This window comes from Leptinotarsa decemlineata, unplaced genomic scaffold, assembly GCF_025532065.1.
Source record: "Leptinotarsa decemlineata unplaced genomic scaffold, Ldec_3_MD MMD2_P_RNA_scaffold_5, whole genome shotgun sequence".
NCBI classification, from domain to species: domain Eukaryota; kingdom Metazoa; phylum Arthropoda; class Insecta; order Coleoptera; family Chrysomelidae; genus Leptinotarsa; species Leptinotarsa decemlineata.
Genome location: NW_027412532.1, coordinates 4,807,934 through 4,880,022, shown reverse-complemented (window position 1 = coordinate 4,880,022; position 72,089 = coordinate 4,807,934). Strand labels below are relative to the sequence as shown.

The 72,089-nt window shown below is 35.2% G+C and overlaps 4 protein-coding genes across 10 annotated transcripts in view; 2 read left to right on the top strand and 2 right to left on the bottom strand.

Annotated features, from left to right (window-relative positions):
* Positions 1–8,775, bottom strand: part of LOC111509630 (pseudouridylate synthase RPUSD2) — a 321,032-nt gene extending 312,257 nt beyond the window's left edge. For 5 of the 6 annotated variants that reach the window (XM_074169317.1, XM_074169319.1, XM_074169316.1 and 2 more), the window contains exon 1: positions 8,574–8,774. The gene's annotated coding sequence lies outside the window, so the exon portion shown is untranslated. Of the gene's footprint in view, positions 1–8,573 lie in introns of all 6 variants that reach the window. The other variant, XM_074169320.1, reaches the window with a different exon arrangement.
* A 31,438-nt stretch (positions 8,776–40,213) lies between these two features.
* On the top strand, positions 40,214–67,380 carry LOC111517746 (uncharacterized). The gene is made up of 4 exons (XM_074169314.1): positions 40,214–40,422; positions 60,045–60,167; positions 63,410–63,529; positions 66,743–67,380. Exons 1-4 carry the CDS (start codon positions 40,293–40,295, stop codon positions 67,021–67,023), a joined length of 654 nt encoding a protein of 217 aa, XP_074025415.1. The 5' UTR covers positions 40,214–40,292; the 3' UTR covers positions 67,024–67,380.
* LOC141479935 (uncharacterized) lies at positions 43,652–45,019 on the bottom strand. Of its 2 annotated transcripts, none has more exons than XM_074169313.1 (3): positions 44,765–45,019; positions 44,484–44,705; positions 43,652–44,399 (listed from the first exon to the last, which is right to left on the bottom strand). In XM_074169313.1, the coding sequence occupies exons 1-3, from the start codon at positions 44,933–44,935 to the stop codon at positions 44,376–44,378; spliced, it is 417 nt and encodes a 138-aa protein (XP_074025414.1). In that variant the 5' UTR covers positions 44,936–45,019; the 3' UTR covers positions 43,652–44,375. The 2 variants fall into 2 exon arrangements, with proteins under 2 accessions (XP_074025414.1, XP_074025413.1); XM_074169312.1 differs by having other exon boundaries at positions 43,657–44,427.
* Positions 67,381–69,834: 2,454 nt separating the features above from the next.
* The window catches only part of LOC111517744 (transmembrane protein 272), a 10,462-nt gene continuing 8,207 nt past the window's right edge, over positions 69,835–72,089 (top strand). Inside the window, exon 1 of the mRNA XM_023174002.2 lies at positions 69,835–70,143. Coding sequence (XP_023029770.1) covers positions 70,020–70,143 — 124 coding nt within the window. The 5' untranslated portion in view covers positions 69,835–70,019. The remainder of the gene's footprint in view (positions 70,144–72,089) is intronic.

The following is a 72,089-nucleotide window of genomic DNA, read 5'->3' as shown; positions in this document are numbered from 1 at the left end:
TTAGAGAAACTTCTTTGTAACCACATCAACTATTTGAAGGAATGAAAAATACATATGTATTTTCTATTCTTTGACTGACAAAGACACTTTCCGTTCGAAACATGCGCTCAATTTGAGATTTAACTCAATATTTTCTGGACAAAACTTACGTAAAAGTGGTTGGAAACTCCGGCTCGTCGTTGCGGAAAATGTCTGAGATTTTGGAATGGTGTCCAAAGGCAATTCAATAATGTTGTAGATAGAATCAATAGTTTCTTCGAGCAACTCGATTTTCTTTCAGGAACTTGCTATGTCCGTATTCATAATATGTTTTTGAAAGTCGATGCATTGTATTCATTCGAAACTATCAATTTATTCAAATAAGTCTGAAATTTAAACAGGGCAAACCCCTATCATGCAAGACATGTTTCGCTAACCAAGTTAGCATCATCAGGGAATAACCAAATTTTGACCGTCTCTTTGAACTGAGATTAGAAGTTTTCATGTTTGTGAAAGAAAAAAATCATGATATGAAAAAAATGGTTTGCTGATGAAGAATGGTTGTCAAGATTGGCTTACCTAGCTGACATTTTTGACAAACTCAACACGCTGAACTTGAGACTTCAGGGACCAGCCTTCACAGCCAGTGACAAAATATTCGTATTGCTTCCCCATTGTTTTCCAGGGGAGTCAATGAACTCTAAAATATAGAAATAATGTAAAAGATTCTATTACATTATTTCTATATGTTAATCAATAATAGATTTCACGTACATGAATGGCATTTCTTCTGGATTCCATTCTCTCCAGAAATATCTTGCAAGAGATTTTTTCTGGAGAGTTCATTGACTCCCCTGGAAAACAATAGGAAAGCAATACGAATATATTGAAACCAGGATGAGCATTGACACATCCATTAATAAACGTTCTCTCTGTTAATGGCTGGCTTGTTTCTCTGTGACACTAAAAATCAATGATGGAATATAAGAACTTGGGTTGAAAATTATCTGCTGGCTGTTTCTTAGCAGGCTGTGTTTTGATGTAATCAATTTCATGGTTGGGGCAAAGTGTCACTGCCAAAGTGATTTTTCATCCTTATAATCAATCAGTCTCTGTTATTAGACAAAAGTAAATAACAATGTGTCGATAAAGATAGAAGATAGGAAGATAAAAATAATTATTTCAGGAATTGTTATCCGAACTAGGACATATCTTACTCTTTGAATACTACATAGGAGAATATTCATATGATAGAACCGAAATTTCAATAGCAATTTATGAAATGAGTGTTTAAAGTAAGGTTTCATTTTGTGAGTGAAGAATTTCACGAACTACTTACTTACTTTTAACACAAATATCATACAAAGTGTTTGTACAATTGTCCTGCTTTCATAATAAAATAGATAAATATAATATATATTCAAAAACACATTTTGACATCTCTTGTTAGTTAACTATTTTCACGTTATCGCATTTGCTGTGAAGTAGCCGTGTCAGGTGACGCCGAATCACATGGTTACTAACAAACAGTATTGTTTACAGCTCACGCGTTTTATTTACAATCACATTTGAAGTTCTTGCTGGTGTTTGATGTCTTGCTTAATGAAGAACAATAGTGAGGAATTCTCTATTCCTGACGATATTGCAAAAAGAGCTTCAATTGAATTGTTACCAAAAAAATTGGCTTAGCAGTACGACATCGCATATTCTAATTTTCTTAGCTGGTATAGACTTGAAAACGTCAAAGGAAATTTCAGTGAAATCGTCTTCTTAGCCTAGCTAGAAGAGAAATAAAAAGTATGATACTCGTCAACTTTGTGGAGCAAGTTTTCAATGATGAATTCGAGTACGCTCGTTAAAAATGGTGGTAATACAAGCAAATATTTCAAGGCGATAGCATTTCCAAAGCGGAAATATGAAAGTAATAGGACCAAAAAATCACGTTAGAACAAGTCCAGAGGTTCATGAATGAGGCGCCAAATAAAAAATATTTGATGATAAAAGTTGATACTATTTTCGAAATATATGGAGCCTGCTGGTATGAAAAGCTGTGCCATTTATTAATAGAAGACTTTAAATTAAATGTTAAATCATTGATTGTTCAAATTCCAAATACAAAAACGAGAATAGTTCGTTCTTTTTGCATTGTTGGAAAAAACATTGACTTTTTTAATAAATACGTTGCATTACGCCCTGCTGTTATCAATCATCGACTTTTTTTCTGAAATACTCAAATTATAAATGCAGTGCCAACCCAGTTGGTATAAACACGTTTGGAAAAATGCCCTTCACCATTGCCGAATTTCTGAACCTCCCGGAACCAAAAGAAAATACAGGACACTGTTTCAGAAGATCTTATGCCTCTTTGCTAGCAGAATCAGGGCAAATATAACAAATATCAAGATGCACGGTGGTTGGGAGTCTACAACAGTAGCTGAGGGTTACATCGATCAATCTATTTCTTATAAAAAGGCTACTGTTGAAAGAATTATCCCAACCGCTAGCTCCAGCGTTACAGCTTCGTTCTCTTCACTTCAAGAATTGAATATTGCCCATGAAATTGTCAACTCAGCTAGTTTAAGTATTTCACAAAGCTCTTCAACATCGCAAGGTATCAATATCAGCAGTTGTTCTATTTGTACTTTTCTATTAATGTTCATGAATAATAATAATAATGTTATTAATGTTACATTTGTTACAGAATTTAATTGTATCTATAACTATTGTTCATAATAAAACTTCTTTGAAAATTGAATAATTATTTTTTGTTTATTGCTATTTGGTCGAAAAAAATTATGTTAAAAACACTTTCAACACTAGTGTCAAAAATATGTTTAACACGTTACATTGCAAACATCATCTTTTAATACTCTTAACAACCATTAAAAATGACAGTTGTACAAAAATATTATTTTAGGAAATTGTTATCCGAACTAGGAGATATTTTACTCTTTGAATAATACAAATGATAATATTTACATGATAAAACCGAACATTTGGAATCTATTTTGACGAATTTCTCCGCGAGATATAGATATAAGTTACATCCTATTCTAGGTAATACCTTGAATTAGTTGAACAATTCAGCGTCACTTTCTCTCCAACTACCATTCTCTCTTTCCACCAGTTTTCCTTCCTTTCAACTATCTCTACTATTATTAAACAATAACACCTCAAACTATATATATATATATATATATATATATATATATATATATATATATATATAATATATAATAGTGTGTTTCTTTGAATACGAAAATATTCATAGCAGAAAAAAAAATCAATTTCATCGGTAACCATTCGAGAAATACCAACTTCCCGGCCACTGTTTTCTTTGGAAAACTAGCATTTTTCCAGCCAAGTCCGAGAAGTACGAGTGTTACTGAACGAGAATTCATAGAAGGCTAGAAGAAAAATGAAACCGACATTTTTCTCTTCTACACCATAAGTGATTCTATCGAAATCAAAAAGATTTCAAAAAATTATAGTCGCATGCAACAGCATGTTGGAGAATGAAGTTTAAACTCTGAAGCCGAATGAAAAAGAAAGTATTTGTAGAAGAAGCGTGTGGTATATGAGATCCTGAGATCACAGGCAACAAACAAGTTGAGAAAATCGTTTGGATACAGCTCAATAAACATACATTCATGCATTAAAATGAAACAAAAAGCATACACTTTGTTTTATTTAAATTTCAAGATAGAAAGTGCCGAATAAAAAACAATATAGAAAGATTACCAGTACATTCAGGTGTACACAGCTATCAAAAATATTTGAAAGGAAAATTGAAAAAAAAACTATCATTCAAAACTTCTTTTTGATTCCCAAAGTGACAGACTGATGGTTGGGAATCATGAATCTCAAACATCCCGTATGCGACATGAAAAGTAGGTATATTGGTCAGATCAAACGCAATATTTGACCTTGTTTCAAAGAGGACATGAGGCATATTCAATTTCGTAGATGAGAATAGGTTTCAAAAAGATTTCACAATGCTGGCCCTCCTTATCTTGGATGCATTGTATATCTCACACTGCCAGTTTTTTTCAGTTCTTAACGTTATTCCCAGACCAGTCTCCAAGTCACTTTAGGATTTATGAATGCCCCAATAGCTTAAAAAATATGACGAACAGGAGTACCCAATTACAGGAAATGCTATTAGTACAGAGTATATATGAAATAAATATTAAAAATAATGGAATATAGAAATGTATAAAAGTAAATGTTAAAACAAAATATATATAAAATATTCATATACGTAGAATTTCAAAAAGAAATGAAAAATTGAGTATATAACACAAAAAGTTACAAATCATGCAATGTAGCAGTAATGAGACAAATGTTATTTATAGTATAATTAAAAGTTATTGTGGATACATGATACCAAGGCGTTTAGACATAAGTATTTTAGGAACGTTTTTTGGTAGTCGTAAACTGGATTCCATAACATAGAGCCATACTCTAACTTAGATCTGACATACGCAAAATATAACAATTTTGAGCTGGCAATACTTTTAAAGCAGTTATATTCCTTATATGTATTATTGATTGAATAATCGTACATTAAAGTTCGCTTTTTTGTTGTGATTATTTTACATTTGGTTACGTTCAGTTGTAGACGATTATTATTTCATGAAAGTTTGATTACATCTAATTCATGTTGTACACATTGGCAGTAAGTAATGTCATCAATTTTATAATACTGTTTCAGTTCGTCTGTAAATAGTAGGCTAGGAATATTCAAAGAGGTTGCCAAATCATTAATAAAAGTAAAAAATAAAAGAGGTCCAAGATTAGAACCTTGTGGTACTGAGCCGATTTGAAAAATGTATATTCTAGGAATTGTTTTCTGTTAACTAGATATGATTCAATTAGAGTAAGCAGTTGGTAAGAGACTCCCAATTTTGTCAATTTGCTGAGAAGAACATAATGGTCTATAATGGCTTAGTTGAAGCTTAGAGATTATCTTAGAAATAGATCAGTAACACCTTCCTCGCGTCGAGGAGGGTGTTACAGTTCTGGTGAATGACGTAAGTGTTTTTGTCGAATTCTGTCTCCGCTAGACTTTCGATTCTACCTTTCATAAATGTATGGTTTTAGAAATCAACATCACTGCTTCGAAACTAGAAATGAGATTCACTGATGGACTAAAATGGATGAACCTGTTTATGGTGTAATGAAATATGTGCCCGTTCGACCGTTCTGATCTGCCGACACCCGATCACGTCATATTGTGTGAAATTCGCATCAGCCTATTGAAACGTAGGCTTGACATGTGTCCCGGTGGAATTATTTATGTTGATATGATGATATCGTAATCGCTTATGTATCAGGCAAAATGATCCTTCATGTAGGGATTTTCATGTGTTGCTTCACTGGGCGATGTTTAGAATTAAATACATGATGTGAATAATTTATGGTGGAAATTCTTCAGAGTATCCCTCTTTCATTCAAAGTTTTATTTCTATTACATTTATTACAAGTTCAAAACCACTTTCATTACATTTTCAGTATCTTACCTGTTAGAGTACAATTCTATGTCAATTGTCATGCATGCGAAACCCATAAGAAGCTTTTGCTGTTCTATGATGAGTATGTTGGTAGGAAAGTGAAGTGTAATATGACAGAAGAACACAACTTGAATAAATATGTAGGGAATATGGAGTAATTATTGTCACATGATGCAAAAGTGGAATGCTAAAACTCTGCATTCAACGTTACTCACGTAACTCAATCAAATTTTCTTCTTAATTTTCAGACACGAAACCACAGAAAAAAGAGTATGAGTACATATAACTAATATGTGTTTTGTACCCTTTCATGAGTAAAATCATGCCAAATGTTATCAGTAAGTTTTGATAGTACGTTTCCCTAGATCTCGAGGGTTTTTTTCGAAAACTAGTGAGAGTTGGGATATCAAAGCTTTAAAAATAACATTCCATTTATATTGTTCAATTTTATTTGTCAAATTCAGCGTCCAATTGAAATTGAGTTGCATAAGAGGTTAGGTGACAACAGATGAATCAACATTTTGAAAATTCTTTGAAAATTCCTTTCCAATCAAGCATTTTTATCATATTTTTGAGCTAGTTAGCATCCTATCACATCTGAACTACTGCTACAGAAATTGGAACGATATGGCGTGAGAGGGACTGCTCACAAGTTAATTAAATCATACCTGCAAGGCAGAATTCAACGAGCTATTGTTGACGTCACTGTGAGTGAACCACGGAAAATAGAGCAAGGTGTCCCTCAAGGATCTATACTCGGACCACTTTTCTTCATCATTTTTGCGAATGACTTGTTCCACTGTTTTCAACAACTCTCATCAGTACACGTGGTAACATATGCGGATGATACAAGTTTCCTTTTAACAGAGAAAGACTCGGCAACTCTATCAGTTCTTACTGGAAAGGTATACCAGCAAATTATAACATGGGCAAGAAAAAATCACCTGAAACTAAATATAACTAAAACTGTTCTGATGAAATTTACTATGGTTACAAATGAGTCAGAGATTTTCAGTATATATGAGGATGATGATTTTCATGTAGAATCCTCTAAAGAAACTGAATTATTAGGCATCACAGTTGATTACAGACTCACTTGGACACCACATATCGACTCACTTTGTGAAAAGCTACGTTAAAATTGTTAAGCGTTAAGATTCTTGTCTAACTACTGTAATGCTGAAATCTTGTTGAGTCTGTACTATGCTACTATTCATTGTCATTTGCAATACGGGATTTTGAATTGGGGTACGGGATCGTCCGTGGAAAGGATTTTCATATTACAAAAGTCGGCAGTCCGAATAATTGCTAAACTTGGATGGAGAGAGTCATGCAGGAGCTCTTTCAAAAAGCTGAAACTTCTTACGGTTGTTGAGATATATGTTTATGAAATATGTATTTCTGTTTATAATAACAAATCAAGTTTTTTATCGAACAAGAAAACTCATGATTATCCAACTCGCTCTGGAAATTTGCTAGTACCTCGATCACATCGAACAGCCCTCTACCAGAAAATCCATTTTTATCTCGGACCGAAAATTTTCAACAAATCAGACGTAAATATAAAGGCAGCCCCTAATATAAATAATCTTAAATTAGGATTGAAAACTTTTTTAATTGAAAAAAATTGCTACTCCTTTTTATCGATGATTTTATCCCTCTCCATGTTATTTGTGTTTCTTGTTCATTTGGCAAATCATTTGTAAATACCTATAGTTTTTTCTTTTTTGAGCTGACGTTTTCCTTGTTATTGTATATTGGAAGATTTGTTTTTTTCATCTTTTTTCCATTGTACTTTTCAACAAGTGAAATATTTGATAATGAATAAATAAATCTTAATGACAATAAGGTCCTCTTGACCTTATAACTGTGGTAAGGACAACAGCGTAATCATTTCATTTCGTTCAGAAGATATCAAAAATTATGTACCTATTACGGTGCGACCGATTGCATGAAAAGCCAATCGATAAGCTTTATTTTCATGGAGTGCAAGGCAAACAATTTGTATCTTCTTCAACAATGTCTCGAAACCGTTAACAAAATGGTGAGGAACTATGAACTGGATATATTCAGTATAACAGAAAAACAACTCCTTCGAATGCTCAAATGTGTCTTGAATTTTTTTACGGTCATTTTATTATTTGTTGTTTTATATTGTTATATTTTTTATCGATTTTAACTGTATCAATGGTACTTAATGAATACTATATGTAAGGAACTTTAAAAAAAGCTGTACATCATGTAAGTGAAAACCATTCTATTTATTGTTCAGTATAAATAAATTTCTATTCTATTCTATTCTGAATCTGTTCAGTGAAACTCTCACAATGAAATGTTTCTTGAATAAATTGTAAAATATTGCTTGTTTCTTGTACTAACCATCTGCAAAGTTGGAAATATATCTAATTTCCATCATTGTGATAGACAGTTTCAATTCTAATTCATTGATATTAATAATATATTATTGAATTTTCAACCTTTCGAGAACAAAATTCTCAGTCATTACTAACAGTAGAATTATTCACAGTAATATCCTTTTGAAGAATGCAAGATAAAAATATGAAATTAAAGTGAAGTAGCGAACAAACTTCTAAAACATCAATGAAGGAAAAGGTTTAAACATTTTTTCTTTCAGTAGACAGTAGATACATTTTTTGTTCAATTTTTTCTGCCTGGTGCGTGATTCGAAATTGTGAGTTTTCACAGAAATACCTCTGCATTATTCATAGTTGTTAAGTTACTGGATGATAATGAATAGTATCATCTTTATAACTAACAAATCTTTAAATTTCAAAATCATGAATCAATTTGATTTCGATATTCTGTACATTCCAGTTATCAGATTATTCCGATAGTCCAGACAGTCTCCAATGTTTATATATTACTAATAATTTCGAAATGACAAGCTTCGTTAACGTTCAACACATATTTTGATGGCAAAAAAATGTTAGAGATTCAAGCAATTTATTGAAAAAAATCGATAAATGATCCTAAAATTTTCATGAAGGAATTATCACATAAAAAATACCTCTTTATCAATAAAACAAAACACCATTCATCACAGAATTTACAAAAATTCACCTTTAAAAATGCGGTCTTCTTTCCGTCAATCAAAATCAACTGGAATCCGGCATACCAAGAACAAAAACCACAGAAAAAATCTGCAGAAATCCCGGAAAAGTTCACTGTGTGACAGGTGTTTGAGAACGTGCTTTTCGAATGGGGAGACCGACGCGCGTCCAGACGATGCAACCGACGCTTACCTACTGCCTGGAACAGCGACTGATTAGATCGAGGCCGGCACCGCCAGTAGATACAGGGTGCTAAGGAGTTCTCAGTTTTTACGTCGACCCTAACACGCTTGCTTGAGATCATTATACTGGCAGTACAGCACTTTTTTCTAAAAATTAAGGTAAATATTCGTTTTGAGGACACCCGGCGATTTTAAAAAAATTTTTGCGTGTATTTTGATGCGTAGATTACAAATCCGAAAGGAAGAAGCGGCGCTCCCCATTTACAAAGTTACGGCCCTTCAAAGTTCTGAAAGGGGCAACTTTTCAGCCTTCTTTTTCACAAAATAAATTATTTTTAAACACAAGCATCTATTCACTAGGTCACCTTTACACTCTATTCCTCCTTCTTTGACACTCTTCACTTCAATAATCAACATTTTTCTTATAAAAAACTTAATTTGAAAACGAATGCTTCTCCTGACATTGGTGACATTATTCTATTTTTAGGTTAGTTAGGTACTAGTGACATTTCAGAAAAAAGCGGTTGGTATTTGCCGCTGCCTACTATTTCAAATACGTAATACACCACCAAAAACCAATTTACGATCTAAACAATGAAGGTAAAAAACATTTGAATTACTTTAGGAATATGGACTGCATCAGTCATACCAACCACGCCATTAACCTTAAAAACGTAAAATAAGCTAAGCATAAGCTATATAGGTATGGAGTTCGGGGTTTGACACTTGATTTACTTCGAGACTATCTATCAGAGAGAACACAAAGAGTAAAGATAAACGAAGAACTTAGTGATTTCTCAACAATTACCGCCGGTGTACCACAGGGTACTGTATTAGGACCTATTCTATTCTTGGTATACATAAATAGTATTAGTAAAATTAAAAACTTTCAGGGACATATTATATCCTACGCTGACGAAGACATTATCTTCTCAGGGGACTCATGGCAAGGAGTCTACAGAAAAGCGAAAAATCAAATGAAAAAGATGAAAGCATGGCTCGATTATAATCTTCTTAGCCTAAACGTTGGAAAAACAAAATTTATGACAATCACTTCAACAAAAAGCGACCAACCAAATGAAAAGTTTTTGAAGATACATAAAATAAATTGCGCTCAAAATATCTGCCAATGTCCTACGATCGAAAAATCGATTAAACTTAAATATTTAGGAGTCATAATTGACCAGCATTTACGATGGGATGAGCATACGCAGTATATGATCAAGAGACTAAGGCAACTCATTCACAAATTTTACTCCCTGAGAGATATCCTAACCCGTAAGAACATGCTTACCTTATATTATGCACTGGCAGAGTCTGTTCTTAAGTATTGCACTACAGCATGGGGAGGAACGTTTGAAAAAAATTTAGGAGGTTTACAAATAATGCAAAACACATTACTGAAAATTATTTGTAAGAAGGACCGTTTATTTTCCACAAAAAAGCTGTATGAAGAAATCAATTTATTCAACATCAGAAGTCTCTACTCTTACTCTTGTTTAATATGGATATTTCATAACAAAGTAAATGACCAAAGTTCAACTATTGAAAAAGAGACCAGATCTGTTATAAAAAGGTCGATCCATCTACCTTTATTCAAAAAAAATCATTCACAGAAATCTGTATATTACTTTGGCCCAATTTTCAATTTACTACCACCCGAGTCCAGGAATATTATAGACATAAAGAAATACAAAATTGCTATAAAATCATTTCTACGCTACAATCAACTTATTATTGAAAAATTATATTGAACACATATACTTGAAAGCTCCATTCTTCAGAAATATCAAATGTATATAAAATGTCTGACAGAATAAAAATCTCCTTTTAAAAAAAGGGATACCTATCACAACACAAGCGCATTTGCGCTTAGGTGAAAGGTCCCAATATATGAAAGGGGATAAGAAATATTTATATATTATTATTAAATTGTAATTATTATTGTAATTATTATTTGTAATATTGGTAATCAGTAACCAAAAAGCAGCTCCGTACATTTTTATTGGAAAAATGTTGATTATTGAAATAAAAAGTGTCAAAGAAGGAGGAATAAGGTGTAAAGGTGACCTAGTGAATAGATGCTTGTGTTTTTAAATAGTTTATTTTGTGAAAAAGAAGGCTGAAAAGTTGCCCTTTTCAGAATTTTGAAGGGCCGTAACTTTGTAAATAAGGGAGAGCGCCGCTTTTTTCTTTCGGATACGTAATCTACGCATCAAAATACGTAAGTACACGCAAAAATTTTTTCAAAACGAAAACTTACCAAAATTAATTGAGACAATGAATATTTCGAAATTAAATCTTGAAACATTCATCTCTCTCAAAGTACCTACACCCTAGTTTCTGCAATAACCCCTGCTGGAAAACAACTATTTTCCCGGTTTCCTGGCTGATACCACGCTGGATATTGAATTATATCTGACAGACATTCATGCAAGTTACCTCAGAAAGGTTAGTCTTGCAGGTGTTTGTCATTCATACAGCAGCAGCAGCAAATCTGTTGAGTCTTCATCTTTTTTTGTTCAATTATCATTATCATTTCACTTTATTCCTATTCGAACTCATGCATTAAATCCTTTGCACAATTAATTTCGAAGAGATTATGCATTGCCCTCATTTCAGCAGAGAACTGAAATCTCTTCGAAACAAGCCGAAATATGTGTATATTCATCAGTCTTCTATCAAGATTAATTCGCAAGTAATTGATCCACTTTTTTTCTTTTTCAGTGCGGTCAATAGACTCAGGTCATTCTAGCTCCCCAAATATGAGCTGCAGTCCTCGTGGTTCTGGTTCCCTTCCAGTGGAAAACACTTCATCACTTGGAAGGATTGATTACAACTTGAGAAATGATTCTGATGCAAATTCTGTGAAACATGTTCTTCCTTATGAATCAGCAGATGGATTAGATGATTTGGGAAATACTTGCCACACGAATAGCATTTTACAAGTGTTGTTCATGACGGATAATTACAAGAACGAGGTTTTAAGGATGAGAATGTTTACTATTTTTTCACCAAACTCAAACAATTGTTCATGCAGTTGCCGTTTCGTAAGAATATATCATCTTTCCCACCAACCGAGTCCCTGGAGTCTTTGAAGTCCACTAGATACTCGATAGGACAACAAGAGGATTATTTAGAATTCTTGGGGTTACAGTAATACTCTTCGTGAGTAAAAAAATAGCAGAATCAATACTCCCGACTGCTCTGAATTGAATGATTCCGTAGATTCTATCTCGTTTTGTGTTTGTAGATCTTTTGCTGAAAAAATTCTCACTTCACTTTATAGTAAATGTTCAAGAACTTCTGGAACTTCAACTAGCGTTTTCTAATATAACTGATAACCAGTTCGTGCAAAGCTTATTGTTACATTATCTGAAAATGGAACTCTTAACGGGTGATGATCAATTGTATTGCCAAACTAACTGACTATTATAAAGAAACAAGTATAGCTGATGCACCAGTCATTCTAATAATAACACTGATGACTTTCAAACATGACTCAATCGTTGACGGAAGCACCAAACTCTCAAGAAGGTTTGAAATTAGTGAACACTTCAATCTAGCAGACCACTATATCATAATCTTCATGCAGTCATTGTTCACTGTGGTTCTGGCGTTAAATTTGGTCATTATTACGCCTTGGTCAAAGACGAAACGGACTGGTTTAGGTTTAACGATAGTCGTGTCACCAAGTGTTCTGGCGATGTATTGAATCTATTGGAGACACCCTACATTTCATTTTATGAGAGAGAGGAGATTGGTAGATCAAGATCTTCAGATGATGTGGTGCTGCAGGTTTTTTTCGGATTTTCCTGCAGCTGAAGAAGCAAATGCGCCACTGGAGTCCTTACTGGTCAATTTCTTCCAAGTCTCTAATCAATAGTGATAACAAAAGGTAACACAAACACATACTCTAAGCAACAGAACTGCAATACTCTACTCGACGCGCGTTACACCAACCAAGTTGACATATTCATGATCTGAAGTAAACTGAACTTCATCTCCTTTCAGTAGCTGAAGATAATATGTTTTTAATTTGTTTGTCTTCCGAAAAAGTGTTATTGTCAGAATGGTAAGGGTTTCAGGGGCGCGAGTGGCCTGCTTATTCAGCTAACCAGAAGCTCTACTCTCGCCAACCTGAATTCTTTGAAAAATATCATAATTTCTTTTACCCTTCCAAAGAACTGAACTTATTATAACCACAATGATAAAACACTATTTACTAGACTTAATGATGTGATTTTACCATCTTTTATAAGTATCAGCACAAACATTTCCTCAGACGATTGTCTCAAATATAGATTCATAATTACCCAATAAATTCAATCAATTTTGATATTAGATCTAAAGCAAGCATATCAAGAAGGTCCATAAATAAACAGTTATGTTAAGAGGGATCTGCAACTTAACTTGTATTATATTTAGCTTTAATTCCTTCAGATGAATAATAGTTCAAGATTGTTTCATAACGAATGGAGGTTACCACTCAAGAAACGTTGACTCGTGAAGCAATTGAAAACTGCTAACTATCTCTTGAAAAAATCAGTCGTTCATACAGGGTGTTAATTAAGTATTTACCATAAATTCAATATACGATTCTTTAGGTAATTATAAGACGAAATGTTTATATAAATATGGGTCTGCAAATCCTTCGTTCCCAAGATAGAGGGTGTTAAAATAAAAACAAATTCGTAAATATCTTAAATATCCTTCACCCAATTTTGTTGTAATTTGACAATGGTATTTATAACATTAAGGAGCAAATTTAATCCGAACGTGATTCAATTTATTGAGTCCAGTGGCGTCTCGAGCGGGATTTGAACGAATATTTTTGACTTGAAAATGTACGCCACTGGCTTTTGTGCATTTTCCATTATTTCTTTGGATTGAGCAATTAGAAATACAACTTTTTTGTCTGTTGAATTTTTGGAAATTATTATTTTCACAACAAATATTAAATAACATTAACATCTAGACTAACGAATTGCACTGAATTAAGTGTTGGAAATGGCCTCCTTCGGCTTCAATACAACCGTCTAGCCGCCGCGTCATTGAATTTCGCACTCTTCGAAAAATACCATAAATAATAATCAAGGGTTGCCTTGTGAAACGATTGCAGCATTTAATAAACAACTTGACAGTTGTCCACTTTATAAGCTTTTTATTTATAATTGTTATAAAAAGTGTGTTTAGTGGTTACTTTTTGAACCATTTTTGTAAAACATGGTTCAGTTTACTAACAGTGAAATGGCAGATATGCATTTCTGTTATGGAACGGCTCACGGAAACTTGAATGGTGCAAGACGCATTTACCATGAAAGATTTCCTCAGCGTGTAGTGCCTAATAGAAGAACTTTTGTACATCTCCATGCACGACTTTCTGAAACAGGCAGCTTTGAAAGATCGACGGTTGTCATTGGGAGGCCTGCAACGGTACGAACAGTTCAAATTGAAGAAGCTGTTTTAGATGAGATTGAAGTAAATCCTCATACCAGTACTCGGAAAATAGATGAAGAACTGAATACCCATGTCACAGTGTGGCAGATTTTAAGAGCCCAGCAGCTATATTCCTATCACATGCAACGTGTGCAAGCTCTATTGCCCAGAGATTTGCCTGTAAGACTAGCTTTTTCCAATTGGTTACGCAGTAAAGTAAGAAGAAATCCAGGTTTCCCAAGTCGAATATTGTTTACAGATGAAGCTTGTTTTTCTCGCAATATTATCAACTTCCACAACAATAACATATGGGCCGAAAACAATCCACACGCCTTGATAGAAAATAATTTTCAAGAACAGTTTTTTTTTAATATTTGGATTGGAATTGTCGGTGATCATTTCATTGGGCCTCACTTCCTTCCACCTAGACTTAATGGAGAAGAATACCAAAGGTTTATAGAATTTGTTTTACCTGGACTTTTAAAAGAAATTCCAGTCATGGAAAGATTCCGTATGTGGTACATGCACGATGGTGCTCCCCCACACTTTAGTGTAGTGGTACGGCAATTTTTGGATGAAAATTACCAACATCGCTGGATTGGGAGAGCAGGCCCACACCCATGGCCACTTCGCTCGCCCGAAATGAATCCCTTAGATTATTTTCTCTGGGGACACCTTAAAGCGTTGGTATACAAAACTGCCATTCAAAGTGAAGCGGATTTACGAAATAAAATCATTGATTCATGAGACATAATGAAAAATACGCCAAGTATTTTCAGAAGAGTGCAAAATTCAATGATGCCGCGGCAAGACGGTTGTATTGAAGCCGAAGGAGGCCACTTCCATCACTTAATTTAGTGCAATTCGTTAGTCTAGATGTAAATGTCATTTAATATTTGTTGTTATTGTTACATAATTAGTAATTTAATATTGTGAAAATAATAATTTCCCAAAGGAACATTTGATTCCCCATATTATTCCTTGTGACGTCCAGGGATATGCAATTAGGTCGACTTTTTTTCTCTTAAGCAAGATAAAAAAAAATTCAAGAGACAAAAAAGTTGTATTTCTAATTGTTTAATCCAAAGAAATAATAAAAACTGCACAAAAGTCAGTGACGTACATTAATAAGTCAAAAATAATCGTTCAAAACTTGTTCGAGACGCCACTGGACTTATTAATTTGAATCACGCTCGGGCTGAATTAGCTCCTTAATGTTATAAATACCATTGCCAAATTACAACAAAATTAGGTGAAGGATATTGAGGATATTTACGAATAACTTTTTTTATTTTTATTTTAACGCCCTGTATCTTGAGAACGAAGGATTTGCGGACCCATGTTTATATGAACATTTCGTCTAAAAATTACCTAAAGAATCGTCTGTTAAATTTATGGTACATACTTAATCAACACCCTGTATAATGCCATGAAAATGGCATTATACTAGGTTGCTGAGACGTGCGTCGGGAAAAGTAATTCGTTTCTAGTGCTTGTTTTGGATGAATTCCAACTCAAATACTTCAGGGAGTTTTCACAATTTGAAAAATACACGAAACTGAATCGATAGAGAATCTGTTGAAGTTTCAGTTGGAATAACTCAAGGGTCTATCCTAGGGCTAGTGCAATATATAATACATGTCAATGATTTTGCGTGCCAAAAAGGAATTTTATTCATCGATGACGCAGGTTTGAAACCTGATCATTGATTACGTCACCCGTCAGGTGTGACGTAATCACAGATCTGACAGAAGCCAGTGTGTAACCATCACAAATATTATTGAGGGTAACGAAAAAACAATCAACTTTCATCGGATATCACTCAAATTACCACAAGGTTCAGTTCGGGAACTGTGCCATTTCCAGTGTATATAGATGAACTTGACGAGTATGTTCCTGATGAAAAGTGCGTGAAATCTGCTGATGACGTTGGTAAAAATATAACAGGCTCCAACCAAATGGACAACGGAAATGCGAGAAAATAGTGACATCTCAGAAGTTTTTTTTGAGTACAAAACACAAGCATTACAGGAAAATCCTCAAGGTTCTCTCAGAGCAGAGTCTGTGCGGAAGTAGCGATTCACATTGGATTTGAATCGCTGATGATTAAATCCATTTGGAAAAACTTTCTCAGGAAGTTTATTTCACATAAACGCGGTTCTCCGGATGAAAGAGTTCTGAAACAGTGAAGTTCGAGCTGTACTGAGTTGAACCATAAAACGATGAGTAGCCACAGTCCGTCGCGTATTTCTGATATGTACAGCTCTTGGTGGAATCAAATGTGCCAAGTCACTTGTATACTTCCCATGAAAGTATATTTGATGTGGATGAAATTCCTCATTCAGTTTTGAAAAGTAGCAAGATTTTGGGTGGTGAGATTGACAAAAACCCGAATATGAAAACACATTGCGACAGACTTTGAACAAAACTGCATTATTCATCATCTAAGCTACGAAATCTCATCTATATTCTCAGTTTAGATCAATTAAAAATTATATACTATACTGAAGTGGGGTTGACGTTGCGCTATGGTGTCCGTTTCTGGGGTTGCTCAACTAAAGTAGGGGAAGTTTTTTAGCTCAAAAAACCATAATCAGAAGTATCACTAGTACTAAGATACGTAGAGTTGTGTGAACCTTTCTTCAAGAAATTAGAAATACTGACTTTACCCTACTTTTACATAATGGAAATGTTTGTCTACGTTTTTCAAATTAAGCTCGAGGGCGAATTGTTCTCGAAGATCCTAGTGTTGAAGGTCATCGTTAGTTTGATGTTTCACCAACTGGAATGAAAGAAAGCGAAACAGTAGAGTTTGAAAACAAAAATTTCAAATTTTTGTGGTTTTCAATGAGTTTTACAGCGTTAATAATTGTTATTCAACGTAAGTGACGAGTATATAGCTGTCTTATCCAGAGAAACACAAATAAATGACGAAACAGTATAACATCTATGTACCTATGTGTGTATATGTGACTTATCTTATTTGTATCTTATTTGTATACATCTAACAGATCAATAAATTTTCTTATCTCATCTTAGGTGTATGTGTGGTGTGTGAATGCGTTTCCGTGTGTGTGTCTAGTTTAAGTGTAATAGTATATAACTTGTCTTATCTCTGTAACTTAGCTTTCACTGACTATTCCTGATACAACTACTCATGAAATTGTTAAACAGAAAAATATGGGATTCAATTTGATTCGATCGGAGTGAATCTGGCAGAGAAAAATTCGGCTCCGAACATAGAAAAGAGTAATTTCATTGAGTTCTGTACGAGATCAGAGAACATGAAAGTATATATGAAGTACATAGGAAAATTCCACTTCCATCTTTCAGTATTTTTTTTTATATTTCAAAAACGCTTCATGCTGTTCAGGATTTCATCACGTCGTTTCATTAGCCTCATGAATTTGTTTGTTATCCAACCGATTTTCCGACTTCCACGGCTCTCGAGAAACCGATGGTGAACCTCTTCAAAATGCCAGCCTGTATATTTCAAGACAAATTTATTCAAATTTTCATCTATATATTTTTGCTGATAGCATAAAATATTCTATCCATCTTCGTGTATTTATAGAAAATCGTCCACCCTGTACAACGACGATACACGACTTCAGTCTACAAACTGAGAGCGTGGCGATAATCTGTGGTCTGCAGGACTGCAGGATTCAGGCGCCGCAGCCTTGTAAAGGTCCTGCCGCCACTTGGAATTTATTTAGCTCAAGTGGCGACATAATTTGATCAAACAATGTATAATTATCGCCAACAGGGAATGCATGGAAACAGCGTCGAGCAGACATAGTTTGAAATATCTTTGAAACTGAATTACTTTCACTTTGGGTTTTATGAGGGCTTCTCAACTCATATACAGAAATTTTATAGGTTTATGTAGGCCTCACTTAGAAAACTATTACGATTGCATACATTGACCAAGTTGTTCAACAGTAAATTTCTTCTTTTCGTGTATTGATTCCCAGGGATTCAACCAGGTTCAATTTCTGACCTTGATTTGCTATAATCGGAATCGTGATTCCGATTACAGAAAAATGTGGCAGGCATTCGTGTTATTTTTTCTCTATTCAAAACATCCTTTGTGTTCCGAAGTTCTTATTTAGAAATTTCTAGTCGTTCTTCCTATATTCATATTTGAGTACTATCCACATATGAGCTCAAAGACACCTGATTACATTGTTTAGTTTTTTTTTTCATATGTCTACCAAAGGTAGCAAATATTTATTCAAACCACTCTGAAATCAATCGAGTGATTTGTTCATTTATGTGATTTTTGCAACTTTACATAACACCTAGGCTGTAAAGTCCCGGGCCTAAGAGAGAAAACGCGTTTTTTTTTGTTCAAAATTAGCTTCATTCTTCAACGTGATTTCCATCAAGAGCTACACAACCATTCCAGCGCCTCTCTAACATTTTAGTACCACTTTTGTGGAACGATTTATCTTTTGCCTCAAAAAAAGCCTCACTTCAAGCAATAACCTTTTTATTCGAGCGAAATTTCTTACTGGTGAGCATTGTTTTGAGGTCTGCGAACAAAAAAAGTCGGTGGCGGCCAGACGTACAAAATACAATGGATGTGGAAGATATTCGAATACCGATTCATGTAGATGAGATTAGATTTTTGCAGAACTAGCCCACGGCCTGATTCACTGCGACCGTTTGAGATCTATTGTGACGCTCCTTGGTTGTTAGCGCTCATTGTCTAGCTTGATCTCTTTGATGAGACTCCATAGCCTTGACACTGACCCCTTCTTATAGCTGGCAGCCTCTGGTTTCTTTTCCCCGCATCTTTCATGTCTCAGCTTTGATATCGCTTCGCATTCACAGAGCATATGCAGTGCGATTTCTTCCTTTTCTTGACAGAACCTGCATTGGGTTTCTTCTGTCAAACCCATATTGATCTGAGCGATAGTTTCTTCATGAACTTTCTTGCCTGCCTCATTCCTGGGAACTCATTCCACCAATCTATCGATTTGGTTTGCATCCATGAGTTCGCTACTCCGCAGAAGGTTCCGGACCGATTATAGCTTTGGATGCGCTATCACGGGCTAGAATATCGGCCTCCTCATTGCCCTTGTGACCCTTATGTCCTGGTACTTAAGCTAGAACGACCCTATTTTGGGTACTTAGCTTCTTAAGTGCGCTCAGACAGCTTCCCACCAGTCTTAAGAAGACTTGAAATGAGCTGAGCGCTCCAATTGCCGCCTAGCTGTCGGAGAAAATGGCAATGGTTTTATTTATGACCTTCTGCCTGTTTATTTCTTCCATAGAGTGTTGGAGGGCCGCTACTTATGCCTGGAAAACATTTGCATTATATCTGAGGCTGAGTGCGATTCTCGTCTTTGCTCTGCCTCCGTATATACCGGCTCCCTTTCCTTTTTGGGTCTTTGAGCCATCTGTATACCAAGTTTCTTCCGCATTCACCGGTGGGCAGTTTTGCTAGTCCTCTCTACTTGGTATGGTGATTTTGAAATCTTTTTGAAAGTTGGACTGCGGAACTGTGTTTTTCCTAGTATTGGATCTGCCTTCAGTTCATTGTACAGTTTCAAGTATTCTGCACCTTGTGACTGGCTAATTGGGGTTTGTCCTTGCATTACCCTGTATGTCACCAGTCGAGCTTCTCTTTGTATGTAGATGTACTATGGTGGAAGTCCGAGTGGGACCTCAAGTGCTGCAGTTGGGGTCGTTCTCATTGCTCTCGCGACACTTAGGCACGCCAGCTTTTATATGCCAGTCGTACCCGATTGCTGTGTTCTTGTGCACCAAGTCACTACACCGTATGTTATCATGGGTCTTACTACCCTTCTATATAACCAGAATGTATTTTTGGTTTCAGCCCCCAGTTTTTCCGCAAATTCCCCTGCAGATTCTCTGGGCCATCCTGGCCTTGTGTACTGTTTTTTGAATGTGGAGGTTCCACTTTGGTGATCGAAAGTCACACCTAAGTATTTGACCTCCATGGCGAAAGGGATCTTCACTTCAATGAGTATTGGTGGTTTCAGTCCTTACAACCACGCAGTGGTTTTTTAAGCATTCACTGAGAGGTCCTCATGCTCGCACCATCTGCCGACGTTGTTCAAGGCTCATTACATGCTCTCCGAGATGACGCCTGCAAATTTTCCTTTTTGTGATTTTGGCATCGTTTTCAATGATTTGTGATACTGTGCAATGTTTTGATGAAGCAGCACATTTTTTTTCTTCAAATAGGGTCATTTTTCCACAATTTCGGACTTCATACGCTCCAATAACGCTACATAATATTCACTGTTCATGGTATTTTCCTTCTCAAGATAGTCGATGAAAATGACACCACGCACATCACAAAACACCAAGCAAATTTATTTGTTAGCCAATTGTTGTGCTTTCGGTCGCTTTGGATAAGGTTTACCAGTTGTTCTCCACTCAGATGACGATCGTGAAGTGATAGATCCATGTTTCATTCATTGTCACATATCGATGCAAAAATTCCGATTTGTCATGTTCAAACATGGCCAAGCACTGCTCAGAATCGTCAAGACGTTCTTGTTTTTGGTCAACAGTGAGCTGGCGCGGCACCTACTTTGAACGGAGCTTTCTCATAGTCAAATTCTCATGCAATTTAAAGCCAACCGTGTTTATGATGTCTTTACAATGTCGGCTAACTTACACAACTTCACTTTTCCATCATTCAAAACGATTTTGAGGATTTTATTATGTTTTCTGGTGTTACTGTTTCATTTGGACGTTCAATGCGTTCACCAACATCGGTGTCTCTACAACCACGTTTGAAGTCAGCAAACCAACGTTTGATTGTTGTTTCTGATGGAGTGGAGTCCTTCTAACACATTTCAAGCCATTGCTTCGCTTGAAAGGTATTTTTCCCTTCAAGAAGCAGTGTAAAATAAAAACACGAAATTGTTTTTCATCAACAAAAGTAGTGTCACTCTTTGCATAATAAATCACAATCTCACTAGTAGAATATCATGAAATATCAATAGCTATTTTTGAGGTTAGTACTAACTGAAAAAGCGGTGAATGGCATACTACTAGCGCCACCTATATATGTGTGCCGTTGATGTGAAGTTGTATATAATCAGTGACATGCATTCCAAATTTAAAAGTTATTGATAATTTGAAAATGAACAATTGATTTTCATTATTCAACCATCATTATTCCACCCTTGGCAATGATAATGTTCTATTCGATAACTAGAAACCATTGTTTTCCTCTAACCGTTGTGATTTTGAATCGTGATAAAATTTCTGCAATTTTCCGTGGGTATGGCACCTCTCCACAAGAACTACTCAAGAATATTCTCATGTCGCCTTCCGCAATACATTTCCAAGCTCTGTCAGAGATAATGAAGGGAAACCTATTAAAATTGCAGAGAGATGAAAGAAAAATATGTTCAAAGTTTTTCTTGCGACGTTACTGAGCTTGTCCTGTACATAATTCCAGAAATAATTACTTTGGAAGATGTTTACTTCGACTCAACTTTTCTTATTATTATCTCACTCAATTGATCTTTCGTATGGAGGGTCTGTAAGGAAACAATCAAAAGTTTCATAAATAATTTTAAGTGTTGTTTAATTTGGATTGTTACCTTGTAAAACCATTCGAGTGTTCTGGTTTCAGCTTTTCTATAGGGTTGATAGAAAAAAACCACGCCATTCAGTTGATCTTTTTCTTCTTAAATATATTGTTGTGTCACTTAGCTTTTGTATTTTCATTTTCTCAATTGATGTTGTGTCACAGAAAATACTTCATCAGAAAGTAGTAGGTGCTTGTGTTTCATATATTTATACTTACCAGAGATCCTTCTAGAACAGTTTTCACCTAGAGTGGATCGCTAGGTTATGATCGAGGTCTTGTTGTTAAATATCTTTGTTATCACTGTTCGAAATGTATTCTTAATTAACGCAATATCAAGCACATCACACCTCAAGGTTGTCTTGATAGTTTGCAATTTAAATATTTTGCGAAAGATGTCACCCTGTTCGCCGATGATACCACCATACTAGGGCATAATGATAAGCAAGCTGATCTTCATCATATCATTAATTCAGATATAATAAAGGTCAAAGAGTGGTGCGAGTCAAACCTTTCATCCTTCAACATATTGGAAACTAAAATAGTGTCCTTCAAATGTAAAACCGGGAAAGGAATCGTATTTCGTATAAAACTTATTTTTTCATTTTTAAATTGCAAAGCGCTTTCGGCTGTTACGCCATCATCAGTGCGATACCTGCAAGTAAGTAATATTCAATGATATTTATTTTAATTTCAATACAAGAAGATCCTGCTGTCTTAAGGTACAACTTCAGTAAAAACCACATTGAGTGTACATGAACATGAATATCACAATAAGCAAACATTTGCACAAATCTCTCCTTCAAATGTGCAGTTACTGATCTTTCTTCAAACCACCAGATTATTGGGAACAGTAGTATTACAAATAGTATTAAAGATATACCATCCAACGCCAGCTTCAGAAAAGCAGTAAACAGAGTTCTTTCCGATAGAACCTGTTATAGTTTAGGAGAAGTAGACCAAAACTACACTTTAATACCATATACCTTCTATTGTTTGTTATATTTTGAATTTCAAATAAATGACTGATTGATTTTATTTGATTCAATTTTATATTGTAGTGACTATTTTTATACGTTTATCAAATGCTATTGATTTAATTACATTTACATCCATATATACAGGTTTTTTTAACTCATTAGGTAGGCTGGTCCACGGTGGCATGTCTTGCAAAGACTTTTGGAGGGTTTTAGTTCTCACCCTACTTATTTCTGACCAGAAGTCCGACGACTCCGTCCGCAAGGCCACATTGGCTTCCCAGACAGGGCCCCCAGTTCCCTGGTTATTCCCCCATCCGCCACCTGGGGACGCGTCCGATAGATAGCCCAACTCTCGGAATATCCGAGGCGATGGGATACCCCCCAAAATAGGAGGCACAAAGTCACATATCTGCTAACCCTGAAGAGGCATAAGCCTATAGAAAGGCCCCATATAAAACACACTTTCATAACATATCGTAATTTCATCCTAAAGCTTAATGAACATTTTTTACTTGACTTGACTTGACCCATCTACTTTATATGGATGATCTCGAACTGTATGGCTTTGGAGAAAAGGATTTCCATTAGTCCTTCAGGAACTGAGAAAAGCGAAGGTCAGGCGCTTTGATAAGCCAAGGTCTTCAATGTTGTTGAAAAGGACCCCATTCATTGGCTTATCTTTGTGTTGCCGCAGGAGTGAAATGTGACGGAGTTATGATCACTTCGTTCAGTGTCGAAAACTGAACTGAGTTCACCAGCTGCTCGGGCAGCTGCCTTGAAGAGAAATGCTACAATTCCTGCTCTCTCATGGTCACGGACCACGCAGAGAAGGGGATCTGAATTCCTCAGGACTTTACAGGCCATATCCAGTACTATTCTGTCATGTAGACACTCCAAACTCAAAAGTCCACAACCTCCTTTTTGTCGGGGGAAGTACAACCGTGTAACGGACGATTTGGGATGCAAACTCCTACAGATATGCATCATTTTTCAGGTCTTTACGTCGAGTTGATACATCTCCTCCCGAGTCCACTTCACTACTCCAAACGAGTGGAGTAAGATTGGAACGGCAAGCATATTTATTGCAGCATCTTTGTTCTTCCCCGACAGTTCCGATGACCAGATCTGTCGAAGTTTGTGCTGATACTTGCCGCGGAGAGAGTTCTTCACTGCTGTTACCTCTTGTGAGTGGCGTTGTTCCACCCCGAGGTAAGTATACGTCTCTCCGGCATCCAAATGGTGTAGGGTGCTCCCATCTAGGAGCTGCACATCCTCTCCGTAGTAACCGCATCGTCGTCTTTTGAGATGGACCATTGCACATTTGTCTATCTCGAATTCTATACCAATAGCATGCGTGTACTCTTCCACTACCCTCAAGGACTGATGGAGATCCTTCTCTCCAGAGGCATACAGTTTAAGATCATACATATAAAACAGATGGGTGACCTTGTGTCTCCGGTTTCCGGGGGTGCCACAGTTATACGCTCGAGTATTTCTGAGCGCAACGAATAATGGCAATAGTGAGATGCATAAGAGAAAAGGGGGCTGAGGGAATCGGCCTGAAATACACACCTTCTGAAAGTGACCCACCCTATTTGAACTCTGGCTTGGCCAGATGTTAGAATGGAGCGAATTCGCCAGAGTAGTATAAGTTGTTCAATGCATCTCACTATTTTGTCGGGTACCGCAAGGCATCTGAGCAAATACAAGATGAGCTCATGCGATATTGTATCATATGCCTCACGGTAATTGAATTATTATTATTATTATTATAATTTTGTTATTATATTGAGCATGACCCTCAAAGATCACCTCAACTAGTATTTTGAAGGTATTATGTGCCTAGCGAAATTCTCCAAAGAATGTGATTACTCGGAAAATTACTTCCCATCCGATTTTATCGTCCAACTCAGGTTACTGTTGTTGGTTTTTTCTAATGAATAACACAAAATTCAATTCGGTGTACAGCCATCGACATAAATGACCGCACATACATCGATTCCCTTGGACCGGAAATGGAATTTCTACGTGTTAGAAGCAAAGCCGAAGAAAATTACCGAAGTGCTGAGATAAATCGCATTTGTTATCCTCGAATTCAATTATTTCCCGTACACCGAGCAAGCGCGTCGATTTCAGAGCCGGAAATAATGAAACAGATTCTTCGGGTGTTTTCTGTGCCTTAATTATTTTCGAATTGAGGTGTATTTGTGAAGTAATCAATTATTTTTATGTTCGAACTAGTTGTTGCCAGCGGCTTCCCCCGCGTAAAATTTGGTTAGTCACAGACAATTTCAAACAAATAGTTACAATATTTTTCATCAACCCAAAACTGCTTTCCAACCTAAAAACTGACGAAATTCAATACAATCTTTGAACCCCTATTTTCCCCCTTTGGGGTGGAAATTCCTGATTATCTTTCTTAATGCCTATTTACGCTTTACAAAAAACCTACCTGCATATTTCAAGATTCTAGGTCCAGTAGCTTCGACTGTACGTTAATAAATATAAGAGTGACAACAGCTAGTAATTTATATTTTTACTCTAAAAATACAGTAAATAAAAAAATATGCCGACAGCACTAAGTAATGAATAGCTTCAAAAATCGATTTATGTTACCTATAAAGAAATTCGCTCTAACACAACCGTCAACTAGTCCGGTCAATTTAGACCTGAAAACAGTAATGAAATAACCAAAATTTGCGACAGAGCTCAATTTTGGTGAAGACCTTTATTTTACCATAAAAAATAAAAAGTAAAGTCCCAATCTGTCACATGAGCGCTTCAAAAGTTATTCAGGGTCAAAGGTTAAAATTTCAGCTTTTTTGAGTTTTTCTCGAAAACCGTAAGTTTTATCAAAAAAATACTTGTGACCAAAGTTCTAAGTCTCAAAATTTTCCACAAAAATGGTTCTCATAATTATTTCTGTAAGTATCACCGTTCCTGAGATATCGCAATTGTAAAAGTCACGTTCTATGTAATATGCACACGTTTCCACACCACCTGTAAGGTACTCGGCGCGTTTTTAAAACGTGGTTTCCCCAGTAGGCCTATTCCACGAATTATTATTACGCAATTTTTGGTCACAATATTTATTCAACTGCATGAAGATTATTCGGGTTGATAATGTTTATGGAGTGTAATTGTCAGTTTGATTTCTTTTGATACTTCAATCTGAGTCATAGTCGTCATAGTTAACTTCAACAATCATTTCTTCTGTGATTTCTTCTCCGTCTTCTTCCTCTTCTTGTCGGATGTTCATAAATTGTTCAAATAATGATGCATCAGTTGTCTCTTCATCAGCATCACATGAATCATCCTATGTTGTACTCAACAGAGAATGACCCAGTTGTAGTTTCGATTTGAAGGTTCTTGGTCGAACAGCAGTCATTATGTTATGGCAAATATTTGTACAGACTAACTTTGAATGATCCAAATTATAACGTTCTTCTCGAACGATCGCTACTGCAGCTTTCAAAATTTTCCTACGTTTTTCTTTTTCATCCAAGTTTTCATTATTAGATCAGGCTTGACTTAAACTGTCTTGGTAATTGTCTACAAAACAAATAAATGTTAATATATCCCGGGTTTCTCTGTAATAATAATTCACCAAAATTTAGCTCTGTCGTTAATTCATAATTGTATAATGACCGGACTACAACGACGTCTGCCCTCATGCGTCTCACACGTTCGGCTCGCGTTCTCGGCGATGATAGCGCTTCATTGCTTAGACCGCCCCTCTACCCCTACGCATCGTCCCCCGTCGTCTCACAGTAGGCTCAAGCTCAACCCGTAGTAGCTTACTGCAATGTGTCAAGTTAATATTATCGTGATAAGATTAATTTGACACATTGCATAATCAGTGCATACTCAGTGTGAAAGTCAGAGTTCATCTATATTAAATACTTAAAACGACAATTGTATCAATTTTTATAAGAATTTCACAGATATTCCAAAATGTGCATAGTGAAAAAGTATCCAATTTGAGTGTATTCATGGCTCAGTATTCACAGTAGAATAATATAATCAGTAGGTTCTCCTACCACGTGATCCGCCCGAGTTACCGGAGACCTTCAACTGCTCTTAGGATGAAATTCTCATCCAAAAGCGTTCAGTGCTGTAGTATCGAAGGATCCGACGGTACCACGTGCATCGGATTAGATATAATAACCGGTCGGAAATTGATATTCTGTTCAGTTTATTCGCTGGTGGTATTATTGTTTTTAGTTTTTATAGTTGGTTATTGTTGTTTGTTTTATTATTAAGTGACTAGAAAGTGGGAGATGTGAAAAAGACATTATTTTATAAGTGCTCGCCTATGGTAAAAAAACGAAATTGGCTCCGCACTTCGTTTCGAGGTTACCGATTACGAATGAAAGTAGTGGGAAGGGACTTACTGGTTGATTTTTACTTTGCAGTATTTTGCATTTAGTAGCTACCACATAAGAGGTAGATATATGCTATCGCGGATTTTTGTTTGGAACTATTTGAGATAAACAATCTTACGGTACATTATCTGCATGGAACTCCAACGGTATAGGCAGCACACGCCAAGCTAGCTCTCAGGCAGCAATAATTTTTTCGACTTACTTAATACTAATAGTTACATAATGACCAAAATTACACAAAACCCTTGTGAACTGTAGCCTGTATGTTATTCTGATGTATAAGTTGTATTTATGAAAATTTTATTCAAATCCGCTCAGTCGTTTAGGCGTAAAAGAGCCACAAACAGATATACATACAGTACATTTCTTTAATGACCCCCTCCCTTTCATTTTTTGAACCCATCAACTGAAAAAATTGAAATTTGGGATAATGGAATTAATGCATGAATACTTTATTTTCAAATGAAATTGACAGATGAAACTTTCAAGATGGCTACTGGGTGCATCTGAGAAAAAAAAATAAATGAAAAAGGGGTCTTGTGACACATCATTTTGAAGCTCCTGGAGAATACCTCACAACCCTTCACCTACTACAAAATGGCGGAACATTTAATAATTTCATCAAAACGAACACATTAATATCGATATTTCTATAAATATTTCTTTTTATCTGATTTGATTTGATTTGATTTTTTTTTCTGGGACGTTGCCCAGTCGCCATCTTGAAAGTTTCATCTGTCAATTTCACTTCAAAATAAAGTATTCATGCATTAATTTCATTATTCGAAATTTTAATTTTTCGAGTTGACTCTTTCAAAAAATAAGAGGAATGGGACATTGAAGAAATGCACTGTATACTTGAAGTTATTCTGAAGTAACCTTATAGTCCAGTCATTTTAGGGGGTTGGCCTAGGACATATCCAGCTGTAAATTTGTATAAACGTTGTATTTTGACATCATAAAATCTCAAAATTCACATATGATTCGACGGCCGCAACTTCAAAAATTGGGGGTCAAAAGTCAAAAAAATCGACTTTTTGCAAGTTTTTTGCCAATATCTCGTTTCCAATGGATTTTATTCCAATTGTATCTCATCAATATTGTAGCGAATTAAATTTTCTACAACTTTTGTTTCAACATTTTTTTATATGTTGAATCGTTTTTGAGATAGAGGACGCGAGCGCAGATTAAATATTATTTGAAATCATTTGGTTGCCCCGATCCAAATCAGCTCATTTGAGGTTATAAATTATTACTCAATGAATAATTATAAATAATTTTCATTTTTATCAACAAATATATTATATTCCAATATTTTTTCATTAATTATTTATTTACAACTAAGTATCTATTCATTTAATAACACTTACCTGCCCGTGTAGTTATAAATTTGTAGAAGGAAAAATATATATTACATCATAATTCAAATTCAATCTATAGTAATTATTCCTTAATAAATAAAAATGAATAGAAAAGAAATAAATTTTAGATAATATTTTCATTAAAAAGTCTCATTTGATACATTTATGAATAAAAAAAACAGATAAAATGATCGAAAGAATAATGAGTTTCAATTTAAATTTTCTTCTTCTTCATCGTCGTCGTCTTCTCGCAGCTGTAAAAATTCAAGGGCCTTATCTTCTTCATTGTCATCTTCACCCAGATTCGTTTCCAACTCTTCCATGATTTCTGGATCAAAGTACCTATCTTCGTTAACATCGGTCTCATATGGTACAGCATTGAGACAAGCTTGCCCATTACACTGGCCACAAGCTAAAGAGCATTGCAACCCCGCTTTCCTGCATCCACATCTTAAACCACAACCACTTTCGCAGTTACAGAATATCGTATTGAGTAACTCATCTGGAACAGGTGGTAAAATGGTCATGATAGGTTCTAACAATCCGTTACGCAGTGTCCAACCAATTCCTGGGGTTCCAAATCATATCCTAACCAAGTTTGAACTTGGTAATTAACACGGTTTAAATTTTGATGAGCTGCTCCACTTGTTGGTGGGATATTTGATAACTGCACAGGTTTATTGAGCTTTGTTAGCTTGACATATTATACATAACGAAGATGATCGATAGTATCTACAAAACTACAAACATTGGAGCATTATAAACAGCTATTAAAGTTTGCAATCCACTATCAAATAATCTTTGAACCGGACAAGTTTTCTTCTTCAAATGCTGCGGCAAGTTCATCCAAATTAGATCGTTTCTCGAATGTTCTTAAAAACGTTTTTTTTTCTTTCTTAAAGAGCGCAGAAGACGTATCACAGCCGCTTAAAGCGTGAAGTAACAAAATGTGTTTTTTAGAACTTGAATATTTGTCGAAACAAGATTTACTAAATTATTTTCTACTTAAAATGCAATTACCGTAAAAGAGAATACAATTAAAATGTAATTAAAGTATATCCCTCAATGACTTTTTGAAATACAGGAATAAATTGCATTATTGAATCCATAAATTGGTTCATTAATGAAAAAAATATTTAAATATAATGTATTTGTTATAACAAAATGAAAATTATTCATATCTATTCAATAAGTAATAATTTATAAACCTCAAATGAGCTGATTTCGATCGGGACAACCAGTTGATTTCAAATAATATTTAATCTGCGCTCGCGCTGCCCTCTATCTTAAAAACGATTCAACGTATGAAAAGATGTTTGAAACAAAAGTTGTGGAGAATTTAATTCTCTACAATATTGAATACAATTAGCATAAAACCCATTGGAAACGAGATATTGGCAAAAAACCTGCAAAAAGTCGGGTTTTTTGAGTTTTGACCCCCAATTTTTGAAGTTGCGGCCATCGAATCATATGTGAATTTTGAGAATACTTTTATGATACCAAAATATGAAGTTTATACAAATTTATGGCTGGGTATGTCAACTTTCCGAAATAATACAGGCCTAAATCGACCTAAAATGACTGAACAATAAACCAAGCACCGTCGAACAGTACCTTCAATAACACTATCATTGCCAAATGCCTGATTGATTTTTTGGCTGTTTCGGTAGCGTTTTGGTTCAATTTGAATTCGTAAAGGAAATTTGGTTGAAAATCGCTCAACCTCGTCATATAGTTATCAACTGAAAAGAGGCGAAAAATTCAAATTTGGAAAAAACAAACAGCATTAATGTATTCCATCGTTCAGACAGAGTAGAATAAATATTTATTAGGATATGGAGCTTCAAAAACACATTATATTGAAGCGGACAAAACTTTTGAACCTAAGATATCGCCCAATTTATTATAATTGGGTTATTTCCTGATAGGAAAGAGTAATGCTACAATTGAATTTACGATGGGATAAAACTTGGAAACTACCTGTTTCTATCGTTTGATCCAAGTTATTTATTAAGATAGTTCTCATTAGTCTTGTCAGTAATTTTTGGCCAGCATCTACTCGTTCGTGACCAGATATGAAAATGAATTTATATTTCTGCTGATGGGTAATTTTTACCTGTTACTCAAATGTGTTTCCTGTGATATATTGTGGAATAGATTAAGTATTGTGTCTCATAAAAACCGAGATTCGGAATTTGAATTATGAGTATAGCATAAAGGACTGCCAGAAACTATTTCTAACTTGATTTGAACTCCTCAGCTTGTCAGGTACTCATTTTTCAATTTGGCTCAGATGCTTCAAATTTTCAATTAACACTACTGCTTCTGAAGTAGGTAATGGAAACAATAAATACTCAGGCTAGAGAGGGTGGAAAATAAGGGAGACATTTTCTTGTATGAACACAGGCACAATTTTCCACTCTGTGTCATCGCAATTGATTAAATTCTTTGTTGAAGGAGCTAAATACATTGCATTCTACCTGTTTTCTATTTTTTGCCAAGAATTCAATTTCATTTTGCAAACACTTTAATTTTTGCAACTACATGTCACTCTGATGGATGTAAAAACAACAAAAACTCGAATTAAAAATGTTAAAGCATTAAACTCACTTGGGAAATAGGACATTCGATTAGCATAAATAAGCTAATGTTTGTCAAACAAATAAAAGAGTAGCCAAATGGTTCCATGGAGTTCATTATAAATAATAGCAGTACTTTTTTTCATCGAGCTTCATTGACGTTATAAAATTAGAATAAACAAATATCAACGAGTTACTGAAATTCAAGACAATAGCATCGTGAACTTGAAAAACGCAAGTTTTTCATAAAAGGTTAACCAAAAAGGAAAGTTGTCTATTATTTATAACATAATGTGCGAGTTATTTCACAGGACTTGCAAGTCAGAATTCTGACTTGTATTTCAGAATTCTGACTTGTATCTCAGAATTCTGACTTGTAAGTGACTTGTGTGTGCCAGTCTTCACTTACCTACACAGTAGTTTAATGGAGTGAGATCGTCAGAACACAACTACTCCCCTGGCTAATACTACGAAAGGCGTGGGATTGTATCCGATAGGTATGTTGTTCTGGGTAGGATGCCAATCATCACTCTCAAAAAAACATTTAGTTCTGTATTTGAGTTTGAAAGTGTAGGTATAAATTAATATTTTTCATTTATACTGTAAACCATTGAATATCTTATTAACAAATGTGCTTTTCGATTATTGATTTCTTAGTGATGCCGACCTAGAAAGCGATATTTTTTGAAAATGAACCAATAAAACTACAATGGAAAATCCTCAAAACATTACGAGGGGGACATGCTGAATAGCCAGTTTAATTTTCATTTACAAGGTGATCAATGGAAAAGTTAACTGTATTCAATTTTTATCTAAGCTATCTCCTAATTTGAAAAAATAAAACAACGTTCTTTATGTTTCTCCAACACCTCAGTCAATTCTAAGTCATAATAGTCCTATTTATCGACTTTGTCGGATTGCCAGTGAATATCTTGTTACAGCAGATTTATTTTTTGACGCAATCTCGATATTCAAAAAAGATATAAATGATACTTTATACAGTGCGAGTCTCTAACATGGAACAAATTCACTAAATCAAAGGTGTTGTTTCTTTCGGAAATATGCTCGGACACGTCGATTAGTATTTTAAAGTGCCCTTATTTCAATGCAACAAAAATTATACAGTGTGTCTCAAATATGAGATATAACGTCATCGATATTTTTTTTTAAATGACAACCCTTTTTTTTTAATGACTTCAACAAGTTGCACATGCCTGCCAAATTTCAGTTTTTTACTCCTCGTCCTTTCAAAGATATTCAACAAACATTATCTAATTCAAAAAATGAATTCAAAATCAATAGTCTTTCGTTAACAAGTGTTCAAAATGTCCATTTACTAACTGACAATACCCTAAACGTAACTGAAACTCGTTTTGAACATTTCTGATTACTTCCCCGGAAATTAGCATACACTCCTGTCTTATTCCTTCTTTTAAATCCTCAATATTTGCCGGTTTGGTTTTAAAAACTTTGCTCTTCAAGTAACCCCATAAGAAAAAGTCTAAAGGTGTTGAATCCGGAGACCTAGGTGGCCATTCATAAGGTCCTCTTCTGCCAATCCATCTGCCTGGATATACATCATTCAGGTACTCACGGACAGGTCTTGCAAAATGAGGAGGCGCGCCGTCCTGTTGAAACCAGATGTTTCTATTTGGCACGTCAGCTTCTATAGGACAAGGGAACAAAATAGCCAAATTCGGAACTAGGTCCTTCTGCAAGAATTCTAAATATCTTGCTACAGTAAGATTTTCTTGGAAGAAAATCGGTTCTATAACTCGATCACCAACGATCCCTGCCCATCGACTATGGATTTTCCTCAAAAAAAAAATATTTTTGATCTTCCGGTTCAATTTGGGATGGAAAAGTTTATTCGAGACTTTTTTACGATACGTCGTTTTTGAGAGAAAACACACACTTGTTTTGTTCGAGAAACTATTGAAAAGTTTTTTGGATAGGCAGGGTAATTTGATAAAGTTGCACATTTTCCGATACAAAAAAATTCTCCAATTCAACAGTGGCAAACATTCTACCAGTAACTTCAATATTTTCTGCCGGCACGTTGAATATTTATCCCCAAATGAAAATTATTTTTGAATTCCCCGTTCAATTTCAAAGAAGAGAGCTTCCTGAATTTTTTTCTGTGAAGCACCATTCTTGAGTGAAAGAAACGTAAACAAAACAAAAACAATAATAATCTAATTGAAGAAATTCAACATAGATTTCAATTTTAAGGAATGAGCTTTAACATGATCCCACAAGAAATAATCCAAAAGCGTTAAATCACACGATTTAGGTGGCCAATTGACGGGCTCCAAACGTGAGATAAACTGTTCATCGAAAGCAGCTCTTAATTGGGACATATGGCGCGTGTGGCATGTGGCACCGCATGTGGCATGTGGATCTTTCTCCAACTTTTCCAGCGCCCATTCACCAAATGTTAGACGTTGTGGAAGGTCGTGTGGCTTCAATTCTTGCACCAGATGTATCTTATAAGGTTTTACAACCAAATCATTTCGCAAAATTTTCCACGTAGTGGAGTAACAGAAGCCTAATTGCTGCGAACGGCGGCGAATAGACATTTCACGGTCATCACGAACACTGACGGATACAGCCGCAATATTTCCTACGGTCCTCACACTACGTATGCGTGTTGGTGGTTTAATGTCCAATAATGTAAACTGGGTTCGAAAATTAGTCACAAGCTTCGGAATAGCTCCCTCAGTAGGCCGACGAAACTGCCCATAAATTGGAAGAAGTGCACGATGCACTTTCTTCACCGAGCATGAATTTTGATAATAAAATTCAATAATTTGCAAGCGTTGTTCATTCGTAAGTCGATTCATGGTTAAATTATAGACCAAACGGAACAAGTTTGACAATGACACAAGACACGATTCACGCGTGATCTGTCAAAAACAGTGTTACCAAAAAGATACCAGCAAAAAATCACTCATTATGATGGAATCGGCTGTTACTACAAAAAAGCAACAAGTACCTATCATATTCTAGTAAGTCATGTTTAGATAAGAAGTTTTCGGGGTTGGTTAGATGAGTCAATCAATCATTCGTTGTGTTTGGTTGGACTAATTACAATTTGAGTTGAATTACGTTTCACGGTTCCCGATCACATACAGAAATGATTAAGAATAAACACGAGAAAAAGCTTATCACCATCAAAATTGTATATTTAGACGAATCACAGAAAAAGTGCTAATGAGATAAAAATAAAAATAAACGGAGATATATTGATTAGAGATGATGTTGCTGGCCATGAAAATCAGTTGTGGTCCTTCGAAAATAAATTCTCTAGGAATAAAAGATGACTCAAATTTCTGAGTTTGCCCGAATTTGATGTGTATAATTCAGACATTCAGAAATATTTCACATATAATAGGATGTTACAAAAAATCATTGCGGACCAAATGTCACATTATATGTGTCAACGCATTCAAAATTCAGAAGAGTTCATTTCTCAAACTGGAATATGAAAAAAATTCGCTCGTTTTTCGAAAAGGAAAGGCTTGGACGTGGCTTGAATAAAACAAATAATAATTTGAGCAAATTTATGTCGGATAGATCAGGATTATTTAAGTCAACTTGTGGTTCTTGCTCTAAATTTTATATTGGCCAAACGGAAAGAACATTTCCCCCAAAGTATTAAAGAGCATATGATTAGTTTCTGGAACTGAAAGACCAATTCCACATTTGCAAACCATCTTTCATCAATATGACATGAGTTCATTAACGACTGCTACGTGTTTCATTCAAAAAAGAAAAGTTTGAAACTCAATATTTTAGAATGTTTAGAAATAAATGAATTTGAGAATTCGGATTATTTACTCAAAATATGTTTTTCCTTTAACCAGCTGTCGCACCCCTACGAACGAAAACCCTCAGAAGTCGAAACTTATGAGAGCTAAAGGCTTGAGAGGTCTTACCTTTCCACGTGTGATTCTTAATACGGTACCAAATCGAATTGAATAACTATCCGTTACCTATTTTTTTTCCAATGTGAAAACTGATATTTAACTAATACATAAACTCAGGTTATTTCATTGATTATATGTTTATTCAATAAGTTTATGAAAGTTTTTTTGTTAATGATAATTGACTCATTCTTGAACTCGTTTACACATCTTCAAAATCAATTGTGTCGGTGAAATTTGGATACTTTACATTGTAAAAATATATATTGAGAATTGAATATTATTGTAGATCATGCCCGAAAGAAAGTAACGCCGACCGAAACTATCAACCATAAGCCAAACGTGACTTAGCTAAGAGCGCGGGAATGCCCAAATGTTCCCTGCCGCTCTAGAAGCAGCGAGAGTCATGCTACCGATGTCGATGGAACTTCGGCGAAAATTCTACGATTACGATATTCAAGCGCTGGCGGCGGGCATATCGAGACAGTTAGGTATACAGTCAAGTGCACAGTCTAGTGGAAGATACAGTGCGATACGCGAAGTGATCAAGTAGGGCGATGGACATTCAGACACTCAAGTGGACGTTACAGTGCTGTACGCGAAGTCATCTAGTAAGGCGATAGACCTTCAAATAATAGTTGAAGTTTTAGTTGAAGTGTTTGTTGTATTCAAAGTGAAATAAAGTTAGGTTTGATTATTCAGTGTAGTCAATTATTGGTCAACCCACGGGGAAAAACGTAATAGTATTTAGATTTAAGTTAGTATAAACACGTTATTGTATAGCGAAACCAGTATTGCGTTTTTATAAAAGTGTTTAGTCAAAATATCACAAAGTGTTTCTTGAATATGAATAATATTGTTGAAGGCATTTAATACTGAAACAGGTGTTCAAAATGATGAAAAATCTATGTAGCAACTCCGAAACAGTAGCATAGTTGGATAGGTTATTGTGACCATCCAAGCCTCAGAAAGATCAAATTTGATGCTTACGCACTTCACATTCACATTGTATGTCTTTTCTTGACTATTCCAAATCAATATCTTGTCTCGTGGGAAATGAATTATTATCATTATTATTTCTGTTCAAAATATGTTTTTCCGTTAACCAGCTGTCGCACCCCTACGAACGACAGCCCTCAGAAGTCGAATCTTGTGCGATCTAAGAATTAACGAGGTCTTACATTTCAACGTGTGATTCCTAACACGGGTTGGACGATAGCAAGTGAAAATCGATCATTCAGACTAGGGCTTGAACCACCGAACAACTCGGCAGTCAATTCGAGTGAGTGAACAAAGCGCCCACGTCGAACCGCTTGGCTACCGACCGACCAACTTTCAAAGTCAGTATGCCATGATAACTATGAACTGGGACGATCCATTTCAAATTTTAAGTTGAGAATTAGTATCGTGATCAGTGAACTCATATTGTAATTACTCAAGCTAATTGTCGTAAACTAAACATGCAAAATTTGAAGTTGATATAAGAATTCAAAACATTCGTTATCTGAGATACGAGTATTTCGAAGTCTTTACTTGTTGAACACCCAATATAACTTTCCATAGTCAAGTACGATCAGTATATCTTTCAACTCTCTGTAAAAGTAATGACGAAATTTTATGTAGTAGACAAGTTCTAACGATTCAAATGTGACGGTTTCAAATAACATCATTAAAATGTGCAATAATTGCTGTTTCTTCTACTATCTCTTCCATTCGCCAATTAAAATGAATTCTGCATTTTGCCAACCCCGACAGAAAAATGCCTGAGTGCATAATGGCATATCAGGCAGAGAGCTTGTTTTTTCTCGAATAGATGGAATCATGCAACCTACAAAGTGGAACGTGAAAACATATATTTTAACTATTTATTCGGTATAAACGGGAAAACACTAAGTTACAACGCTATATGTATAAAAATATACTTTAATTCAACAATTACAAATTGCAATTACAATGATTCCGTACAGTCTATCTCGTCTTGTGTTTATAGATCTTTTCCAGGAAAAATCCTCACTTTTTCACTCTGTAGTACATGTTCAAGATGTAGCAAAAACGTTTGTGACTTTCTGAAACTTCAACTGGCGTTTCCTAATATCACATAACCAATCCGTGCAAGCTTATTGTTAAATCATCTGAAAATAGATTTTTAACGGGCGATGATCAACTGTATTGCCAATTATGCGATAAATTAATTAACTTGCCCAAAATAGATCCTTGTGGAACACCTATATTAATATCAGTATTGGCAGATGTCACATAACGAATTATATTATTTTGATGATGTTTCTGACTCACATACTCAGAACGAGATCTATCTGTATCTGTAGTAGAGGGAGGGATAGTGTAAGCCCACAGCACATATGACCCTTTGTACATCCTTTCGAAGAGTTGTCCTCCTTCCTTTCCAGGAAAATGAACAGGTCACTGGGAGACATCTCCTTTATATCGGCAGGTGTAGGCCAAGACTTGCCAAATACACACTCTCTTATTGACGATAAACTCCGGACACTCGCATAAGACATGCTTGACAGTTTCGTCTTCCTGTTTACACATCCTGGATAGAGGTGTGTTCACTAGCCCCATATTATGGAGGTGTTTCCTTAGTTGACAGTAGCCAGTCAGAAATCCTACTGTTGAGAGTAGATTTTTCCTGGACACCGCCAGATATTTCTTCGGCGCCAGCTTCCCAGGGTCGCCCAAAGTGATCCTGGCAAGATTTCAACCCATCTCTTTGGGATTGAGCATGAGTTTGATTTAGCTAGTTCCGCAATCATCAGAGTCATCAGGCTGTAGGTGCTACTGGGTCCTAAAATTCTTAGTGCAGCCGCTTCCTTGGCTAAAGAGTCGGCAATGCGATTACCTTTACTCCTGTCGTGCCCTTTAATCCACCTCGGGATAATGTTGTTATCTGCCGAGGCTTTGGCTAAATCTTGGTGGCACTCTAGTACTAGCCCTGAGGTAAAACGTTGTCTGTTCAAGGCTAATAGGGCTTGTCCACTATCAGTGCAGTTTTTACCAGACATACCTTACTTTTGTGGCGATTCAGATACCAGCTAGTTCTGTTTGAACCACGCTGGTATTTTTTCCCATTCCATACTTAATCTTTAGGCTTAGTGATCTGGAGTAAACTCCACATCCTGAGCCTTCTTTGGTTTTTGAGCCGTCTGTATATTTATTGCATTTGTAGCATCTGACTGTGTGTTCTGTTTTATTTGTATTTTGTAAGGTTTATTAAATACAAACCTGGGTTCAATTGCATCACTGATTGCCTGCAGCAGAGGTGGCGTAGTAAAAGCTTCTCGCCATAGGCCCAGCCTCAATTGACCCATTCACACTTCGAGGTTTACACCAGCCGTGCGCAATCGTAACAGGCCATTAACGCAACCTCCTTAACGTACAGGTTCAAAGGGGTCAGACCAGTAATTAATTTCATTGCCGCGGTTTCATGTTGTTCTCATGGTTCCTGTGATGTTTTAACAAGCCATTCGCTGTATTTGGTATAATTTTTGGATGGCCGTTGCTTGTAGAATTTTCGGTTCCCATGCAATGGCTCCGTACGTTAACATAGGTCTTATTATTGCAGTGTAGATCCAGGTGACCACACAGGATGAAATACCCCATGCGCGTCCCATTTTCCCCCGACATTGCTCATAAGCCACATATGATCTTTTTGCTCTACTCTGTGGAGCATGTTAGCTTCTTGTCGAGGATAGTATCAAGGTAATTCACCTCTTCAGAGAAGTTTACTTTGTATTTGAGTATTTCGGGAGGTTTTGAGTCCGATAAACTCCTTTTCCTTGTGAAAAGGATCATGAGGACAGTGAGTGTTCCTTACACCATGTTTCTATTAATTTGAGCCTATCCTGTGCTCTATCGCAAGAGTGTGTTCACAAATGTACCGATGTGCATGATAACTATGTCATCTGTATATGCAGTTGTGTAGAATCCATTATTATTGAGGTGATTAATCAGGGTATCCAGAACTATGTTCCAAAGAAGGGGTGATGAGACCCCTCTCTGTGGACATCCCCTCATGACCAGTCCTGTCACTGTGATGTCTTCTACATTGAAACTTATTGTTCTACTAGAGAGCATCTTGAGTATCCATTTTGATACTACCATGGGTACATTGCTGAAGTGTAGCTGCTGGGCAATTGTTGGGTAGGTTGTTTTATCAAACGCTCTCTCGATATCTATGAAATTTACCCATTATGGATTCTTTGTTGTCCAATGATCTTTCGATTCTGCCAACCACATGGTGAGTATATGCATACTGATTTGGATGCAGTGGGTTGTGAACTAGTACTTCATCTCGAATGTTTTTGGTAATGTGTAGTCCATCCTACCTGATTTGGGTATAAATACTACTTGCACTTCTCTCCACTTACTGGGAATGTACCTCAGAGCTAGAGAGGCTCTGAATATTCTAACCAGGTGTGGCATAAGAATATCCAATCCCCATTGAAGGAGGGCTGGTCTTATACTGTCAGGTCATGGTGACTTGAAGGGGGAAAAGCCCGATATGGCTCATCTTATTTTATCCTCATCAATTACTGCACTAGCAGATTGCCAGTCGTATCGTGAGGGTGTTGTTGGTACTTTCGTCCAGTTCGTCGTTCCAGGTAAGATAGAACCTAGGAAGTGAGTTTCTATAAGAATCCCAGCACTGTCTTGGAGGTTGGCGGCTTTGTCGCCATTTTCCATAGATACTCTTATGGTGGTCGCTTGTGGGAAGTCTTCGACTGCCTCACAGTAGGCTCTCCATGCTTCTCTTTGTTTTTGTCTGCAGACATGTTTGAAACATTCGAGGTTGGCTTGATATATACCCCTGGAGAGAACTGGAGACCGACATTTAATGAATGATTCTAACCATTCCAGACAAAAAACTTTGATAAAAGAATATCGTGGCCCACACAGTCGAAAGCTAGACCAAGGTAACAGAAAATGCCCATTGGCACCTCTTCTCGTTCTATATGGTTTATGATATTGTCATAGAACTCACAGATTACGCTAGTTGTTGATTTACCAGGTCGAAAACCGTGCTGGCTATTTGTCAAAATATTATGTTCATTGATAAAATTCATCAGCCTGTCCAAAAATCCATATTCGAAACTAAATAAGCTAATAAACTAAATTAGTCTACCCACCGGTTACTCCCAAACATCTCCACCCATGCGGATGGCACTTGCTTCTGAACCTAAATATAACTTGATTGACACTGCCGGGGCCAAGCCTAGCGTGAATGTAGCGCAGTATTATTTCTGTTCGGTGATGTAGACGTAGTGAGTGCAAGAAAGCATGGCGAATCAACAGACAACAACAGAGGCGAACGCCCAAAATCAGCCCCTGAACGAAAGGGATAATGGAACCGCCGGTGGAGGCAACTGGAGGGCGGCGAGAGTTAAGAAAATCAAAGAGAAAATTTTGCGTAAGTACAAGGAGGTGGAAGGACTGTGTGATTGCGGCGCCATTTGCGCCTGATGTTTGTCAATTGTCTTCATCGATTGGGAAGGACTATTCGGATGATTCGTTTGTTTTATTGTGTTTTTTTTTTGTTTCATTGTATAACAGTAAACAAACAACTAACGCCGGCAGTTGCGACACACTGGGAATCCAGTGTTGCCAGTTTCCATTGGCGCCTAATGGTTTTTGTAAAGTGATATCTTATAAACGGACTGTAGTCAAAACATGCAATATCGGAAAGTGCTTAATAACAGCTGCAATTTTTATAATACATTTATTTCATTTTATTCTCATTGTTTGAAATCAGAAAGTTTTCAGGACACGGAAAATGTTCACACCGCATCTGTCATTTTGAACGCAATAAACTCAAAAACTACCGAATAGATTTTTAAACGGACGGAGTGATCTGGAAAGAATCCATTATTGTTTTGTGGAAATTGATGGAACTATGGCAAGGGCGTTCGTGACAATTCGGGCGATTGTGCTACCCATGCGAAGCTAGGAAGCTTTAATTGAAAACATTTCGATATCGCTTGGAGATATAATGAAATAATTCACTGCATATTGATCTTCCTTCATAGATCTCCAAAAAACACAGGATAGCAAATTTCTTTCGTTTAGGGATAGCTTACTAAGTACAGAGAATTCAAAATAAGCGATACTCCCTCTGGTGTCAATGTTGAGAACCAGAAGCAAGTACATTGTATTTCTTCGTAGATAGATTATCACTTTTTCTCGATTCATATGAATATGAACGATTCAGAATCATGTTTGAACCATCATTGTCCAAATCTGCCTTACCTTAACCTCAATCACATAGAACGCAATTGAATAATTGACAACGAAAAAATTTATTTTGGTATCATAAGACCAGATTCATAATACAAATCAACGTAAATCATCGGAAACTCAGTTTCAGAAATTCATACTAGCTGAAAAAAATCTAGAGAGCTCGTATTTTTTCTGACTGAGACTCGATATCAAAACAGTTCATACGATTCATCTGTTTATAAGGAAGGATCGCTTTCAATTTTGATTAGAAGATTTCGATAATCATCTGAATAGAATATGTTAAATTTCAGAACTCTCAAGAAACAATATGATTTTTTTTCAAGTGGAATAAAACAGTTGATTTGCCCTGATCATATTAACACGAAACACAAGTAGTAATAATGACGTTTGTGAATGTCTTCTCTCAACATTAGGAATGTTTTTTTCTGAACTCAATGAATGGAAATGTTCCGTTAAGTTATTGTCATCGAATATTTACCAAAAAAACACAGGATTCAAAGTACATATAAATACGTGAATGATATTCACATCTGGCTCTCTGGCAACAGTGTAGGTAATTGCTAAAGTTGTTGATATTTACGATTCTTTACACATTCCATTGGCGTAGGCGAATTATTCCACGGGGTTTCAATGAAACCTGGTGAATTTACATGTTTTTTTTCTCAAACATTTCAATTTGAAGAAATGCGGGAGGTGTAACTTGGAGAATTTGTATTCATTTTGAAACATTATTCAATATTTACCCATGATAATTGAACAAGTTTCATAAAATATTCAATCTTTCTTTATCCATGGGAATGTTTCAGGAATTCTGGAAGCAAAGTTTTCTAACTCAAATCCACAAGAGAAAACCTTAAAAACTACCGTCCAGTGAACAGCCAATCTCAAATTTTCAAGTTACTGTACTGATTGATAACTATAGAAAACATTCGATACGAAAAACATAATAAATAAAAAACAACATGGCTTTATATCCGGTAGATCTACCACTACGAATTTATTGCCTTATCAACATTTTATCTTGAATAACCTAAAGGAAAAACGCCAGGTTGACTCTATTTATAATGATTTTTCTGAAGCCTTTGACATGATCTTCTCATGGCTGAGCTCCTAACATTAGGCATCAATAGAAACATGTCAAAATGGGTAAAGAGCTATTATTTGGGGAATAGGAATCAGTATGTTAAATATGCTGGTTCCATATCATCGCAGATTTCTGTAACGTCTGGTGTTCCTTAAGGAAGATCAAACTGTTTGATCTTCCTTTCGGCACGAAACACGTGCCGAAGTGATAAAATAACGGTTTGGTGCTGTGAAAAAAAACTCCAGTAATATTCATCACTACACCAAAAGTTCCGAACAGGGCATCACAAGTATCTAGAAGAGAAATAAAAAATATGGAACTAGTCAACTTCGTGGAGCAAGTTTTCAATAATGAAGTCGAGTGCGCTCGTTAAAAATGGTGTTAATTCAAGCCAAAGTAATAATATTCTTGAAGCGGAAAAATGAAAGTAGGCCTAAAAAATCAAAAACTCATACATTTGAACAAGTTCAGAGGTTTATAAATGACGTGCCTGATGAAAAATATTTGAAGATAAAAGTTGCTACTATTTTCGGAATATATAGAGCCTATCGGCGTGAAAAGCTATGCCATTTATTAGTAGAATACATTAAATTATTGTATAAATCATTGATTGTTCAAATTCCAAGTACAAAAACGAAAATAGTTGAAAAACCATTGACTATTTCAATCAATACGTTGCATTACGCCTTGTTAAAAATCATTAACCGTGTTAGGAATCACACGTTAAAAGGTAAGACCTCGTTAGTCCTTAGCTCGCACAAGTTTCTCAACTTCTGAGAGTTGTCGTTCTTATGGGGGCGACAGCTGATTAACGCAAAAGCAGATATTTCAAACAAATTAACGTTTTATTCTGAAATACACAAATTATAAATGCAGTGCCAAACCAATTATTACAAACCAGTTTGGGAAAATGCCCTTTACCATTGCATAGTTTCTGAACCTCCCGGAAACAAAGGAATATACGGGTCACTATTTCAGAAGGTATGTATTCTGCTTCTTTGCTAGCAGAATCAGGAGCGAATATAACGGATATTAAGAAGCCCGGAGGATGGAAGTCCACATCGCAGGTATTAATATCAGCAGTTGTTCTAATTGCACCTTTCATACTAATGTTCATAAATGATAATAATGATGTAATTAATGTATATAATACATTTGTAACAGAATTCAATTGTATCTATATCTATTGTTCATAATAAAACTTTCTTGAACATTGAATAATTATGTTTTGTTTATTGCTATTTGGTCAAAAAATATCGTGTTAAAAATACTTTTAACACTAGAGGCAAAAATATTTTTTATTTCTGACCGGGATATTATAAGCTTATATCGTCATAGTTACGCTATCAATGAAGAGGGTCATAACTCCCTTGGGACATTATAGATTTTATAATTCCCTCTACCTTTCACAAGTAAAAATAAATAGAAATGAAAACTGAACCATATTTTATTTATTCACGTCATTACAAATAATAAATGTACAATTTTGAAATGTTCCCTGAAAATTACTTCCGCCACTGGAAACAATTTCTTCTTTTGTATGGCTGGAGCTTCTGTTCACTACAGTCAAGGTACCTGCCTCTTCTGATGACAAAGTAGACAACATACGCGCCGTTTTATTTCTCAATTCGATGCTATCCTCCAAATACCCCTCCGCCACCGTGGAACTTTTCCAACCTCCGTGTCTTTTTAAGTTAGTCATAGTTGCTCCTGCATTGGCTAGAGCAGTAGCAGAAGTGCGACGAAGGCAATGTCCCGTATAGGAAGATGAGTTTGGCAATCCTAAATACATTGCGATTTTGCTGGGGATTTTCCCAACATGTTTTTTCCAATTGGCTGAGATGTACATTTATTTTGTCGGAAGCTCAAAAAAAATCGTTCAATACCTTTAGGACGCAAAGACATATAAAGTCTTAATAAAGGCAAAGCGGAGAACTCTTTTTCATCCACAACTGTAAATTTCTTCGATACACCAGTTTTACTTTCCGGTACGTTCACTACCATAACGGAATCCCGGTCCTCTATATCCGATATCTTCATATTCAAAAGTTCCTGACTTCTGCATCCTTCAAAATAACCCATAATCAAAACAACCTATAACAAAAAAAGGAAATAAATACACACAAAAAGGAAAATAAGAAAAAAATTACCTTATGCAATAAATGAATATCATTAGGAGCGTCCTTTAGGAATCTGATAACATCTTTAGGAGATAAAACAGCAGACTTTTTCGGCTTATAACTCTTACTCTTTCGTTCCAAAAAAGCCTGTAGTTCATTGAACTTGGTTATATCTCGTTTCTCATGTATAGTCACCATCGATTTTAGCATTGACCATTTAGTCCATAAAGAATTCGGACTATACGTTTCTGACTGAAACGAATAAACACAATTACTACCAAATCTACCGAAAAACATAGAAAATTCCTTACCAGTTCTTGAAAATATGCCAGAAATACAGTTTCAGTGACATCTTTTGGCATAACATTTTTCCGTGTCAGCCAGTCCAGATATATCTTGTATTTTTTTTGGTATACGGCTTCACTTTTCGATGGAATTAATGATTCTCTTGCTTGTTCAGCTTTTTTCAAAATATCCTCCATTATATTTGGGGTAGAAAACACGTTTCCACCGCAAACACAGCTTGATAACAAAGTTCTGTTTATAAACAAGTAACATAGCAACAACCTAGCAACAAGAAAACACAATTACTACCAAATCTACCGAAAAACATAGAAAATTCCTTACCAGTTCTTGAAAATATGCCAGAAATACAGTTTCAGTGACATCTTTTGGCATAACATTTTTCCGTGTCAGCCAGTCCAGATATATCTTGTATTTTTTTTGGTATACGGCTTCACTTTTCGATGGAATTAATGATTCTCTTGCTTGTTCAGCTTTTTTCAAAATATCCTCCATTATATTTGGGGTAGAAAACACGTTTCCACCGCAAACACAGCTTGATAACAAAGTTCTGTTTATAAACAAGTAACATAGCAACAACCTAGCAACAAGAAAACTCTACTATAATCAACGGTACCTGATTCAAATATACCGGGAAAGTAATGAATTGGTACATTTTTCCGTTTCAAAAATGAACAAAATTTTATTGAAATCGGTCAGAAATAAAATTATCTATGTACCACGGGAATTAATGAGCCTTAATAACCTCAGGCAATTGCTGTCCCTCGGGCCAGAGGCCCTCGGGACGCAAACTTTGCCATCGGTAATTAAGGCCCTCCTAATTCCCTTGATACATAAATAACTATAACAGGCTACTTTGTAAACATGCTCTTGACAACCATTAAAAATGTCACTTCCAATGACAGTTGTACCAAAAAATATTGTTGCATACTAATAAAACGTACTAGCTTGTAATTGCACTTTAAAAGGTGAGAACTCCGTTAGTAAGTGACGAGAACTGGTAAGCTAAAGAACCTCTCATAACCAAATTTTCAACGCATTTATTTGAAAGAAATAAAAAATATACATCAAATCATTTTCCTTTAGTACAACCATGCTTCATAAATACATTCTCCGGTAACACCTACCCTTCAAAAGTGGACTTGCATAAACCAAAACACATAGAAATCATGACAACTGCTGCAGTCTATTAACTCTTCTTATCACAGTCGTAAAACTCATTAAAGCGTACTCGAATAACTTATTTCTTCCTCGAAGCCAACTCTGTTTACTAGGAGTTAGTTTCAAATGACATTCATTACAGCGCTAAAGATAAAATTAACAGATGTGTGCAAGCGAACTATAGAGACTACAAAGATTAATTTCGGGTTCAAATTATTCATCATCGGATCAAGTGGATTAGATGAGAATATCGTCACTCAACAGTTCAGAAAAGTTCGTGTGATAACATAGAAAAAAACGTTTTGATAAACTTTCATTTAATTATTCAATATAGTTGCCCAAAAGGGTGTCACAACGATTTTAGCGGTCACACAATTTTTCGATACCATTTTTATAGTACGATTTTTCATTAGCCTCAAAATATGCCTCAATTTCGACAATTACTTCTTCATCGCCGCGACTTCCCAGTAAGCATCTCTTGAGGTTTGAGAACAGAAAAAAGTCGATGAGGACCAGATCTGAAGAATACGGTGGATGCGGAAGCAATTGGAACCCAATGTATGCAATTTTGCCAACGTTTCCATTGATTTGTGACACGGTGCATTATCTTCATGAAACAGCTGGTAGACAGCTGTTTCAGTCTATTGGGCATCGTCGGTACTGGGCACGCGGTCCTGGATTGCAGACAAACTGAGAATTACCAAGAAAAGTACTTGATAAAAATAATTCCGCTGTTATCCGGGTGGAACCACGTCTGCAATTTTCATCTTTTCTTCGTTTTGGCTCCTGCTTTGGAGCCATTTTCAAGAATCGCTTGGAACTGTACATACATGACTCGAGATCGCAAACTCTCTTGCCCCAAGTCTCGTTACTAGTTCTATTAGCAGGGGAGTCCACGATGCACAATGGGGATTTACTCGAGCGTCATTGAGACATATTAGGTTGCAAAGCTTAGATGATAAGAAGAAAAAATGTTATATAATATATACCTTTACATCGGTGGGGAAAGTGGCTATAGATTTTTAAATATGTAAAAAAAATACTGTTGCATGGACATACTCGAGCACGTCAGATATTGATAGCATCAATGTCCTACGTATTTTCAATAATGTTAGTATGTTAATCTGATCGTTTGTATGATGTGGGTGGTTGTACGTAAGGGTTAAAAGTGAAAAGAAAGAAAATTTAATCGAGCGCGTCAGATTTTCTAAGGGGGTGTTAAGTGCAACAAAAAAAAGCTTTCATTCAATAATCTGACAATTTCGATCTGACGCAAACTCGCGGCCATTATTATGTGCCAGAAAAATTCGAAATTTTGAAATACTCAAGCGCGTCAGATTAAGATATATATGGTCCATCTTCATGTTTTAGACGTGCTCTCTCATAATCTGACGATTATCTAGAGGGATTCGCTTAATCTGACAAAAACAATATTTTTTTTAAATTTATTTCAATTCATTGAACTTAATTATTTGAAAAGCTCAGGAAATAGCATGCAAATGAATAAGTGTATGTTTTTTAAGTAGAATACTGGTATTTACAAGAAAATATTTTGAAAAAATGCTCAAAAAAATTTAATTTTTTATAATCAATTGATTAATTAATGAAGAAAAGAGAAATGAAACTTTCTATGTTTTTTACCACTTTTATTTGTAACTAACGTTACTGCAGTTTCGTCCTATAAGGACATTTTCAAACATATATACCTATTGTATAAGTTTGAAAATGTCCTTATATAAGTATAAGTATAAGTTTGAAAATGTCCTTATAGGACGAAACTGCAGTAACGTTAGTTACAAATAAAAGTGGTAAGAAAGAAACTTTCATTTCTCTTTTCTTCATTATGATTTCCTACCACGTAGTAACGGCTACATCCATCAATTAATTGATTAATTGATATTCATCTTCATCACGAACGAGTCTCTGTGATCAGCTGTGATCGGCTTGCGGAAATCGTCAGATTATATATTTTTCGTTATCCTTGAATTATTTCCTTCAAAATAAAAAAAATCAGCTACGCTTTTTTTACAACTTTGCTGCCCTCCCCTTTCTTTACGTCACTCTCAAATTGTCAGATTACTGGAATATACACTTTTTAGCAGGTAATTAACTCACCCTACCTTAATCTGACGCGCTCGAGAATGTCAGATGATCAACTTTTTTTTTACTAATCTGATCCTTTATCCCTCACAGGCGGCCTTTTATATGTGGCTCATATTTGGTGGAGGTACTTAACCGGGTACAAGATATCCCCCTGTATATTAATCTGCCGAGTATAGTAAATCCCGAAATCTCCGCTTAGGCTCCCCAATTATATGCTTGATTTGTTCAGCTTCAAGTTTGCACTGGTCACTTTGCTGTTCGGTGCCAATTTTTATATTGTTGGATAGGTATACAGAGGTAGATGTATTGTGACAGGTGTCCGGTCGGCCGGACTGGGAACCGTTTTTCAATATCTATTGCCTCACGAATTATTCTGGACTGAAGATTTTTCTCCGTAGCAATGGTCTTGGTGTTTTCGAAACTTATTGCGTGGCCTATTCCCTGGTGATGTTCAAAGAGAGATGATGCTGTGTCTGATTTGCGAACAGCTACTTCATGTTCATGGGCTCTATTGGAAATTCTTCAATTGGTCAGGCCGATGCAAGTTCTGGGGCAGTATTTCGTATATGCCCTGTGCTTCATTGCGTATCGTGTCCTTATGTGTTCTCAAAAGACTGGAGATTTGGTTGTGTTAGCTGTAAATACTGTTTGCTGTCGTTGGATGGATCTTCGTATTTGGGAGACGGGATAGTAGTTTTGGTGAAGGGCGGCTTTAGTTCCCTGGATCTGTTGTTGCTGTCAGTGAGTCTTATAGAACGATGTATGAGGGAATTCAAAACTGAATTCATCTGGGTAGGATGATGATGGGACTTAGCATTGAATTAGCGGTTGGTATGAGTAGGTTGTTGGTAGACCGTGTGTGAGAAGGAGTTGTTGGACTTTGTGATGAGAACGTCCAGGAATGGGAGTGAGTTTTTTTTTCCATTCCTGGACATTCTCATCACAGGGTCAAACAACTCATCACACACGGTCTATCGAAAACCTAGCAATCGCTATCTCAATGCTCAGTCCCATCATCATCCTGCCCAGCTGAATTCCGTTTCGAATTCCCTCATACATAGTTCTATAAGACTCACTGACAACCACAACAGATCCAGAAAACTATACGAACTCAAAGCCGCCCTTTACCAGAACGACTATCCCGTCTCCCAAATATAAAGATCCATCCAACAACAGCAAAACAAACCCCACCTACGAGTTACCTGAGGAACAGACCCACCAGACGAAAGCTTTTCTCCCCTACATCCATGGAGTTAATCACAAAGTGAGCCGAATTCTGAAGAAACAACGTAAAGACAGTATTCACGGCTAACAACCAAATCTCCACTCTTTTAAGAACACAAGGACACGATACGCAATGAAGCACAGGGCATATACGAAATATCATGTTCTAACTGCCCCAGAACTCACATCGGCCAGACCAATAGAAACATTTCCACCAGGAAACAGGCCACACAATAAGCTTCGAAAACACCAAGACCATTGCTACGCAGAAAAAGCAGTGATTTCCACATTGCTTCCTGATGAAAAGTTCAAATTGACACCTTGAATATTAGATACACAAATAATATGAACTCAGCCAAGTGGTGATTCAACTGTCCAAGCTAATTAGGTGATCGAAACAGAAGCAGCTATTTCCACACGAAGGCAAACTGACATATATGTAGGTATCTAACTTCTTGTTCTCTTAGATTGGAAAAGTAATCCGAGAATCTAATTAAAGTTTGGAACACCTCACATCAGACTTTATAACAGAAAATACTTGTCTGAATGGGAAAACTTGTATCTGAATGCATTTCAACGGAAGCTACAGATGGGTTTGTTTCTCGAGTGAACAAATTTATTCGATGGAAAATGGCTTGTCAAACGGCTTTTCCGGCAGCCTGAAAGGCAGACTTTCTACTAAATGTATATGTAGGAATATTATTAGAAAATATTCTGCAGAAAATTACAGAGGGAAACATAATGGATTCATTATTCCCATTCGCGCTAATTCCCGAAACATTTTTTCCATTACGTAACTGTTACTTATTAATAAATTTTTCGTGAAATCCAGCTGAGATTAAAATCCTAATGGTTCATTATGAACTTTTATTTAATTTTTGAGAACTTGAAATGAAAATGATGTATCAATTTTATATTCGCCTGTTTCAGGGTCCAACCTTAAAATAATTACAACTCTCACATATTTCATTTATACTTGAGTCTTGATAATCATCTAAATATTTGGTCTTGCACTTTTGAAAACCCATTTATTTGAAAGGCAACAAAATGTTTCCCAGGAAAAACTTCTAATTTCAAAATGAGTACGGCAAGTTCTCCAAGGAACTGTTTCTGGACCTCCACTTTTTTCAGTATATATCGATAGTATTTTGGGAACCAAATTGTTAGAAAAAACTTTATTAAATTACTGAGTTTCGAACTCAGTGAAATATGTAGGGAAACTTCAAAAAGTTATTTTCATTAAGGGAGTTTTTTGCCTGAAAACTTTCATTTTCTGCAGTCTTTCGATATGTGGATTATGACAAAATGAATCGGATGTAGTCAAAACTTAAGCTTTCATATTATAAATGTATGCACTTATATTTCGCTTACTACTATGATTTATAAACATTACAAGGTCAGTTCCCTTTTTTTGTGATTCACCGCCATATTCGAGTCACCAAAAAATGTATACAAGAAAGAAATATTCAAGTATTGAACTCGTCAAGGACATTAAATAGAAGTAATACTCTGTTCAGAGGATGAAGTGATTTTTTTTCGCAAATCTTATTTATTTATTCATCAATTTCTGTTATTTTCTCTTCAAAGTAGCCCTCCTCAGATATTAAACACAAGTGCCAGCTTTTTTTCAAATCTTTGAAGCGGTTCTGATATGCACGTTTTGGTATGTTCTTGGGAACAAGAAGAAATCGCAGGGGTGTAAATCTGGTGAATATGGTGGCTGAGGCATGATTAGGGGGTTGTTTTTGGCAACTGCGGCTTAGATCAACTAAAACATAGTTTCAGTTGATACGTCAAGAAGAGTACTTCGACCGTGCCGCTGAAGATGACTGTCGCAGTTGAAACGTTTGGAGGTTGTAACCAAAGAAGTCCGCGGCAAAACTCGAAAACCAACCAAAAACAGTGTCTTCTTCAGTAGATAAATCATCACCTTTATGATAAACTCCACAATCAAAACAATGTGCTTGTTTCATGCTATGGAAAATGATACTGGTTTGCTTATAGACTGATCGAGTTAGGGGTATATTATACGAACTAACTAACTAATCGATCCCATAATCTCTCTTTATATTTGCAGAAAAAAGAATGATTCGAAAAGCAAGAATTTAAATAGGCCGCGTGTTTGTTGACCAATAAAATTGAACGTATCTGGAGCGGAGTTGCCAAGTGTATTGTTTTAAATGTCCAATAACAGATCTGATGATCCAATTTGACAGACGCCATTTTTGTTGTTATTGTTGTCAGCTCGGTGTGAATACAACTGTTACAATTATCTAATTGAAAAACTTTTTTTTGTAAAAGGTAGGTCATTAGTTTACATTCCGAAAAATATTTTTTCAGGTTATTTTTGGATTGGTATGTTCTGGAGTAATTATACATTTCACTGTACATATTTTTACTTCTCTTTTCAGTCACCATACTGCTCCTTGGCAGAGATAAAATAAAAATCAAATCAAAACTTTCCATCCTTCGAGAGGCCATTTCAAACCCCAACTATCGAGAGATCCAACGAGTGCCCTATCAAGACGTCTATCTCCAAATCAAAGAGCTCATATGCAACAGATGGAGGCAAAGGTGACAATCCCTATATAATAATAAACTCAGAGCCATTAATCCGAATCTAGTCACTCAAAATTACCGAGCTCTCACCCGCAGACAGCAAGTTTTACTAACACGCCTGAGAATTGGACATACGAAATTTACCTAAAGCATGAAGAGCCTCGCATTTGTGATACCTGCAGTGTGACGATGAGTGTTGAACATTTCATCTCTGATTGCCCAGCTTTCAATGAAGAAAGACAATTTTTCGGATTACCAAGCGACCTCACCAATGCATTGGATGTTACGAACTTTACTTCCCTTTATAGTTTTTGGAAAAATGTTGGCATCTCTAACAAAATTTAATGTACCTACTGTAACCCTAGTGGTTGATGCGTTGTTTTTCCTTTTAAATAAAAAAAAAGAACTACAATCGTTCTATTCTTTCAAGACTTTATAGAAATAATTAAAAAAGAGACTATAAATGAAAGGGGAACAAAAATATTGAATTTGATGAAACAGTTTTTTATTTCAACTTCAAGTATTCTCCACAGAAAGTATTATCTGGGATTAATCCTGTTACTGACAGTATGAAACAAAATTAATTAAATTATATCATATAATTAATGGTATTATTACCTCAGAAGCTTTTGTTGGATCAGTTCGAGTAAAATCAATTCTGTCTATACTTGACCTCATTCAACCTTCCTCTCAAGTTTTGGAAGATTCAACAGATTACCCAAGCGAGCCTATAACGCTTGAATTTAGTAGCTATGTTAGAAAGAGGTACGTATGTAGGAATCGTTTTTTTTATAATAAATTTCAGTTGTACAGATTGAGGATTGTAGAATATATTGAATATTTGAAATCATTCTTTAAACCAGTTTGCTATATATTTTGATTTTCATAACTGTATATTATTAAATAATGCATGAAATCATAGTTATCTATCGACTCTGTGTACTGATTTTAGATATAGAACTTATTTCCAGACATGATTTTTCGTGTACATTTTATTCCATGTGGAAAATTTTTCATTAATTGGAACGCTAAGGGGTTCATATACACTTTCATAATTAAATTGATAATTATAGGCTCCGTAAATTGTACGATTTGGCAATGTTGATTATTTCTATTGTTCCTATTGGTCAATCGAACAAGAAGCGGGAATAGGGTCGTGACGTCACCACCCTACCACATTTGATTTTTACTAATTAATTATGGGAAAACTACGGTACTTAGAGAGATGAAACAAAGTGCACTGTTTTTCAATTTAAAATTTTTATTGATGAACTATAAACAAAAAATCATGAAACAAGCTCATTTTGCAATTTCATTGAACTGATTCTGTTGTTATTGAAGTAATCCAACTGAAGGAAAATTCTGCAAGATTTGTAAACATGTAAACTATGTAAACATAGTTGTAGTGATCTGCGATAACATTTTTTCTTTACTTTTCGGAGGAACTCCCAATATTCATCATTCTCAGTTATCTACTCTCTATTCCATCGACACATTTTGAAAAATACAAATCATCAAGAATCTGTAAAGCCTGTTTACGATCTCTAAAATAACTCATATGCATTTTTCATACATTTGAATATCTGAGACGAGTTGATCGAACATTGAGCCACTTCTGCGAATTCTCATTTAATAGTTGTTAATTTAGTAAAAACAAACAGCAATTAATCTCAACGAAGAAAAATGAGTAGGGTCAAGTTGGATTGAAAGAAGAGCCTGGCGATGAGCGGGACTAAACGTTTCTCAATTATTCTTGGGTTCAATTTTCGTGACATCTTTTCAGGACTCTTCTTCCTAATTAACGATTCAGCACTTCGTCTTTGAAAATTTGTCGGGACAAATAAGAGGGAAATAAAAGTTCCGATCGATTAACCACTAACGAATGAACTTCAATGAACAAAACTTTGAGTTTTGTCTGGTATCGAAAGTGAGGGTAATCGAAAATCGTTTGTGTCAGGATTATTTACTTTTCGATTAAATTCAATTCAATTTTATTGGTCCCAAAAAAGCTGTGGAAAAAATAATAAGAAAAATTAATTTTTTATGTAGTGGAGGAAATGCCAAAGTTCTCTTTTCATTTCTTTATCAGTTCCAACTTCGTAATAGAGTTCATTCTGTGTTTATAATACACGCATGATTCTATAGATACTATAGACAAATAAGGAACAAGCATAAAGGACGAGTAAGAAAGATCCGGTAACATTATGTTGACTCTTTGACTATTGTTCCAAAAGAAATTGTTTTTCTGAATTTGGACAGGTTAGTCATTCGTTTTATTTCATTTGAGAAACGATCATAGATATTGAAGTCATCATGTAATATGGATTGTTTGAAGGTGATTGAAAATGTTTCATGATGAATTTCACTAGTTCAGACTTCCATTGTCTACTATATAAAATGATTTGAAATCCCTGAAACAACTAAAGAAGAAGAAATAAAAATGAATAGCTGAAAATAACAATTATATTAAGCAAAATAAACCTGAAATTAAATAATAGTGAAATAAAATACAAGTGAAAATATAACAAGTGAATAAATAAAAATAGAGAAATGAAAAAAGAAAATAAAAATAAAAAGTGGAGAGTTTCCAAGTCACGTGGAATCTCTATATAAGAAGATAAGAAATAATAAATAGTGTGGTAAAATCCAATAAAATATCATTGACACGAACATCTTCAAAAATGTATATTCAACTGAAATATTTGTTCTTGTTTCAACATCAGTTCGAAATGATTATTGTTGAAATTATTGATTGATTCAGAGTTAATGATTTTTTCTAACCTTAGGGTCGCTTGAGGTTGATCTCACTTTCAACCACATATTTCCATTGATCTTTCAATCACATAACTATTTCACGAACCTCCTGTTAACATCACCTCGTAGTAAATTATAATGCACTCAAGTCGAAATTTCGAGAAAAAAGTCGAAATTACGAGATAAAAGTCGAAACTACGAGATAAAAGTCGAAATCACGAGATAAAAGTCGAAATTACGAGAAAAAAGTCGAAATTACGAGAAAAAAGTCGAAATTACGAGAAAAAAGTCGAAATTACGAGAAAAAAGTCGAAATTACGAGAAAAAAGTCGAAATTACGAGATAAAAGTCGAAACTACGAGATAAAAGTCGAAATCACGAGATAAAAGTTGAAATTACGAGAAAAAAGTCGAAATTCCGAGAAAAAAGTCGAAATTACGAGATAAAAGTCGAAACTACGAGATAAAAGTCGAAATCACGAGATAAAAGTCGAAATTACGAGAAAAAAGTCGAAATTCCGAGAAAAAAGTCGAAATTGCGTGATAAAAGCCGAAATTACGAGGAAAAAGTCGAAATTGCGAAAAAAAAAGTCGAAATTACGAGATAAAAGTCGAAATCACAAGATAAAAGTCTAAATTACGAGATAAAAGTCTAAATTACGAGATTAAAGTCGAAAATACGAGATAAAAGTCTAAATTACGGGATAAAAGTCGAAATTACGAGATTAAAGTCGAAATTACGAGATAAAAATCGGAATTTCGACTTTTAAGTCGAAATAATGTTAGATCAAGTAAACAAATAATCTTTGGCCCTTCTATGCTTCCGTATTTTTATGAGAAATACTGTTTTTTTTAATTTGACGTGTGGTTTTTCGTTTGATTTTCCAATTTGGCCCATAAAAATCACTGGAGATTAAAAAAATCTACTTCGAAATAGGCTGTGTTATTACACTTCTGTTGGGTAACAGAAATTACATTTTGGTTACTACCTTCAAGACATAATTACAATCACCGAAGTAGACGAACTGACTAGCTTTGAAATTATGAACTTGCAGGATGTGAAACTAGAAAATAGTCCGACATTCTGTACCTCTGAAACATACGACTTTGGAATGCATAACAAGTTTAGACTGTGCTGTCATACTCAATTTATCAAATTAATCATAACTTCTTGCATTTGCTATTCAATACGTATATGAGTGGGTTTCCTTCTACAGAGCCGAACTGGATTACGTGGGGTCAAAAATTATTCAATTCGTGGCTAGTGAAACAGTTTTACCTCATAGGCGTAGTGAAATTATTCAAATAAGTTGTCCAAGTATTACGAGGGAATCGCTGAGATTTCAAAAATACCATTGAAAAGTAACTATATTGTTCCAGAAATCTAAACTACAGCTATCCGCTAGGACTATACCCATCCGTCTTTCAGGCGGAAGTGTATACTATCTTGCCTTGTGCAAGGCTTATTAAATTGAGACCTCAAGGAAATGAGCGTATCAATATTTTCACAGACAACAAGAGCGCACTAGGGCGCTAGACGCGGATCATCAACTTATATATGGGTCCTGAACCAGCTCTGGGGATACCAAAATCTTTGGTAAGACACCTGATTAGGACATGGACCAATAAGAAGCACACAGAGTACTGGACAAAAGTACCTGGCAACAAAAATAGTAGAACCTTCATTAGGGAACCGTCCGAGAAAAGAAGCGAAGAACTATTTCAATATAGTAGGGATCGGAACAAAGTGATAGAAACAGCTCTACACATCTTATGCGAGGCGGGCAATATATAGACGTAAGAAATCACGTCCAGAAGAATATGACGAACATCCGACACGGAACCTGTACAAACTAGTACAGGGAACGAGACTAATGGAATGGGTGTCATGAGAAGATGGGAGAATAAACGCAATAAGACCAAGAGGCTGAGTGTTTTCTGGAGACTTGGACTGAAGGGACAAGTCAGACAGTGACTCAGAACAAGAACATGCAATGTCAGTTCAATTTCTTTTTCGTGCTTTTCCTGGATAGTTTGACTGTGATCAACTATATACTTCTGTATAAAAACCAATGTCATAATCCTTTTCTACTCTTCCATGGCTAATAAAACTGCCTCAAACTTTGGGGTTATTTTTCTCAAACCTGTTAACTTTGACAAAGGTTTTTTATGTTCCGAACCACAGTTGGGGGTTAAAATGGACACCAATATGGTTTGGCACAATCATGTCGATGAAATTATGAAGGCTGCTTCTCAAAAGCCTGGAACACTGTTCCGAACCAGAAAAACACAGATCAGCAACTTTTGATGCTATATGAAGGTCAGATCAGACCTTCTTTGGAGTATTGTCCTCATGTTTGGAACTTTGCCCCCAACCATACCCTGATGTTGCTGGATTCCATCCAGAAAAGAGCCATCCACCTGATTGGAGACGCGAACATCACTGTTTTGAATTTTCTTCGCGAATTCAAAACATTGAGTTTGAAGTGATCTTGTTGATATTCTCATTTGTTTTTTTCAATCTCATTTTCGATTTTGATTTTTAAAACTTAGATTTTCTTCAAATATGTTTCTTCCGTATAGTTTTCTCAACTATTCAAAAGTAATAGATAATCCTCAAAATGAAGACAGTCATATCCGCAATTATAAAATTGTGATAATAACCGAAACTCATGATCAAAGCGATCTAGTTGGAAATTGCCACCACATTCTATTACCGATTTCCATGTTTGTTCCATTTTGACAAAAGAGTCACAAATTAATGATAGAACTAGAACATAACGAAATTTTGAATTCAACCCAAATCCTCGACCCAATAATTCATAGATTCAAGGTGAAGAAAAAAAAGAAATCATTGTTGTGTGAAGGAGAGATCATCTTAGCAGATGTTTTTTAAAAGACAGACAGAAGTTATGTTCCTATCTGTTGTTGTAATTTGGCGATGTTCCAAACATCTAATGAGAATCGTTTCTGTTACATTTTCATTGTCAGTTGTCTGACCTGGATTGAGTAAAATAGGCACAACCAGGTTGGGCGAACGTGTCCTTTACTGTTCAAAACAGATGGTCATGATTAGTCAATTGACTCTACCAAGTGGGCCAAACTACATATGAGAAAATAGGTGACCGGGCTCGGAGCTCCATATGGTATTCTTCAACCTCAAGTTATATAATACATATATTGAATATATTCGCATCTTTATCATCAACAGCCAAGTCAATATTTTCATCTGGTCCCCTGACAGAAATGGGTCATATGCACCCTATTATGGATCTGATACAATATGTGTGGCCATGTGCAAATATGGTCATTATTTGGTTGCAGAAAATAGCACAAATGTACATAGTCATCAAGAGAAGTCTGTAGTTTCGGTGAAAATGTCCCTTGATCGCGAGGTATCAGAAAACATCTAATCTAAAAAAGTATATTCATGGATACATACACTTATTCAATCATGAATTATATCCTTTACTTCTGGATCTATATGTTTCAATGAAAAGCACAAGTATTTCAGTAATTCAGGAGGGGAACTTAGGAGTACCTCGAGGGTCTGTCCTAAGGCTGCTGTTGATTCAGAAATGATACGAAACTCACATCCTTCAATGATGAAAAGTGTGCAGTTTGACCCAATAATGTGATACATATAACCTATACGAGAAGTGTATAATTTCAGTTTCACCTGCTTAGAAATGAAATGTTGTCCTAACGGACAGAAGAGTTGTAACAAGTTGAGCGTTAAAGTTAATGGTTCTGGAATTGAGCAAACGGATTAAGTTTCAGAGACAATACTTCTAGTGTACGCCAGATGTTACAATTCTAATGAGTGATTTTTTTGCTGGTATCTTCTTGGCAACAATGTTTTTGACAGATCACGCGTGAATCGTGTCTTGTGTCATTGTCAAACTTATTCAGTTTGGTCCATAATTTAACCATGATCGACTTATGAATGAACAACGCTTGCAGATTATTAAATTTTATTATCAAAATTCATGCAGTTTCGTCGGCCTACTGAGGAAGTTATTCGGAAGCTTATGACTAAATTTCGAACCCAGTTTACATTATTGAACTATCATTGGTGGATTATCAAACCAGCAACACGCATACGTAGAGTGAGGATCGGAGAAAATATTGCGGCTGTATCCACCAGTGTTCGTGATGACCGTGAAATGTCGATTCGCCGCAATTGGGCCTCTGTTACTCCACTACGTGGAAACTTCTGCGAAATGATTTGGGTGTCAAACCTTATAAGATACAGCTGGTGCAAGAATTGAAGCCACACGACCTTCCACAACGTCTAACATTTAGTGAATGGGCGCTGGCACAGTTGGAGGAAGATCCACATTTTTATCGAGCGACGAGGCTCATTTCTGGTTGAATGAATACGTTAACAAGCAAAATTGCCGCATCTGGAGTGAAGACCAGCCACAAGCATTGCAAGAGCTACCGATGCATCCCAAAACAGTCACTGTTTGGTGTGGATTATGGATCGGTGGCATCATCGGGCCGTACTTCTTCAAAGACGACAATGGCCGGAACGTTACTGCGAATGGCGAGCGCTACCGTATGATGATTGACTACTTTTTGCTGCCCAAAATGGAAGAATTGGGCATACCTGACATGTGGTTTCAACAAGACGGTGCCACATATCACACAGCACGCGAAACAATGGCCCAATAAAGAGCCGCCTTCGGTGAACAGTTTATCTCACGTTTGGGGCCCGTCAATTGGCCCAAATTGTCAAATCGTGTGATTTGACGCCTTTGGATTATTTTTTGTAGGGTCATGTTAAGGCTCATGTCTACAGGGATAAACCAGCAACGACTGACGCTCTGAAAGCCAATATTGAAGCATTTATACGTGAAATACCGATCAATATGTTGCCAAAATTGGACCTTGCGGATGGGCCATCTGAAGCGGAGCCGCGGACAACATTTGCATGAAATCATCTTCAAACATCAAATTATATTGATCGTTCTATCAATTCCAATAAATATTTCATCAATTTATTCAAATTTTTTGTGTTGTTTTGTATACCTCTTAAAAAATCACCTGTTACCTCGCACGATAAACACTTTGATTGAAGGATACAAAACAAATCATCCAAATAATGAATTGGATACGAAAAATTATGAAAAGTGCTGAATTTAAACCGTCTCTGGAATCTATACTATGTGCATGTAGATTTTCGTTTGCATTCAGGCATTTGTTTTTGCGAAATATCGTATCAACTAAAAACTTTATCAAGATAATCGTAGAGTCTGTATCAAGTTTATCTGGTAGAGAACCATGTATATCGACTTTTGAAAAATAGGAGATTTCCACTACGCGATCTCCATTCTTCTTTAAAATATCTGACTCTTTCCATTCATAATTCAATTTCTCAAATGCCCCTCGTATTTTAATTTCTTCCGTGTTTTTATTTCCATGTTTCGTGAAAAGATGTATGTGAAATGACTTTCATCGAACATAATCAACTTTTTTTTTTCAGCTGGAGTCAAGATTACTCTTTTGATTTCCCTCCTAATCAATCTGGCAATGTTCATCGTCGGCATCCTGGCAGTGAATAAATGTCCCGTCCAAGATAATATTCCATTGTACCTCATTGCCACAGGTAAGGTCTCAAAAAACTTGATTTTGAATAGAATAAGTAGGTAGGACAGTAGACTGGTAGGTTGACGTGGGTGGGTTGCTCGACTCACTCAATCGACCGCTGTGTAAACCGGTGCTTCGAACCAACCGCAAGGCCGGACGATCGATTTTCACTTCGTATCGTCCAACCCGTGTTAGGAATCATACGTTAAAAGGTTAGACCTCGTTAGAAATGGTGTAATAATGAAAATCATCCACACTGATGTTTTATTAGCTTCAATAATAAAGATTCCTAGTGAAGTAAATATAATTGGAGTCAGTGATTATAATATCATGTGCCAGCGAGCATATTTGTAGATAGACAAATAAAATCCTCGAAAGGATGACACATTTTTGTCATTAAAAAAGTACAAAAACGTCGTCCTTCACTTCGAATATGAATTTGTTCAATTTTCTAAATAGGATATGAATTTTGTACGTAATTTGTTTATTAAATTGATTTAAACACAAATAGAGAAATTCAATATTTTTGAATTTTTTTTTTTTGTTATTTTGTTGTCTAGAGATAGGTAATTATGATTTGAAAAAAAAAATTTTCCCAATTTTAATTTTTAATTGTTTAATATCGATTTTTTTTATATTTCGATTGTTTAAATAATTAGTTAAGAAATAATTCTGCTTTTAAAAATCATAATTTACACTTTCAAATAGTTTGTCAAAAAACAATTTTTTTATTTATTATTTAATTATTAGTTTAACAATTTGTTATAAACAAATATTGACCAACGTTATATTTTTTTTCTGAAGAAGGAGACAAGTCAAGTAGGCGCTACAATTACCGTATCGTATGATATTAGAAAATATTATAATAAATTTAAAAAATGTTTTTATGGCACTTTTTATATATATTTCTTTATATTTTTTTTCTGCTTCAAAAATATAACGTTGGTCAATATCTGTTCATAACAAATTGTTAAAGTAATATACAATTAAATAATAAATGAAAAAAAAATTTTTTGCCAAATTATTTAAAAGTGTAAATTATGATTTTTGAAAGCAAAATTATTTCTTAACTAATTATTTAAACAATCGAAATATAAAAAAAATCGATTTTAAAAAATTAAAAATCTAAATTAGGAATTTTTTTTTAATAATTATCTCTAGACAACAAAATAGCAAAAAAAAATTCAAAATTATTGAATTTCTCTATTTGTTCAAAACAATTTAATAAACAAATTACGTAAATAATACATATCCTATGTTAATAACTGTCATTCTTTAATGTGAAAACAGACATAGCTAAATATCAATTGAAAAAAAAAATTATCAACAACAAAACTTTTATCGCAAGATAGAATGAAGTCTATATATCAAAAGGGCTCCACGAAGTTTAAAATTTATATGCCAATTATTTATAATTTTTATCCCATTATTTATGCCAACGGAGATTGACAAAAAAATTGTTACTTTGAATAACTTTTTGAAAAATGGTGATAAAACTTTTTTTTCTACGGGACTCGATTCATTCAGATATTAAGAAGATATTTTCAACGTCAAATTAAAATTATAAATAATGGAGATTGAGTTTCGGGAGTCGAGACTTTTTTATCGGAAATTTCCTTCTCTTCAACGAGCTTTTTTCAAAATTGCTTAAATGTTCATATTTTTTGAGTTATTAACGAAAAACTGAATACCATTTTTTTAAATCTTATTTTGTTAATAATAATTGCAATTTTTTACCTGCACCAAAATCCTTCAAACAAATTTTTTTAGAGGTGATTACGAATCGAATGAGCTATCGCTCATATTTTTAGGATCTTTATCTCTATTTTTCATGTTTTTGAACTTGTTGATTAGACTAATATATTGTTTTCAAAATTTAATTATAGACGGTGGCACCTAGAAGCCAAAAAAAGGTACTAAATCTTTGGGATTCAAAGCACGAAAAAAAAAATTCAGTTTCTCAGGCCGAAATATCGTTTGTAAAATTTATACGATAAAAAGTTTTTATGGAAAAGATGTGATATTTTTGGATGTGTCAAAAAAATAATTCAACTATAATATTTGGCCATAAGGAACACGTTATAGCAAAATATTATGGCCATAACGACATATGGACTGAAAACTAAAACTATCTCCATAATAATAATGAAGGTACAATGTCTGACTATATGAAGGTAGCAGTCAACAGTTTGTTGAAATTCTGATATTTTGTCAATCTTTCGAATTTTTTCAATTCCTTCCTCAGGACAACTAAAAAGATGATATAAATAAGAAATATAATCTGTAATAGTGTGGGTGATTCAGCATCGCTACCGTTTTCTCATTGTATCATTGAATTTGTGTTTCTTTTTATATGAACCATATGTACATTTTTTTTTCAATTTCTATAATAATGCTATTTTTATAATCCATGTATTGACATGTTCTGATGGGGTGCAAGATAGAATATTTGTTTACAATCACTTTTATGCGATGTTTAAAAAAAAAAAATCTGTTTAAAATCTGTTTTTCCGTTAATCAGCTGCCGCCCCCATACGAACGACAACTCTCAGAAGTTAAGAAACTTGTGCGAGCTAAGGACTAACGAGGTCTTACCTTTTAACGTGTGATTCCTAACGTGTGAATCTGCCTTTCAAAAATCTTGAAGTCTGACCAATATATACCTCATTAGTTCTTGTAACGTATTTCATATACAACTTCAGAATTTTGAGAAGGTTCATTGGGTGTTTTCAATTTAGAATGTTAGTTTTTGAAATATTTATTGATTTTGGTATTGAGTCTTTGGCATATGCAGGACATCGAAACTCAGCATTGTCTGTTTCATTAGTGACTGTTTTGTGTGATGATCTCTCCAATGTATGTATTCTGGTTTGTTTTAATTCAATGAAGCAGCAATTTTTCAAAATTAAATTGGTAATCCTCATTTTCATATCTTCGATTTCATTTTTGTTGGATGATATGATAGATAATCTTCATATGTCGAGGAGCAATATCAGTTATTCTTGCAATAGCAATTTTCTCGTCCACCCATTCTAAACAAGAATAGCTTTATCTATAGTAGTTTTTATTAATTTTTGACGACTGCTGTTGAATATAATTCCAGGTAGAATATAATATCGCTGCATTATCATAATATTTCGGCAAAACCAGTTGCAATAAAATTTTATTGAATTCATTCATTCGGATCCGCATCACTTTCAGTTCAATGAATAGTTTCTGCTGATATTAAATGTTTCAATTAGTTGTATTTTTTTATTACAGGTGCCATTGGTTTACTTTCAAAATTGATAACAACTACCCGTGAACAGATCATGCGTCATGTCAAAACAGGTTTCGTAGAATCCGCTTTGTATACCGTGGAAGTTGTATTCCTAATATTGGGTAAGTATTTTTACAGTTTCAAGATTCAATACAATACACTTTGAAGTTTACTCACTTTTCAGGAACCTTTTCATTTAAGAAACGGTTTCCCTATGAAATGATTTTTTCCAGACAATTTTTCCAAATTCAATGTTAACTTTCGACTTCAGGTGTCCCCACAGAAAGAAGTCCATCGATGTGAGATCAGGTGATCTAGCTTGCCACTCCACTGGACACCTTCTGCCGATCCTACGCATTGGAAAACGTTCATCAAAAAACTGTCTCACCCCAACATCAAAATGTGGAGGTGCAACATCCTGCTGGAATGTTATTTCATTTTCTACTAAATTGTCATCATTTTCTAAACTTTGTGTAATCATAGGATCTACACAGTCTCGTAATAGATTTAAGTATGTGTCTTCATTGAGATTACCTTCAATGAATAATGGTCCAACAATATGATCACCAAGAATGCCGGCCCAAACATTCAATTTTTTTGGAGTTTGTGAAGGGGTTTCCATAACCAAATGGGGATTCACATTGCTCCAGTGACGACAATTACGTCTATTCACTTCACCATTCAACATGAAACATGTATTGTATAATAGGTTTGGGTTATTGGTCAATTTCTCACTGAACACCTCACAAAACTGATGTCGAGGATCAGGATCATCTTCGTTTAATTCCTGAACTAGCCTTATTTTCAAAAGGTGGAATTTATAGGCTTTCAAAATCCGAAAAACACTAGTAGCTGATACACCAGACGCTGTAGCTACTTGTCTGATAGATTTTCGATTATCCATTTGTACATGTCGTAAAATTGTAACTGTTTGGACTAGTCAGTCCTACCGTGATTTTCTTTGATTTAAAGTCGAAATAAACTAGGAATCAAACGTTTCAAGTCAATCCCTCTCAAAATTATTGTCAATGTCAAAATCGTCTTTTTTTATAAACAAACCATGATCCATTACTTTAACATACTAAACGAACAGAGTGAACAAAATTAATCAAAAGCAACAACATTCTCCCCCTCGTGATGAAATCATTGCATTTGACATATTATTCTTCAATTCATTTCCTTTGAGAATCTGTACCGCTGATCCATTTACAGATCTTTGTAACTGGCCGTTTATAGGTTCCTGATTTTTTTTTGTGTTTTTCATGTTTCTTCGAGTGTTTCTTCTTCTTCTTATGCTTCTTGTCTTTTTTCCTTTTCTTTGTATCCTCTTCATCATCGGAATCGCTTCCCAACTTTGATTTTTTTGTGCCTCTTCTTTTTTGAAATCTTTATCGCTATCCGAGGAGCTATTGTCCTTCTTATGTTTTTTTTATTTTTCTCTATCAGTTTCATCAGAACTATCTTGTTTCTTCTTTTTCTCAGTGGGAACGTCACTGTCTCTAGAATCCTTCTTTGACTTTTCTTCTTTTTCTGAACTGACCTGCGCTTCTTCTTCATTCTTTTCTCTTCTTCAGAGTCGGAGCTCTGATGCTTTTTTTTTCGCTACCTTCCCCTCACTACTGTCACGTTTCTTCTTCTTCTTTTTCATCTCCAGCTCTCTAGAAGATCGATCATCATCATTCTTCCACAGTAGACCTATTTCAAAGTGATTTCCAACTCGATCAATTGTATTTTCCATTTTTTCAACGCCCTATCATCTTCTTTAGATCTTCCATTTTTTTCCGGGTTTTTTTATGACAAAATTGACAATTTTGAACGAGTCTGTCACTAGATCGTAAATATCTTCATCAATTTGTTCTTGAGATTTGCAACAAAAGTGAAATATTAAAGACGATTTATCAGCAACTTTTCCTTGGGGGTATCTGCCATGTACTACCCATCCCAGTAATGTTTTTGATACAAACGGTGCAGTCCAGTAACTTTGATATAGTTTCCTTACAATACTCAAAGCACATTGATCCTGACTAATGAGAATTGTTGGTTGTGCATCATAAAAGGAAAGTACAGGTGCTTCTTTGATGTATGGATAGATTCTACTCAGGTATTCGACATCAATGGTTTGTCTTGGAAGTGAGAGTCCACTTACAGTTCGAACTTCATTCATTTTGTATATATTTGAGTTATCTTCCATTAAAGATACATCTACTGTCACTCTTTTTGGAGTTTTCTTCATTTTTGGTAATAGTAACATCAACTCCGTCATTTCTGACAGGACGGGATACTTCATGTTTTCTGTGAACAGAACCTGAAGGTCAAAACTTATCCATTAACTGTTTAACGTATTGATGGCTCACGTTGGGGTCTGGATGATTCGTATTATAAATTCTTGCAGCAGCTTTAGCACATTCATTATTTCGATAAGAGGTTGCAACAATTTCAATTTTTTCTTGAGTAGAATAAAGTATATTGCAACACAGTGAATAAGGATGAGTGAATATTAATTCGTGAAGAAGTGATAGTGACCCACCAATTTCGAAAAAAATTACAGAAGTAATAGAGGGACAAAAGACCTTTCATATGGTGTATCACTCGCCCTCCATGCCATTGAAAAAATAGGGGGGTGGGTAGTTGTTAACCGCAGGGGGGTGAAGTTTCGGGCATGATTTCCATATCAGAATTAGTCCTCCTAGAAATAAAAATTGACGTTTCCTTTGAAATTTTCGATTACATGTCCGTTTCTGACTTACTGGGGGGATCAAGTTTTAATTGGAACTTTCTGTATATATAAGCTGAACCAGAAAGAGAGGAAGGACCAGCACTCTGTATAAACCTAGAAAATTATTCGATAGTAAGGGGAATATAGCATTTCACAAAACGCATGTTCATTTATAATGTCAAAATAATACGTTTTGACGAAATCAATTCAATTCACGATCATGATACACGGTAAATACAAAATATAGTTTCACAACCACACAAAAGTAAATTTGGTCAAAAATGTATTTTTCGTGATGGAGTTAATTCATATAATAAAATACCTAACAATATAAAAAAAATTATACGAAATTCAAAACGCAACTGAAAGAATATATCTTGAAATAGATCGACAGTTTTGTAGTTTCACATATTTTTAGTTGTTTTCTTGTTTATTTTCATCCGTTGTATTATTCCCAGTATGTTTTTTTTTCGAAATGTATGTTCCATGTCCCATATAATGTTTCTTGTGATTAATAAAAAAAAATCATTCATAAGTCCACAAAAAACTGATGTCGATTCTCTTCGACTTGTTATTTGCCTGCATCTAGAACATCACTCAATAAAGTCAACATTTTCAGGTTCCTACTGGGTGTACAAGGTCTACCCGCCCAGCTATGACCCCAAAGATGGAGCAGCGTACTGCCAGAAAACTGCATATTTGTTTGCTTTCATCTACCTTACCTTTTTCTATGCAATCGTCATGTGCATATTCTGCGGTTTCATGTGCTTTTTGTGCTGCATCTGTCTCCTGGCAACTGCACCAGATCCTGATGTGGAAGCCAATATAGAAGTAACTGTTGGGGGTGAATCACAAGAGAGAAAAGAGGAAAACCGCGAGGCGAAATCTGAAACAGCTTGATTGTTTTTTTTTATGTAAATACACATGTTTTTATTCGTTTTGTATTTGTGGTTATAACGATGCACTGATTTTCAGTAGCTTTAGAGTATATTTTGTATAGACTTATTGAGGAAAAAAATGTTTATTTTTTATTGGCTTTATGAATAGTTGAATAATGAAATACTTCCAGTTACACCACAAATATGATCAATCAAAAATAGTGTCACAAAATATAATCATCTATTCACATCACGTTCATGTATTGTAGCAGATTATTCTATAATTTTAGTTTTGGGTTTGTTTCCATTCATCTTATTTCACATAATTTTTTATTGTTGAGCTATATTCCAAAATGCCAAATAAATAATTTCTGAAAAATTGAGTTTCATTTATTACGTGGAAAAATAAATTCATTGAATAAGTTTTTCAATAGAAATAAATGTTATTTCTTGAAACTAAGAGCCTTCTCGCTCATCCTGTAACTTGATTTTTCAATCAAATAACGCAGGATTTTTGTTTATTTCCACAGAATTTTTAATATTAATTTTTTTAATCAGAAAAAATATTTCTATGAGCTACACCTGTAAGACCTAAAGTAGTTAAGGTACAGAATAAAAACAGAACATCAATCTTGATGAAAATGGTCTGTTAATCCTTAATAACTATAAATTCATTTGTCTTGTATAGAAAATTAACAAATAATAACAACGCACAAAAACAAATCAATAATTTTCAAAAGCAATCATTTGCAGTTATTGAATATTAATTGTACCCATAATCATTATGGACAGGGCAGGGGCTTTTGCATCTATTGGGTAAAATAAACAGGCCTCCTTTCGCTGGCCAATCAGATTTAGCTGTAATCGGCTGGCGAAATTCATTGTTACATAATCGGAGTGGTAAGTTACATTTTAACGCCTGTGGTGTATACGGTATTTGAAAGTTTAAAATTTTAATTATGAACATTTACTAAATTCAAATTGAAGTTAATCTTTTATTGTTCGTTGATGAAATCGTGAAAATAGTAGGAAACATTGCTGGAGTGTCTCCTTCAATTGTTTACAGAGTTATGAGAGAATATAAACAAAGCATTTATCTTCGGCTCCAAAACCATAATCCTCAAAAAAAATATTGATAGGGTAGACAATTTTGATTTAAACGCCATTAGAAGGAACGAACATCTATTTTATTTATTCGAAACGGAATGCCAACAATAGATTCAGTTCTGAAAGTTGCAAACGATGATTCCGATCTACCAAATTTCAAAAGGTCGACATTCCACAAATTATTGAGAAAATTAGGTTTTAAATTTAAAAAAAGAGGTATAAATGGTTTGTTGTTCGAGAAACTAGAAATAGTATTGTGGAGACGACTATATTTAATGAAAATGAGAGCCTACAGAAGAGAGAATAGAAAAATGTATTACCTGGATCCAACGCTCCATACCATTCCAGACAAGCTGAAAAAATCCCTACTACAGACACAAAAAGCTGTAATTCAAGACTGGATGCGTTTGAAAAGGATATCATTCGACGATAATATGGTAAAAGCAGAACTTTTAAGGATAGTGAATGAATAAAAACCAAATATAATAAATACATTGTTGACGCAATTGCTAAAGCACACGATAGAAAAGTATTACACTCGTCTTCCCCTTACCACTGGGACCTCAACCCAATAGAGCTCATGTGAGCCGATATAAAAGACTATGTTTTAAGTTTTGTTATCTTAAAAATGTTTTTAGTAAAGCTGTTTCGTCTATTACCGCTGTAGAAATGAAAATGTTAAGATAAGACCACCTAATGGATGATTCAGTTGACGGAAATCCGTTGATAATTAACCTAAATGTTGATTTTCATAGTACCAGTTCTTCAGCATCTAAGTAATCGATTTGAAATGAAAAAAGAATTCATCATTATATTATTATTCTTTAATTTATACGCTAAAACGTCATTTTGAAATCAAAACCTGTTTACCCGTTCGTCCTGCTGATATAAAATAACGCCATTGTTTTGTAGTTCATTTAGTGTTAAATACACAAAATTGTTTTTGTTCTCTTCATTAGTTGAACTTTTACAAATGTTCTTGTACCAAGCCGCATATTATTGAAAAAAATCGGTAGTTTCTTAGTGCGACACTGTACAAGCAGCCTTGTCTGGGCGATCACGTGTACTATGCATGATAATGTTTTGGAGCATACCTTTGCTTGGATGGACAGAGTTTAGGTACTTTTTCTATGCACTCGACTTCATTATTACCTTTTTTAGTTGGCTAACTTTTCTACTGGCATCGTAAACCATCCTTTCCTACCAAAATGGAGATGTAGAAAACCGCAAAGCTCTTTTTTTCAAAAACATATAACACCCCATTAAATATTCTTGTTCCAATTCCAACAAAATTCCCCATTTATTTTTTATATGGGATGTTCGGTCTGACTGATATTGTGTTTCAATGTCACCAAGATTACGGTTCAATTCAAATGTTGTATTCGTGTTACAACTGAGTACCACTGATGAGGTATGCGGCAGGTCCAAACAAATCACGAATGACACTTTTATTTAGTCTTACTGAATAATAAAGTAGACTGGGCCACTTCAAATATCTCAAAAATCATTCTTTAATTTTGGTTTTGTTTGTTTTATGGGTCAGCTACTTTTTTATTCAGTCAAATTTGAAATATTTAGGCGCTGTTTCCGAAAAACAGTACAACCTGTAGAATTCAGAGTGACTGAGACAAAAGGGTAACCTAATTGATTCTCAAACCGGACCTGCCATCCGAACGCATTGTTCTATTTGTTTTGTTAAAGAAGCAATAAAATAGTTAATTGTTGGTTTTAATTTCCGCCAATACTTCGATCGGCGTGTTAAATACGACACACTAAAAATAAACGAAACAGTGTATCCTGGCAAAAAATTATAAATAGAGATTTCTGTACCACGGATTGTTGCTTGTTGTTCGAAATAGTAGCGGCGGCGCATGTCAAGTTTTTGAGCCTAAAAACAAATGACAAGAAATAATGGCAGATGGAAAAAGTGGAACAGCAGAAGCCAGTGACGATATTGAAAAGGGATCGAGTACAAAAATATTAGAGTCGGAGGAAAATAATGAACCGTTGGAAAAGGCCAAGGAAAAACCACCACGTAAGTATGATGTAGTTAATCTTATTTTATAATCATTCAGATAAGTCATTTTTGTAGAGGGAATCAAAAAGTTATATGGATCTTTCTGGGAATGCTCATCTTCCATAATCTGAAAGAATGAAAATCGTAGTGGAGAACTTAATACAGGTGTAGAAAGAGCAGACTTCTAGTTCACCACAAAAACCGTGTAGATTTAATGTATTTTTCACTAAACCAAATGCACTATTTAACAATAACTCGTATTTTATAATTTTTCTCATGAAGAGAAAGCTAATTGTTGCATGAGTAATGTCAAAGAGGCCACCTGCTTGTTCTACATCGAAGGTTTCAAAAGTCAATCAACAGAATTGACATATTTCACACTTGAAAACTCCTTTGACATCAACAGAGGACGTTTTCCAAATCAAACGAGTTCTTCTTTGTGAGAGTTACATTGAATTTAGACACTTATCGGGGTGGAGTCCAAGATTGCTATTTCCACACCTATTACAATTTTCATTTATTCAACTTGTGGAAAGTAAGAGTTCTCAGAATGATCCAAAGAAAAATGTAGTTCATCATTTTTACCGTAAATTGTTAAAATACTGTCTTCCTTCAAGGATTCCTTGAAGTAAAAGAAGGTAGGTACATGCGGACTCGACCAAATAAATTAAACTTCTTAACGAAGCCCATTACTTTATTTGGTGGGTGATTCAGGTCTTGTGGCTTCATTAGGGCTCTGCCAGAAGCCTGAAAACCTAATATGGGCCACAGATAATAGATAAATCTTCTAATTGAACCATCTAGGATCAAGAGCTGGAGAACTGTGAAGCTCTTGCTTCTGATCTGATGATACAAGGAGGACAATTGGGGTCGTTTATTTGACGCACATCTTCTCTGTAGACCTAGGGTTGGATTCTTTGGTGACTCCATGTTCCATAAAGATTTCCATGAGCAGCTATGAGAGGAAAGTCCGAGAGAGCGCCTGGTGTCTCGAAGATTCCGTCGGAGAAAAGTTTGTTCATATGAGAAAACCCTGTCCACAATTTTTGACCTAATTTAACAATTATCATTGCTCATTATTGAAGTAAAAGTGAAAGTTTGGTGCATAAAGTAGGCATTATGCCTAATCCATATAATTTTTGCAATTATAACTCTTGATTTGGAAAATTTACGATTATAGACAGCTCAAATAGAAATATTCAAGAAACACGTCTCTCGTAATCAAAGCGTCATTGAATTTCCATTTTATCATTATTTCCAGCTAAAATTGAGTAAAAAACCTTCCAGGGTTATCTAATCATTGGTGACATAGATGTGGAATAATCTCGGAAAATTCCATCTTGTGGTTTCTTTAAATATGATACGATCAATAATAAAAGTGGTAGTGTAGTGGCAGTGTAGGTCTGCATTAATAATTACTAATGGGATAGTCCCAGTATAGTGAATAAACTGAATTCTTAGTAATGAAAATACTGCATGAATGTAGTCTTTTTAGTTCGGTAGGATCATTTCTATATAGTGATACCTCAAATCTCTCAGATAGTGGTGAAATTTGAACTATGGTCTCTTTTGGTGGGTTTTCGCCTATGGGAAGTGCCTGGGGAGCTCATTGGTCATCTACTGTCCTGGACATCTTCTGTTGTCGTAGATGATCCACTTTTCATCACATGTGACGATCCAATCCAAAAAGCTTCGTTTTGGTTACGTGAAAGCAAAAAAGAATGGTCCTCAAAATGTGACAGTTTCTGTTGATCGTTCAAATGATGGGGCAGCCACTTTTCGAACTCTTCGACCTGTCCAATACATTTTAAACCATCAAAAACCGTATGGGTGCTGACGCCTAGTTCTTCTGCCATCTAACGCAAGGTTCTTGAGGGGTCAGTCTCCATCAGGGTCCTCAAATCCTTATCCTGGTCGACCAATTCAGTGCTCATCTTCGAGTCTGAAATCTCCGGAACGAAATT

Coding starts and splice junctions, on each gene's coding strand:
- LOC111517746 (XM_074169314.1), top strand. CDS start 40,293: ATGGCGAATCAACAGACAACAACAGAGGCGAACGCCCAAAATCAGCCC. Junction 40,423..60,044: donor AATCAAAGAGAAAATTTTGC/GTAAGTACAAGG, acceptor TTTTTTTTTCAG/CTGGAGTCAAGATTACTCTT. Junction 63,530..66,742: donor AGTTGTATTCCTAATATTGG/GTAAGTATTTTT, acceptor CAACATTTTCAG/GTTCCTACTGGGTGTACAAG.
- LOC141479935 (XM_074169312.1), bottom strand. CDS start 44,935: ATGGAGGATATTTTGAAAAAAGCTGAACAAGCAAGAGAATCATTAATT. Junction 44,706..44,764: donor TGGCATATTTTCAAGAACTG/GTAAGGAATTTT, acceptor TATTCGTTTCAG/TCAGAAACGTATAGTCCGAA. Junction 44,428..44,483: donor ATATTCATTTATTGCATAAG/GTAATTTTTTTC, acceptor TTTTTGTTATAG/GTTGTTTTGATTATGGGTTA.